The 72,089-nt window shown below is 43.2% G+C and overlaps 2 protein-coding genes and 1 non-coding gene across 4 annotated transcripts in view; all 3 read right to left on the bottom strand.

The window, feature by feature from the left end:
• The window catches only part of LOC106599390 (protein patched homolog 1), a 35,028-nt gene extending 22,245 nt beyond the window's left edge, over positions 1-12,783 (bottom strand). The window contains exons 1-2 of one of the 2 annotated variants that reach the window (XM_045714664.1): positions 12,253-12,783; positions 10,151-10,343 (exon numbers count right to left, since the gene is read on the bottom strand). In XM_045714664.1, coding sequence (XP_045570620.1) covers positions 10,151-10,343; positions 12,253-12,399 — 340 coding nt within the window. In that variant the 5' untranslated portion in view covers positions 12,400-12,783. The remainder of the gene's footprint in view (positions 1-10,150; positions 10,344-12,252) is intronic. The other variant, XM_014190600.2, reaches the window with a different exon arrangement.
• Positions 12,784-19,315: 6,532 nt separating this feature from the next.
• ei2bg (Translation initiation factor eIF-2B subunit gamma) lies at positions 19,316-66,852 on the bottom strand. Its single transcript, NM_001173820.1, is given in 12 exon segments — positions 19,316-19,534; positions 24,199-24,302; positions 32,744-32,892; positions 33,994-34,056; positions 34,375-34,565; positions 34,693-34,826; positions 37,567-37,656; positions 53,399-53,510; positions 53,906-54,065; positions 64,624-64,781; positions 66,144-66,306; positions 66,577-66,852. Coding segments are annotated over 11 exon segments (1,362 nt in total). The 5' UTR covers positions 66,292-66,306; positions 66,577-66,852; the 3' UTR covers positions 19,316-19,481.
• On the bottom strand, positions 45,861-45,936 carry trnac-gca (transfer RNA cysteine (anticodon GCA)). Its single transcript has one exon. It is a non-coding gene; the product is annotated as a tRNA-Cys (tRNA).
• Positions 66,853-72,089: the final 5,237 nt, after the last annotated feature.

The raw sequence follows: 72,089 nt of genomic DNA, 5'->3' as shown, positions 1-72,089 counted from the left end.
CAAAGCCCTGAGAGGAAACTCTGGAGTCCAGCCCCCTAATTACCAGAGGCTGCCCTGAAAAGAGTGAGCAGGGTATCTGTGGCCATGCCAAGGGCACATGAAACACACCGCTCTGGATCAGAGTGGGCTCGTCTGCCCCTCCGTGTTCCACTACATGACAATTCCGCAGAGGCTGGCTCTCGCTGTGGCCACCTCGCCTCTCCGCTTCTCTCCCTCTCTCCGCTTCTCTCCCTCTCTCTCTCTCGTCCTCTGTCTGTCTTCCTCGCACCACCTCCCCCAATCCTGAGCCAGCTCCTCTAATTGAGGGAGGAGAAAAACGGGTCTCGAAGTGTAAGATCAAGTTATAACTGGCTTGGAAACACATCACAATCTTTCACGGCTTTCTTCTAGCCTTCATAGCCTACTTGTGAATTCATAAAATAAGGTAAGCTAATGTAATTTGTGATAATGCAGAATGTGCCTTTCCACCAAATAATCAAAAGCAAAGTGCTTTATGTTTGTGAAGCCATCACTTTTGAAGTCAGCCTTGGTGCCACTCATGAACAAACTGTCCTATCCAATGAACAACAACCTGAAACACCCAGGGTACATACACACTAGTACGTGTTAACTTGTTTTCGAACTCTGATTAAAATCAAACCAGACTTAAGAAGACACACTTGTTTGACTTGAGACATTGCGCTCATATTTAATACATTGGGGCATCTACAGGAACTGACTTTCAAGCTTTGGGACTGTAATTACAGGGATCCTGAAGTAAATTATAGCTATTTGTGTCTCGTTCCGCCCATCTGGACCACCCAGCTAGAACCCCGGTTGGGGCCCCGGCCCGACACTCAGTCACTGCTCTGCTCTGTGAGAGAGAGCTCAACCACTCACCAGATGGAGGCTTCACTAGCTCTGCTCCACTCTCTGCTCTGCTCCACTCTCTGCTCTGCTCCACTCTCTGCTCTGCTCCACCCTCTGCTCTGCTCCACTCTCTGCTCTGCTCCACTCTCTGCTCTGCTCCACTCTCTGCTCTACCCTCTGCTCTGCTCCACCCTCTGCTCCACCCTCTGCTTCACTAGCTCTGCTCCACTCTCTGCTCCACTCTCTGCTCCACTCTCTGCTCTGCTCCACTGTCTGCTCTGCTCCACCCTCTGCTCTGCTCCACCCTCTGCTTCACTAGCTCTGCTCCACTCTCTGCTCCACTCTCTGCTCTGATCCACTCTCTGCTCTGCTCCACTCTCTGCTCTGCTCCACTCTCTGCTCCACTCTCTGCTCCACTCTCTGCTCCACTCTCTGCTCTGTTCCACTCGCTGCTCTGCTCCACCCTCTGCTCTGCTCCACTCTCCTGCTCTGCTCCACTCTCTGCTCAACTCTCCTGCGCTGCTTCACTGTCTGCTCTGCTTCACTCTCTGCTCTGCTTCACTCTCTGCTCTGATCCACTCTCTGCTCTGATCCACTCTCTGCTCTGCTTCACTCTCTGCTCTGATCCACTCTCTGCTCTGATCCACTCTCTGCTCTGCTTCACTCTCTGCTCTGCTTCACTCTCTGCTCTGATCCACTCTCTGCTCTGATCCACTCTCTGCTCTGATCCACTCTCTGCTCTGCTTCACTCTCTGCTCTGATCCACTCTCTGCTCAACTCTCCTGCGCTGCTTCACTCTCTGCTCTGCTTCACTCTCTGCTCTGCTTCACTCTCTGCTCTGATCCACTCTCTGCTCTGATCCACTCTCTGCTCTGCTTCACTCTCTGCTCTGATCCACTCTCTGCTCTGATCCACTCTCTGCTCTGATCCACTCTCTGCTCTGCTTCACTCTCTGCTCTGCTTCACTCTCTGCTCTGATCCACTCTCTGCTCTGATCCACTCTCTGCTCTGCTTCACTCTCTGCTCTGATCCACTCTCTGCTCTGATCCACTCTCTGCTCTGATCCACTCTCTGCTCTGCTCCACTCTCTGCTCTGATCCACTCTCTGCTCGGATCCACTCTCTGCTCTGCTTCACTCTCTGCTCTGCTTCACTCTCTGCTCTGCTTCACTCTCTGCTTTGATCCCCTCTCTGCTCTGATCCACTCTCTGCTCTGCTTCACTCTCTGCTCTGATCCACTCTCTGCTCTGATCCACTCTCTGCTCTGCTTCACTCTCTGCTCTGATACACTCTCTGCTCTGATCCACTCTCTGCTCTGCTTCACTCTCTGCTCTGATCCACTCTCTGCTCTGCTTCACTCTGCTCTGATCCACTCTCTGCTCTGATCCACTCTCTGCTCTGATCCCCTCTCTGCTCTGATCCACTCTCTGCTCTGCTCCACTCTCTGCTCTGCTCCACTCTCTGCTCTGCTTCACTCTCTGCTCTGCTTCACTCTCTGCTCTGATCCACTCTCTGCTCTGATCCACTCTCTGCTCTGCTTCACTCTCTGCTCTGATCCACTCTCTGCTCTGATCCACTCTCTGCTCTGCTTCACTCTCTGCTCTGATCCACTCTCTGCTCTGATCCACTCTCTGCTCTGATCCACTCTCTGCTCTGCTCCATTCTCTGCTCTGATCCACTCTCTGCTTGGATCCACTCTCTGCTTTGATCCCCTCTCTGCTCTGATCCACTCTCTGCTCTGATCCACTCTCTGCTCTGCTTCACTCTCTGCTCTGATCCACTCTCTGCTCTGATCCACTCTCTGCTCTGCTTCACTCTCTGCTCTGATCCACTCTCTGCTCTGATCCACTCTCTGCTCTGCTTCACTCTCTGCTCTGATCCACTCTCTGCTCTGCTTCACTCTGCTCTGATCCACTCTCTGCTCTGCTTCACTCTCTGCTCTGATCCACTCTCTGCTCTGCTTCACTCTCTGCTCTGATCCACTCTCTGCTTTGATCCCCTCTCTGCTCTGATCCACTCTCTGCTCTGATCCACTCTCTGCTCTGCTTCACTCTCCGCTCTGCTTCACTCTCTTCTCTGCTTCACTCTCTGCTCTGATCCACTCTCTGCTCTGCTTCACTCTCTGCTCTGATCCACTCTCTGCTCTGATCCACTCTCTGCTCTGATCCACTCTCTGCTCTGATCCACTCTCTGCTCTGATCCACTCAGCCTGCAACCAGGAGCCATTAAAGAGACAGGCGCCCAAATACTTTTCACAAAGCAGTCAGGAAGGTTATAGAGAAGTGTCTGGATTTGGGGTCCTTTGAAAACCTGCAGAAACCCATGTGAAGGGTTAGCATTAAGCCAAAATAACTTTTAATTAAGAGACAGTTGTCAAAACCTAAGACATGTAGCTATCAGCGTCCTTCAACAATCCCATATTGGATGGGGAAATAAGATAGCAGTAAATCATATCAACATAACATGGTTGAAGAGATCAGGGAGCCCATACTTCTTCACAAAGCCACTCCAGTCAAGATGCTGCGCTCCAAGAAAAGCACCTCCATTTGTTCTCCCTCTGTTCCATTTTTCACTTCAACCACCGGAGGTGACACCCCCTTTACAGACCAATTCATCCCCAGTTATGGTCCATCTCATCTTGCAAGCATATGCAGGGATTCTATCCATCAGTCAAACGTGTTTATATCACAGACATAGTGGAGCGAGGACTGCCTACCATAGCCATTCCTATGCTAAAGCTGAAGCTAATCTCCATCCAGATGGGGTCCTCACTTCTTCTCAGAAGAAGGCTGGGGGTTGGGGCTGGCCAGAGACAGACAGACAATGGTAGCAGGTTTCAGGGAGAAGGCCTCCCACCCAGAGTCCGGACCCAGGGCCAGGCAGACCTATCAGGCTGGTGTGTGTGTGTGTGTGTGTGTGTGTGTGTGTGTGTGTGTGTGTGTGTGTGTGTGTGTGTGTGTGTGTGTGTGTTAGCTCCCCTATCAGTGGGCAGTATGGAAAGTGGCATGTAATTAACCAAGGAGATGAAGCCCCCTGCTCCTTGGTGTCAGACCACTGATGGACCCTGTCAGCTCCAATCTCCCTCATGTCCAGCCCACCACCACCCAGGAAAAGACCAGCCCCACAGACCTCACAGGAGATGCCCATACCATACCATACTGTATCAATGTATATCCTCTCGATGACTGTCTGTTATGTTGTCTGCCTATACATCTGCACAGGTTTAGTGATTGTAAACAGTTGAGATCAAACTCAAAAAGTGTTGGTCAAAGGCAACACAATGTATCCAATCAAATGAGGAAGAAGTCCCACACAAGAAGCCGAGCTACTTCTCCAGCTTCGCTCAGAGACTTTTAGGCGCCATCACAAAACCCCCCCAATTATTAACCCAGTTAACAATTAGGACTGAGCCAGCAGCAGCACCATTCGCATGCAAGCTCTAGGTCCAATTCCAGTCTCCATTAGCGGAGACCACCTTCAAAGTGTTGTGGGCCAGATTAGCTGGATTAGGAGGCCACTGAAAGGACCCATGCTGCTTTGGAGGAAGTCCCACAAGGAAGAGACATGCTGGAAGAGACATGCTTTACCTGCTTCAGCCGCCAAAGGAATAAAACAGAGAATATACGGTGTTGTACTGTAGCACAGATTAGACCTTCTAGGATGCAAAATCACAGAGGTACAAACTTAAATGCGCACACAGCCTCGCCACTCACTCAAATACATTCACATAGAAAATAGACTTTGCTGGAATGGTTCTGTTTAGGAACTGTCAGTCCGTCATCTTGCCCTTTCTCCGCTCTTTGTTATCCATAAAAAAAAAGCATGCAGTATAAAAGCAGAGGGATAGATTTGGCCCTGGCTGGCAGAGAGCGAAACAAGTCTTTACTGAAATCAAGCTTTAGTTCTACTGCCATTTTCTATAGGCCATCCTTTTACAAGTTCAGCAGCACCTCCCCATCCCAGTTCAATGTGTTACTTAGCAGATAGAGAGGCTCCTAATTCAGAGAGAAACCAGGCAGGTCAGCAGAGATTGAATGCAGGCTTTTGTCACACCCCTCCTGAATTTCTTTCAGATGTTTCCCAACAAACAGGAAAAAATAAAGAGGGAACTTTCACAACAAAAGCAAATGGACCAAGACTTTTTCCCAGCAAATAAAACAATGCAGGCATGGGGGGGCTTGGCTTTCTACCTTAACTATAGAAATACAGTGTGTGTCGGTCTGTGTGTGTGTGTGTGTGTATGTTTGAGGGGGTGGGGGGGAGTGTCTGAATTGGACAAGGTGGTAAAAGGAGAGGACAGTGAGGTATTCCTTCCCCCCAAAAAGTGAGAGGATGAGAAATGAAGTTCAATTTGAGAGGAAGAACTGTAAAAATACCATTGAAAGTGAAAGGCAAAAAGAATCCGTTTCAGTTACAATCTATTCAGATCTTGATACTTCTGTCAGCATTGACATAAATTTCCACTGGTGTTGGCATTTAGGCACTTTACATTTCCATATGTATAGGCTTGCCTGTACTAATTATGCTAATCATCCCTAGTGTTGGCTGCTGCGAAAAATAGTCACATTAGGCACTCCACTGGCTGCTAATGCAGCTTAATGTGTGGTTGAAACATACATTCATCCCATGGTGAAAGGCAAAAATGTCCCAAATTGCTGGTCTCATTCAGCCTAGAAATACATTTATTGAGCCCAAGGACCATTTCTCCCCCCCCTCCACACCAAGTACAAAGAAAATGTTTTTCTCCATTCTTCTTTTTCCAGAGGGGGCAAGCGGAGAGGAAAACGGGCAAACTCTACCCAAAAAGGTGACTGGTGTCACTCTATTTAAAGTTGACCAAGGAGAACAATCTCTTTTGGCAGGATTTAAGAAACTGTCCAAGTGAATGAAATAGAGATTATACAGGAGATGTGTGAGACTGTGCTTGCAGGAGGTCTGTAACAGAGATAGGCCTTCAGCACTCCCAAAAATGCACACCAGTGTCTGCAATGACTTTCAAGCAACATAAAATACAGGATGCTAAACAGGTCTACAGTTACATATAGTGCTGAAATGTAATTATACATGTAAAAAAGACAAGTCCCATAAACACTACATAACTTGAAAAGATACACAGCTATGAGTCACTGCTTTAATACTGTAAATATCCAAAAAAGGATATAACTTAGCACTGTATATTATAATTCTGTCCACAGTGGACGGTTAATGGCGACTTCAATAATTGAGGGAGCTGGTGAGCTTTTGCATTCAGCCCGTGTCTGTTCCTTGAGGAAAGAACTGAGGCTGGATGATTGCAGAGTGGTGGGAGGTGTGGGGGGAACGAAGGAAGGGAGGGAGAGGGTTGGGGGGGGTTGAAATAAACATTTTCAACTGACCCAGGTTGACTCTGGCCTTGTTTGTTCTTTCTACTGGTGAGGTCTGAGGCTCAGCAGTTGGAGTTTATTTATCTAGCTGGGGCTCTGTGGCTTGCCATTCACCTCCAATAATGCCTCATAGACCTTTCATTCTCTTGTAGCAGACCCTGAACTGGAAGACTGTGTATTTTCTGATTAATTATAGCATTTACCTTGCATTTTTGTTTAGATAACTGTTCCAAACACTGAAGCGTCCACATGTTCCCCTCGTGCTGCTAGGGCTCTAGAAGGTACCTACTGTTCCCCTCGTGCTGCTAGGGCTCTAGAAGGTACCAACTGTTCCCCTCGTGCTGCTAGGACTCTAGAAGGTACCAACTGTTCCCCTCGTGCTGCTAGGACTCTAGAAGGTACATACTGTTCTCCTCGTGCTGCTAGGACTCTAGAAGGTACCTACTGTTCCCCTCGTGCTGCTAGGACTCTAGAAGGTACCAACTGTTCCCCTCGTGCTGCTAGGGCTCTAGAAGGTACCTACTGTTCCCCTCGTGCTGCTAGAGTCTAGAAGGTACATACTGTTCTCCTCGTGCTGCTAGGACTCTAGAAGGTACATACTGTTCTCCTCGTGCTGCTAGGGCTCTAGAAGGTACCAACTGTTCCCCTCGTGCTGCTAGGGCTCTAGAAGGTACCAACTGTTCCCCTCGTGCTGCTAGGGCTCTAGAAGGTACCTACTGTTCCCCTCGTGCTGCTAGGACTCTAGAAGGTACCTACTGTTCCCCTCGTGCTGCTAGGGCTCTAGAAGGTACCTACTGTTCCCCTCGTGCTGCTAGGACTCTAGAAGGTACCTACTGTTCCCCTCGTGCTGCTAGGGCTCTAGAAGGTACCTACTGTTTGCCATGTGGAGTAGGTCATTCATGCTCTCTGTATATGTTATTTTCCCCACTTCTACAGTCTCTTTTTAAAACACAAATCCCAAGTCACTTTGTAATATTTGCACAGCTTGTCTGTGTGTACATGTCTGTCAAGATCATCAAAACTGTGTCAAGAAGGATGGGCTTAGTTCATGTGGGCTACAAGTACATACTTGTACATTACATGTAAACATTTATTTTCCACTCTGAATGCTCTTTTCAAAACTTTTTGCTGCTCTTTGGTGGTATATTTTACCCACTACAAAATATCAAACCTTTGGGTAATCTACTGTTGCCATAGTAATAACGCTATAGCTAAACATATATTACATCCAGAAAAAACAACTCCCTACCCAGGCAATATACCTTTTCTTCTAAGTCCTGCTTGAACTGGTGAGAGAAATGTGTCCTGAGAGAGAAGCCATACTGTTGTTTTTAGGGAATGGGAAAATGTTGAAGTGTATACCCCTAAAACCTTCAACCCCAATGCTCCCCCACCCCCAACCCCAACCTCATCTCCCTACACTTCACTTTATTATTCCCCTTTTCTTCCTACAGACAATACACACTAGGTCACATTCTCCCCAGGTCCCACCCATGACTGCTAGCCCCCTTTCCTGTGTTGTTGCTTGCTCTTCATTGCTTCTGCAGGAGCAAAAAATGTCCAAAGGAAAACAACATATGACTAACAAAAAAAGGTTCCTTAGCTGAATTTAGTCAGCACTCTGTCTATATTAGCCAACCAGTGGAAGTAGTCTGTCCACCTAGAGAAAGAACCGTTTAGGCTTGTATCTGTCACAACCCCATATATACACCTTAACAGGTACCATATGTTTAACTACCACACCTTTCCTCAGTTTGAAGAAACCTACTCCCATATGTTTCTGACTAGCACCAACTACTGGTTTATATACCATCAATAGCATATCAACATTCAGAACAGACACACTAGTCCCAGCTACGGCTGTAGTGACAGTGTACAGCAGGGATTTGCATTATCAGGGTCGGAAAACAAATTCTCTCCAAAACACTATTTTCTATTGTCCTATGGCACAAGTGTTAGCACATTATCCTGGGCTAGGTTAGGGTTGGGTAGAATTGGGTAGGCCAGGTAGGGTATAGGGTAGGCTAAGGTAAGAAGCCTGGTGGTCTGACTTCACAAGCAGCCAGACATCTACACTAGCATGGTGGCAAACATGACATTTGGGTGGGGGTTGAGTTGGGGACAGATATGGCCTGAGGATATATGATGGAGGGCATATGCTCTCAGGAACTCCCAGCTGGCCAAGTGTGAGCCCAGGAGTCCTCATATCAGCACCCTCATCCCTCATATGTGGTTAGAATACACCTCTGCATGTGTTGACAAGAAGACCCTATAGACGTACGTTCTGTAATGAGAAAAGATTAAGCCTTCTACACTTGCTATTTTTAAAGTTTGAGTCCAGACTGTAAGTTGTTGATGAATAAAATAATGTTCTTTGGACACTCATCTTTTCTAAGAGAGCAATGAACTTCTCTGTTCTATTAGGAAATATTTCCTCCCTTTTGTGAAAGTGTGTGTGTGTGTGTGTGTGTGTGTGTGTGTGTGTGTGTGTGTGTGTGTGTGTGTGTGTGTGTGTGTGTGTGTGTGTGTGTGTGTGTGTGCGTGCGTGCGTGCGTGCGTGCGTGCGTGCGTGCGTGCGTGCGTGTGTGTGTGTGTGAGAAGATCTAACCTCTCCTTGTTACCAAACCACTTACTTTTCATTCAACTCTGAGCAGCTTTGTCAATGGGCTATTGGGGGAAACAACACAGGCAGAAACTTTAGAAACATGGGCACTGCCTCTTAAAGGAACAGCATTCCTTTTCAGCATTTGGGCATTTCACTCTCAGAATGACTCCATGATTAGGCATAACAAACCCTATGGCTACATCTAACAACCTCCTTTCAGAAGACAAACGGTTAGTTTATTTAATGTGTATGAAATACACACTAGCACATTACCAAAATACTATGATCATGACAAATTACACGGCGATAATTTCACATCTTGTTTGTGAGTCAGACTCAGACAACAACTACAATCTGACAAGTAAATCTGAAAATCTTTGGCTTCACCAATCTGACAAAAACTCAAACACAGTGTGTCAGACCACAGGCATTTCATTGACAACAAGTGAGTAGTCCCCTTCCCAGCCAAAGTGTTGGTAAGGAATAAAATACACAGATACTGAAAGATACAACCTTTAGGGAGTGTTTATACTACAACTGCTGTGACTCTTTTTAGAATGTCCAAAACAGGTGGGAAATCTTCAGTCATATTAACATATTTTTGTAGGAAAGGGGGTGCCTTTATTGTTGAATGGAATCCAAGAATAGTTAAGGACCACACAGGGAGCTAGGGGGGAGGGTCAGCTCCTCAAAGATGGCTAACGATTCACACAGCCCATCTGCTCTTGGGATCAGGAGTGCGGCAAAAGCCTAGGGGGCTTAAAAGGAATTTGGCAGTGTGAAAACCAAATAAAGCTGCCCGAATATGCACAGATAACCCAGCCTGCACACAGAAAGGACGGCAAATAATACATGGATCATGGAACCACCATGGCAAACAAAACAAGGCTGATGAGAAGAACAAGAGAAGGCCTGCATATGCAGGGAACAACAATGCTAGCTCCTTGTGTGCAATAAAGTAGGAATATCTTGACCCATTCTCAATGCAAAGCAACTTTGGCATCAGCAAACAACACACTCAAAAGTGCAGAGCTTACAAAGTATCACAACTTTCAATTTTACTAAAAATTACAAAGAAAAAAAACAACACATTTTTATATATCACCCAATCATGAATAACAACTGTAGAGCATCGTCTCTAAAAAAAAAACAGCCATCTCAACTACTGATCGACAAATCAGTCAGACAGCACCCATACAGTTTCCTGTCCCCCCTTCAGTAGTTTAGATGGCAAAATGTCTCCAACAAGTTCATTTGGGCAAAGAAACGACCCCTTTCTCCCCTTCCCAGACAACCCCCCAAACCATACCCCGAAACTGAAACGCCAGACTCACCTTCAACCCATAGTTGCTCAATGTCCGTCTCAATGGCAGCGACCCGCAAACCCACAGACAAGGCACTGAACACAAGCAGTCCAATGAAAAGGACTTTTCCACAATGTCGCTGGATGTGACAGCCCAAAGAAAAGAGAAGAGCCTGGAACCTCGCCCGAACCCACAACGGGGCTTTCTGACCCACAGCCTTCCCCTAAAGAGACAGGAGGAACATGGAGGGAGAGAAAAGTGTTATTACATTGTTATTACACGTTAATAACAACCGATTGCATTACATGGAATGTATGGCTATGGCATAGACAAGTACAAGTATTCACTAATGGAAGACTACATTGCATCTAACTGTAAGATAATAAAAAAAACTCAATATAGTAGTCTTTCTAGTATTACTAAGAATCAACTACAAGGGCAGAGAATGCTATGCTAATAAGATAGCTAACTCGAGTATGACTTTCATTGTGATAATGCGACATACTTAAGGGCATGTTCAACATTACAGTATCTACTGTATTAGTCAGCTACGTGAGAGTCTTCATGTCAGTTGTCCTGTAAGCAAATCATATCTATGTGAAATACATCACTGAGATAATGTCAGATCTAGAGACCATGTGAATATCAGAATATAACCAGCCAGAAACCTAAGTGTTAGTAGGTCATTGAGGGCCCAACATAAAAAAGGGTCAAGCAATGGCCAGTCTTTGGATTGGAATTGGCCCTCACAGTTGGCACAAGCGAGGTCAGGGTGCCACTCATCACCAGAGGCATGGGGGTTTGCTATGGAATCAAAACCCATGACATCACAATTATGGTTACATGGTTTGGACTTAACAAAAATAAACAGCATAGTTGTCAAATGGGATATAAAGTACTCTATGCTGTTCTTGTGTAGCCTACTATACATGAATAATACACTAATAACAACTAGGATTAAATAAGCATCTACTAGAGGCTATCGTGTTTACATACTGCCTTACTCATTTCATATGTATATACTGTATTCTATTCTACTGTATTTTAGTCAATGCCACTCCAACATTGCTCAATCTAATATTTATATATTTCTTAATTCCATTCTTTTACTTTTAGATGTGTGTGTTTTGTTGTGAATCGTTTTAGATAGTACTGCACTGTTAAATATTACTGCTCTGTTGGAGCTAGGAACAGCATTTCGCTCCACCAGCAATAACATCTGCTAAATATGTGTAAGTGACCAATACAATTTGATTTGAACACTTTTGTGTACTTGGACTAGGACTTCCATTTTTGTCCAATCTTACTATATTTCCTTTTTTAAACACTCAGCCAGCTGCCCCTAACAACCTCCTGGTAAAAAATATGAAACCTAATGCTGTTGTGCACTAACGCAACTCCTAGTTTTAAATGGAAGTTGAAAGATTACAAGATTGCACATATTTGAGTCAGGAGTGATGTAGCCTACACCGTACTTTCCTTTATAGGCTACATACCTTCTTACAGGCTATGCAAGGATTTGACAATAAGCAGTTCCTATACCAAAAATCTCTACTCCTATAATTTAAAATGAAAACACTGTCTGAAGACCTTCTACTATACCCTTTCAAACTTTACAAACAATGTCACCGGTCTAGTACAGACACTGGACAGATGTTTTGGTTTCACTTAGGAGTTTTGACACATTTCCAAGTGTTCATGCGGTCCAGTGATGCTTTGTCAGATAAAACGTAATCAGTGAATTCCGCTGTAAGACCCACTGCATTTTCAAACAAACTAGCCCACAACGGGGACCCTGAGTCTAACTTCTTACAAATAGAGTTGAACAGATCCCACACACGCAGAAATAACTATTTGGAGTTGTATTGCTTCTAAAAATGAATGGATAAAGTTATTCTCATTCATAGGGGGATCCGGGCTGTAAGTGTGAAATCAGTGCGTGCCAGTAAATGTTACAATGTAACAGCGAAATATCACATTGTATGACATGTTGACATAAAACTCCCTCAATTGATATTCCTCCATTCGAGTAGTAGTAACATCAGTTTCCGCAAAAGTACCAGAACATAACACTCATTCACAGAGACGATGAATGAAACAGTAAGCATATTCCATCGAAAGCATTTCATCACCTTAGAAATCTGTTTTAATGCGAAAGCAGCGTGGCAGTAGCTGGGTCTCCGGAGAAGATCTGAGTTTACTGGCGGCGGAGAACGCATATAATTTGGGGGTAAATCTCCAAAAACACCGGCCCCTGGGACTCTGGGATCCGAGGCCATAGTCCAAACAAGAAAACAAAGCACAGAGCAAAGCAAGAGAGAAACAGTGCGAGTTCAGCAAAAGCGACAATAATCCAAGATAGAATACTAACGCATCCACCGGGTAAAAGTTTGGATAATATATTCTAGTCTTTCCTTGAGCCAAAGTCTTGCAACTCCATCCCAACATTATGTGCCCAAATCCGTATAGATCCTTCAGTCTTCATCCGTCCTAATAGCTTATAAAACAACATTTCGAAGTAGGAACGTCTCGATCAGATCTCTTAAGTCTGCCTCTGATCCCGTAGCAGTAACATTTGGAGAAGTTAGCCCCTCTGCAAATCCTGAAAAGGGTGGTTTGATGGAAAAGCGCTCTGGTTCTCATTGGCCAAGGAAGAGGCAAATTACTTTGCAAACATCTCCTATTATTAGCTGCTAAGCAACAGCTCACCAAAGTGGAGAGAGGGGGAGACCACCCAGGCAGCCCTTCAAATCGAGGGGAGGGGGGAGAGCGAGGGGGCGTCAGAGAGAGGAACTCTTTCAATAAACTCAGCACACTGCTGCCTGCCCTGTTCTGCACACTCCCAATTGCCTTATCTCGGTTATAAGAAGCAATCACACATGCCATCTATTGATAAAACAGACCACTTATTTTTGAATCCAGAGTCGGATATAAATAAAAGTAGAAATTAATCGAGTAGTTTCTCACACATAAATACAAGGGACTGAATAGTCTAAATTGTGTACTAAACTAGCCTTATCTATTGGCATGAGAGTTTTTAACTTTATAAAGTAAACCAAGTATTATTAACTGTAAAACATTCAAGGTTACTTTTAACGTAGGTTTAAACAAATTCTAACTCTCAGACTATGGTTCACACCTTCAAAGTGAATTCATTTGCTTGACTTTGGCCTATATAAATCTCACTACTTCATTAAACAAGATATACTCTGTTTGGTACTGTATTATGTGTGCAGTGGTTGTGTCTATTTACACTTAATTGCTAAGGATTTACTAACATGTTTAATTCCACTGTGCTGTGCAGTTTACCAAACAGCTGTGGTGAGTGTGTGTGGTGTTGGTCTTCAACATTGACAGCTGTAGGCCTACTAGCCCTGGTGTAGGACATTTCACTTCTAATGGGGTTTGAGCGGACCCTCCTACTATTGCCAGGTAGTTATTTGCTTCCTCTCTGTCACAGCCTACTGTCAAGTACTTCATTCTAACTTTGTTTACCTGAGTCTGAAGGCAATAGAGTTTATTATAGAGTGAATGTAAGACATGTATATACACCAGGATGGTGTAGGCCTGCACAAAAGCAATATAAAGTATAGATTATTTGTGCTCTATTGAATAAATAAATGCAGTCAGGAGTGAAAAAAATCCATGCACTTGTCTTGATAACCACTTTATTACAGGAAGTTAAATGACGACAAATGATTATGGTTGTCACACGTGACAATCAAGATGGGACAACAAACTGCTGATACATGAAATAAACTTGCTACTTGCACTTTGGATGTGTAACAGCAGCAATAGTTGCCACTGTATGGAACCATTAAGGGTATTTCCCCCAGCTCTATAATCCTTTCATCTTGTACATTGTTCAAAATCTGTGAAGAGAATGACTTCACATTTAAATAGATTAGCACACACCTACATGACTGAGACATACTCTCTTTTAGTCTACGCATCATTTGGCCAATTTATAAAAACATTTCAGTTGGTGGATAACATGTAGCTTTCAACCCAGGCCTTCAAGATGACCATTGGACTGCCAATTTGATTTCCTTTTTATTTTTTTTATTATTATTTTTTTAAATGTGTGATACTTGAGAAGCATACATGTATAATTGCAACTATATCAGTATACATACACAATGTTAAATACTGTAGGGGATTTTTGATTTCATTCAATGCAAACCTCAGACTCCAGGTCTAGCCTACATACTGTGTGAGCATGGACAGAGATGAGTGGGAAAGGATATTCATATCATGGTGGCATGCAGGGGTGATACTAGAGATCAGCTACTTACTCAATTTGTTCAATTGGATGAGGGGAAAAGGCAACTGGAAATTGGAGCTAATGTGGAATGTGAGGAATTGCCCTGTGTGGTAGGGGGCCCCTTGAAGCCTAACAAACTGAGGGAGGTCTCGTCCGAGGTCTAGAGGCCTTGGATAAATAAACCCCAGAGATGACCATGCGCTGTCCAGATATCTGCCATCACACGGCCTCCCCACATAAACCGCTCCCTCTCGGGCCCTGGCCTGCCTGCCTAGCCCCGGTTCTGTATGTGCAATTGCAAAGTACGGAACCACTCTCGCACTCACGCATCACACGATCTGTGCTGCAGTTGACCGCGTGATTAGTTATCGTAAACCTAGGCGTGCTTGCATTTCTTTCTCATATGGACCAGTGGAGACGGGCACACATTCTACTAGGTTAGAGTTCACATGAACTGACAGGGCCAAATCATTTGCAGTTTACGTTAGCACCTAGAAAGTGGGATACAATTGAGTTTCTTGGGGGTTTAGTTGTTATTTGTGAAATAGTACATGCAGAGAAGTTCAAGTTTTAAACGCTAAAAAGGCTGGTCTTCTGGACACAGATTAAGCATATTCCTGGACTAAAAAGCAAGCTCAATGGATATTCTCCCTTGAAATAGGTTTTTAGTCCAGGACTAGTCTTAGGGACCGCACACTCCGCACCGAATGTTGATCTGCCGTTCATCTGCAATTCTTTAGCTTTTTGTTCGGCCCGGTGTGTTTAAGGGACCACCCGCCGGTAGGCATCTGACTGCTGACATTTTCGGCCAGTTTTCACTCGGTTTGCAAATTATGCCAGCAAATTACGTCTGGAGCGGCACTCTGTTCAGAGGTGCTAAGTACTCTCAGCTGGCAAACTCTACTGGTGTGTCCATGCCTTTAATATGTGTCCAGGAAACCAACCCATAAGGGTAGAACTTGGCATATTGGCAATTTTTGTACATCATGTGAAAGTCAACAAAATAAGTAACTTTAAAGTTTTGTAGATACATTCATTTCCATTTTCTTTACAACCGTACAACTACCTGTAACTTCATATGGCTGATAGGCTACATATAACTTCATTGCTATTATGTGTGAATACAGCATTCTGGTAACCAGAACAATTACGATGTTCAACATGGTATAAGGTATTCAAACTTTTTCAGCAGGGACCATATTTTTCTGCCAAAATTTCTGGGGACCCGATTTTTTCCCCAAAGAATTTCTCACTCCACCCACCCCAAATCTAATGACACCTTAAAATCAGTACATTTAGACTTTTACATTAACAAATATCCTTCAATTAATTGCATTTTCATCTCTTATCAAAATCAAAAGAAACCAATAAATACATTTACTCCAAATTGAATTTTCGAATTAACTTTCCCCAAAACATGGAATATAGTCCCATACAATAATCAGTACTCTTGATTTGTTCCAAAAATAATTGGCGACCCCACTGCAGTTCCCCCCAAACTCACTAGGGGTCGTGACCCCGACTTTGAATACCACTGGTATAAGGGAAATGTATTTTCCGTTATTGCAACAGATTCATTCCATAAAGAGTGCACTAATTCCACTTTCAACCCACATTTGTCCACTTTTAAACAATATTTGTCCAAACAGAACCCATTACAATCTATTACAATCACTATTAACTAAATGGATTTCAGATTTGAATAAATCAATAACCAAAACATATCACAATCATGTATTTGAATCAACAAGTGCCAAACCGTAATGATAACAGTGCAACAGTATTACAAGTAATAACAGTAGTATATTTACACAGTAATAAGCACGCAGCACAAATATGTGTACAATCCATGGAGGGACCTATTTACTCTTAAGTCATCCTCTATTCTTACGTACTGTTTACTTCTACCGTTTACTCTTAAGTCATCTTTTTACTGCTGGTGTTTGAAGCAACAGAAAGACACAGCGAACTAAACCAATATTCATTGAGCGCATGTTTAATGAATGTTTACGAAGGGCTTTCTTAAGTATTCGTAAGCCTAAAGGTGCATTGTAGCAGAATGACGTGTACATGTAAGCATTGAAGGGATGTGTCTTTAAAAGAAGAGACTTGCCACACAGCCAGAGATAAGATTCATTATGATAATGTATTTCTTTCCCCCTTTGTCATCGTAATGAATGGTTTGGTTCCCTTAAAGAGGTATTGTCAGACTTTGACAGGTGGCAACGATGGCAGAATCCAAGTTTGTTTATGGGGCTCATCATTTATCTACCTATTATGTACCTATATTGTGAGGTGGGTTGGGGTTGAATTGAGAGAAAGCGAGGAGAACAGACTATAAATAAAATGCATTGACATGTGTAGTCAGTGCACTGTGACATCATTGCATCACGATCCATTGAAACGTAATATGAAATGATGCACTGCTTTCGTCTTTGCAAGTTTAAAACTACAAACTGGTACACGTAAGCAAAGAGTATGTATCATATATCATCTGACAGGGACAGTTCAATCACCCTGAAGAGCTTTGCGTCCATAAAAGAAAACACATCACACAGGGGAATGCATTTAATCTGGCAACACTAAATAAAAATAGCCGGTTGCCAGACTGTCTGACAGACTCAATTAAATACATTAACTGGTGACAAAAGCTGTGCACATGGCCCAACATGGCTTTGTCTGGTCTGCTGACTATGGTGCAGATCATTTATCATACCTCTAACCTGCTGCACAGCTTGTTTAGCTAGCTGAAAGCCATGGTGGTTTACTACTGAGATATATCGGAGTTGGTGTGCCTCACTTTCCTATAGGTTATTATACTATACATGGATCTCTTCCTCCCCCCCACGCACCCTTTGTTAAAGTAGCACAAGCAAGTGTCATTTCTGTTGAGCTGCTTAAAAAGACACTGTGTGTGTGTGCTTCTGTGCATTGGAGGTGGGCGTGAGGGTTGAACGGAGGCATGGGGGACACAGCAGTGTCTCAAAAGGTAGGGCTGCAAAAAAGGGAGGAAATTAGTTTGTGCCTCAAGAACAGAGAAGACAAATTGAGGAAGTGTTCTGTTAATGTGTAGAGGTCAGCACCAGACATGAAGGTTTTTGCCACTTGGGTGGCCTAGCCAGTCTCTCACCCTCCAACACGCTCAGCCCGCCAGCCCCAAAACCACCCACCCCAAAAGTCCCAAACTCCACCACACACACACACTCCTCCCTTGGAGCAGAGCGGGTGACTGCCTATTTTGCTCCAAGCCCTGAAACTTATTTTCCCTCTCCCCCTAGATGTCATTTGGTCAGGGTGACCAGCACCTGGTTTGGCCTGGAAGTCAGGGCAGGGTACTCCTCCACAAGAACTGGTGTCAACCAGCTCTCTCACCTGGTGTGCATCCCAAAAGGCACCCTAATCCCTATACTGATTTGATTTATTTACTGCACTACTAAATAGGGAATATGGTGCCATTTGGGACACAGTCTCTTGGACCAGCTCCTGGACAGTATTTATATTACTGTCTACATGTCATCTCCATTGGCTTCACAAGGACCACTGCACTTACACTACTTCCTGTAACTGCCAAAGGCACATTAAACCACTGCCTGCCTGTTAACATTAGCATCTTTATTTGGATTAGAGCCTGCCAACGTTCACGGCTAGCCATGCAGCTGAGCTGACACAGAGGTACGGAGAGGTGTGGACAGAGGAAATCAACAATCATAAATAATAGCAGTGGTACATCTAGAAGACATTAAACATGAAGATTCAATTTCTTTTCATCGCTTTGAAAAAGTTCCCAAACTCTGTTGAGTGACCACTCTAATTAATTTAATCCTTTATAGTCTGTCCATGGTGGTGGGACTTGTTTTATCATAGTAACAAATATCCCTATGGAGACTAACCCAGAGACAAGAGCTGATATATGATCTGTTGGATGACATCTGATCCCGAGACCTGGAAAACACAAGCATCTGCCACATTCGGACCAGAGAGGTGGGGACTGACACTGAACAGGTTAACACCTAACTAACACAGTCACAAGAACTCAGGAGTTGGCTGCTGTATAAATATACAAACCTGGCTTTAAAAAACAACCCATGCCAGATCTCATAAATTGGACTTGATGCTCTCAGGTCAGAGGCAGCTGAAAGGGTTAAAGTTTAAAGCAGGAAGAAGAATGCAAAATAACATTGTTTAATTTATATTACCATTTATCTATGTATGCAAGTCTTTAAATACCCACAAAAAAGGAGTCCTTTGAAGATTGTGGTTGGCAATTTCGATTACAACAATTTGTTTTACAATAACTTTTGTATCGGGACTTGAATCTATTTTCTGTATAAAAAAAAAATGTAACGCAAAAGTGAGTTGAAAGTGAAGTTATTATTCTAGCGTCACTAACGACAAAAACAAAAGAAGAGAAAAGACAGACAACATAATTACTCTGCCAATGACGCTAAATGACTTTATTGGTCACGGACACAATATGAAGCAGGCCGCTGTAAATCACACGATTGACGGAGCATCTTCCTGGAGATCTGTCGTCGTTTGTGACTAAGGTACTTCAGACCTGTAATTTAAGAAATGCGCTGGTGAAAGAATGCAATAAATCATTGACAGCAAAGAAGAAAAAAAGTCAAGAGACCAACTCCTAAATTTCTATCAGTTTGTGAACGTGGGAGGGATGTGTTACTTGATGAGATCTCACTGGGTGGTCCAGCCCACCATTTTTGTGTACAAATAAATGTAACCCCCAATGTGCTGCTCTGGTCCTCTGCTGCACCACACGGCACAGACACAGACTACCAGGCTGTATAGTCGTGTGAAGAAATGTATGTATAGACGACAACACACGGACCAAACAAACACTTAACAAAACTTTATAGAAATCACCCAGAAATAACAGACAAGACTCACACAAAGAACACCACTGAAACAGATCCTTGGGATAAATAAAATTGCTTTTATTTGGACACAATGTAAAAAAAAAAAAGACAATGAGATGGTGAGGTGTGGGACTGCCTGGTGGTCGGTTAGTTTGCCTCACTGCTGCGGTCTGTTGGATCGGTCAATAAGGTGTTGTTCCCGTCGGTCAGTCTTCCCCCTGGACTAGATCTCCATCAGCTGGTCAGTTCCAACGATCACCTCGTTAGTCCTTTCAGCTACAGATGAGAAGAAACCTCTCACAATTAGACATTCGAGTTAGAAGATTATGACCCTTTGTTCTTCTGTAGAACCTAGTATTTGAGATGGACTGTATAATTAAGCAGGCCTAAGACCCCTAGACCTAGAGCGAGTGGTTAATTGGTTTTGTAAAACAACAGTGTTCGATAAACTGAAGTCAAGTTCTGGTCTTTGAAGTACTTTTCAAGCAGAAAGTAATTTCAAGCAGAAATTAAGTGTCACAAGGCAGTTAACATGCTCAACTCAGACAAAACGTATGCAGTGCATTGCAAAAGTACAGTGTTACAAAGTGGGATTAAAATGGTAATTGTAATTTTTGGCAATATAATTGTAATCTACACAAAATACTCTGTCAAAGTGGGAGATTTTTTATATACACTACCGTTCAAAAGTTAGGGGTCACTTAGAAATGTCCTTGTTTTTGAAAGAAAAGCACATTTTTGTCCATTAAAAAAAACATCAAATGAATCAGAAATACAGTGTAGACATTGTTAATGTTGCAAATGACTATTGTAGCTGGAAACGGCAGAGTTTTTATGGAATATCTACATAGGCGTACAGAGGCCCATTATCAGCAACCATCACTCCTGTGTTCCAATGGCACTGTTAGCTAATCCAAGTTTATCATTTTAAAAGGCTAATTGATCATTAGAAATCCATTTAGCAATTATGTTAGCACACATGAAAATGTGTTGATTAAATAAGTAATAAAACTGTCCTTCTTTAGACTAGTTGACTATCTGGAGCATCAGCATTTGTGGGTTTGATTACAGGGTCAAAATGGCCAGAAACAAAGACTTCCTTTGGAAACTTGTCAGTCTATTCTTGTTCTGAGAAATTAAAGCTATTCCATGCAAGAAATTTCCAATCTCGTAAAACGCTGTGTACTGCTTCCTTCACAGAAAAGCACAAACTGGCTCTAACCAGAATAGAAAGAGGAGTGAGAGGCCACAGTGCACAACTGAGCAAGAGGAAAAGTACATTAAAGTGTCTAGTTTGAGAAACAGACGCCTCACAAGTCCTCAACTGGCAGCTTCATTAAATAGTACCCGCAAAACATCAGTCTCAACGTCAACAGTGAAGAAGCGGCTCCGGAATGCTGGCCTTCTAGGCAGAGTTCCTCTGTCCAATGTATGTGTTCTTTTGCCCATCTTAATCTTCTCTTTTTATTGGCCAGTCTGTGATATGGCTTTTTCTTTGCAACTCTGCCTAGAAGGCCAGCATCCCAGAGTCGCCACTTCACTGTTGACGTTGAGATTGTCCATATACCACAAACCCCTGAGGAAGCTTATTGCTATTATAAACTGGTTATCAACGTAATTAGAGCAGTAAAAATACATGTTTTGTCATAGCCATAATATACGGTCTGATATACAATGGCTATCAGCCAATCAACATTCAGGGCTCAAACCACCCAGTTTATAATGGTGCTTTTAGAACAGCTACCTTTTTCAATGGCTGTGATGGGAGAAAATTGAGAATGGATCAACAACATTGTAGTGATAATGACCTAAATGATAATAATGACCTAAATGACAGAGTGAAAACAAGAATACAAATATACAAAAATATGTATCTTGTATGCAACCAGCAAAGGAAGACACTGGTTGCATAACACTTTTTGTTTGGGGAAAATCCAACACAGCACTGAGTAAATGCCTCCTTTTCAAGCATGGTGGTGGCTGCATCATGGTATGGGTATGCTTGACATCGGCACATACCCTGGAGTTTTTCAGGATAAATAGAAACGGGATGGAGCTAAGCACATGCAACATCCTAGAGGAAAACCTGCTTCAGTCTGCTTTACTCCAGAGACTAGGAGAGGAATTCACCATTCAGCAGACCAATAACCTAAAACACAAGGCCAAATCTACACAAGTTGCTTACCAAGAAGAAAATGAATGTTCCTGAGTGGCCAAGTTACAGTTGTGACTTAAACCTGCTTGAAAATCTGTCAAGACTTGCTGTCTAGCCATGATCCCCAACATCTTGACAGAGCTTGAGGAATTTTAAAAGAATAATGGGCAAATATTGCACAATCCAGGTGTCCAAAGCATTTATAGACTTACCCAAGAAGATTCACAGCTTTAAAAATCGATGCCAAAGGTGTTTCTAACATGCATTGATTCAGGGAACTGAATACTTATGCAACGACATTTTACTCATTTCATTTATCTTGAAAATGATATGATTTTTCTCCCACTTTGACATTCGAGTATTTTGTGTAGATTGTAAAAAAAGAAAAAGCAAATTCAATCCATTTTAATCCCACTTTGTAACACAATAAAGGGAATACATCCAAGGGATCTGAATACTTTTACAAGGCACTGTATATTTTCATAATGTGCCAAATCATACACATTTCTAGGATTTCGACACTTTCCCTCTCAATATGACAGATGGACCAGGATTTCAGGAGAAAAACAAGGTGAACGCAGATTATTCTTTCCCTCACATAAGGGCGATGCCTAACAGCCTATTGAAACAAACTTGAGGAGAGCCTGCTATCCATCCAGAGCAACACAGCTAATCCAAACTAAACCGGGGAACGTGATTCACGATCCATATAAATACATTTTAGAGTGAAGGAATCCGAACAAAGGCTCTGCTTTTGCATTCGGAGTTTGGAGGAAAGAGAAACAGAGCATGAAACACCAGGAGAGCAGTGTATTTCTAAGACACAGTGAGGGAGAGGAGGAAGAGGAGAGAAGAGCATATCTGTCTCCCTGAAGCACGGAGAACAGTCTTCTTTCTTTATGAAGCAGCAGCAACACCTGCAGAGTCCCACCGCCACCTGACTGACTGCTTGTGCAGTCAGAAGACGTTTGTCTGTCTGTCTGTGGCTGCCTGACAGGGTGGTCTCTCTCTACAGACACTTCCATCTAACTGCTTTATGAGTGGAGGCATAATGCTTTTACCAGTCATGCTCCTCATTTATCCTCTGACGAGAGAGGCGACCCACCTGATACGGATGGTGTTCAGAAGCAAACTGAGCCCGTGAGGAGCAACCGCTTCAGGGGATTTATATATAAAGCAACTGCTCTTTGTTTCATATGGATATCATTTCTGTAAAAGAGAACCCACTGTTCACAGTATGCATGTAATATGTATGTATACACAGTGGGCCAATAGCTTGGGGTGATAGTAGTCAAAGCTGTATGTCTGATGGATAGCCATGAATAGGACCACCCTGTGAAGCCAGATTGAAAGGGAAAATAAATGCCTTTTACTTCAAAACGAAGTGTTAGTATATCAATCCGAGACAGTCACTATAGTAGAGAAGGCTGTATTCTAAGCACTATCCAACCTTACGGCGAAGGCAAAGTTCAGGTTTAACATCTAATTTGGCCTTAATTATCCATATCACGTAAGAAGAAAAAAAGAAGAGTACTTTTTATATCATTAAGATTAAACTATTCAAATTGAAGGGGAACTTGGCACTTTGATATGATGAGTCAAAGTGCTTTTGACTTCAGAACTTAAAAGAGAACGGTTGTTGGCATCCTCCGGGCTATTTCGAGACTTTATGGCAGTTATTATAAGTGATGCTTTTATAATGATAGGTTATATTAACCTCTGCTCTGTGGCACTCTGTTAGCCTTTTTTCAGGGGCTATCTTTGAATTGTGCTCTCTTGCTGTGCTGTGCTTTAAGCTTATAGGAGTTAGGTGATGTTGGTGGCGAGGGAGGGGGATGGGGGGGATGCTGGGCTGGGGGGGCTGAGTGTATGGGAAGTACAAGGATCTAGCTTGTAATTTGGGATTTCTGGGAGCCGTTCCATAAGCCAGGGCTTTCCAGGTTATGGCAGGCTAATCAGGTCCAGTCGCACTCCGATAACCATGCCGGGCTGGGAAGTTGGATGGGCAGGGTGGAAGGGGGTCGGTTGGGAGGGAAGTAAATGTTGCAGTATTTGGTGCAGGGGGCCGTGGTGTAGCAACACCCTGTTGTTCAGTCAATTAGGCTGAGCAGGACTTGGACATCTTAGGGGCGCCCCTGACAGTGTCATTGATGGAGAGGTTAGAGACCAGGCCAGGACCACCCGGAATTCAACAGCCACCAGACACCCTCCCCCCCACCCCACAATCCCCAAAACACACACACACACACAAACATACAAACACACAGGAACACACACACAACCCCCCAGCTTGATCAAGGACTATGGACAAGGGGATTAAGAATATTCCAAAAATAGGGTTAGGTTTAAATGCGCTTTAAGAAGGAGAATAAATCGCATGGCACACGCAGGCGCGCGCCACACACACATTCACCCAGTCACATAAACATTGACCCACACAAGTTCACACCCAATAATCCCAATTTCAACTTTTGGAACATTCCTCCTGGCTACAATACTACATGACTTGTAGCATGTGTCATTTCCTCCTGTTGAGGGATGCAAAATTCAGGTACCTTTCTCAAACTTCCATTTTTTTCCCAGAAATCCCAGTGGGAAGTTTCCTGGATTTCCTACTTATTCTCTCCTGATTCGAGGAATCTACCAAACAGGATTTCTGGAAAACCTGGGAAATTTTGGGGCACTGGAATCTTGCAACCTGCGGTATACTAGTGCTGCTAGATAGAGTAGAGGGGAGTGGGACTGTGTGTGATAGCAAGGTGAGATGAAGCGGTAGTATGCTCACCATCTGGCTCTATGCGCTGGGCACTCCCCACCAGGCAGTATTTGATGTCTGCACCTCGGCCAATCACAGCATTACTGCAGATCACACTGCCCTGGATGTTACACCTGTAAAACAAACACAGAGCAGCATCAGCTGTCAGTCCCCCTTGAGGACTAGTACACTATCACACTGTGCAGCTTGTGGGTATCTGTGAAGACATCGCAGCAGAGTTGATTTCTGGCCAGTGGACACTGACATAACACAGTCAAAATCCTGGTTTTATGTACCGTTTAAACATCTACTCCAATTTCAAAAAGGCCGTTTTCTGGATGAACAGTAACATTGTCCCGTTGTCTGTGGCTGCTTTAAACTGCACAGGCTCACACACAGACACACACTAATATTTTCCTGGGATCACTTTGGCACTATAAAAACTGTATAACTTTATTTGCCCAGTTTGATGTTTACTTGACATGCCTGGGCCAGGCCAGGTTTTTTTTCAGAGTGGAAGAAGAACAGATTTACAATGAACATTTCTCTTTCATGTCTTCAGCTAATTGCACAGCTGAGGGAGGTCCTTGTCCTTTCCTGCCTCTGACCCCCCTTAAAAGGAAACATGATCCCTCAGAGTTTTCAGCTGTCTTGTTTTATTTTCCTGAAGAGACTAGATTAGCGTCAGTGTTTCCCCTGTATTCATTCATTGTTGCCTCCACACCAATTATTTTATTTATGGAAAAATGCTTTCAGTCTAAACTTAAAATGGCTAAAACTAGACAAAGTACGCAGAAAAGATAATTGACATATATTTTTTATTATAATCTTTGAGAAGTAGAAATCACAACAACAAAAAAGCTAGACAGTGTGAAAATAGAAAATTCCAAAAAATGATGAATTAAGGAATATTTGGTCATGGCTGGATTACTAATGGGGCAGACAGGGCACATGCCCAGGGGGCCTGATTGGGGTTCCCATTGGTTTAGTTAAAATGGTTAAGCATAAGAACATAGAATTAGCCATGGAAAAATGCATAGAATTGCAGGAAATTAGTTCACACTGCACAATTTCCTCTCAGCTCCATGGAAAAATGTATCGAATTGCAGGAAATTAGTTGAAAAACAGATTTTTTTTCTCTCCAACACCAATTCCAGAACAATTTAAGCCACACCAACGAGCTGACCACAGCCATTACCTCACCGCCCACCACCAAAGACCCTATCGATCCAGAAACACCTGAACAATCCGGCCCCAAATCCCCCGCAAAAGTTACCAGCGCTGCTAAAATAAAACCTAGAGGTTAAGGCTGAGCATGCATATTGAATAACAACACCAGCCTCTACCTCGTGTGGGCAAAGTATACACCATCAACATTTAAAATACAACAATGCCATTGTCAGGGCTCCCGAGTGGCGCAGCGGTCTAAGGCACTGCATCTCAGTGCAAGAGGCGTCACTACTTTATCTTGGCCAGGTCGCAGTTGTAAATACCTGGTGAAATAAAACATGACATTATATATATAATTTTTTTTTGTACATTTTTTTTTAGAGAACTTGTTCTCAACTGGCCTACCTGGTGAAATAAAACCCCCCAAAAATACATACACACTAACATTTTTTTCACCAGGTAGGCCAGTTGAGAACAAGTTCTCATTTACAACTGCGACCTGGCCAAGATAAAGCAAAGCAGTGCGACAAAAAACAACAAAGTTACACACGGGATAAACAAAAGTACAGTCAATAACAACAGAAAAATCTATATGCAGTGTGTGCAAATGGAGTAAGGAGGTAAGGCAATAAATAGGCCATAGTAGCGAAGTAATTAAAATTTAGCAAATTAACACTGGAGTGATAGATGTGCAGATGATGATGTGCCAAAGAGCAAAAAAAGTAAATAAAAACAATATGGGGATGAGGTAGGTAGTTGGATGAGCTATTTACAGATGGGCTGTGTACAGCTGTAGCGATCGGTGAGCTGCTCAGATAGCTGATGCTTAAAGTTAGCGAGGGAGATATAAGTCTCCAACTTCAGCGATTTTTGCAATTCGTTCCAGTCATTGGCAGCAGAGAACTGGAAGGAAAGGTGGCCAAAGGAAGTGTTGGCTTTGGGGATGACCAGTGAGATATACCTGCTGGAGCGCGTGCTACGAGTGGGTATTATTATGGTGACTAGTGAGCTGAGATAAGGCAGAGCTTTACCTAGCAAAGACTTATAGATGACCTGGAGCCAGTGGGTCTGGCGACGAATATGTAGCGAGGGCCAGCCGACGAGAGCATACAGGTCGCAGTGGTGGGTGGTATATGGGGCTTTGGTGACAAAACGGATGGCACTGTGATAGACTGCATCCAGTTTGCTGAGTAGAGTGTTGGCGAAGTCGAGGATCGGTAGGATGGTCAGCTTTACGAGGGTATGTTTGGCAGTGTAAGTGAAGGAGGCTTTGTTGGAAAATCGGAAGCCGATTCCAGATTTAATTTTGGATTGGAGATGCTTAATATGAGTTTGGAAGGAGAGTTTACAGTCTAGCCAGACACCTAGGTATTTGTAGTTGTCCACATATTCTAAGTCAGAACCGTCCAGAGTAGTGATGCTAGTCGGGCGGGCAGGTGAGGGCAGCGATCGGTTGAAATGCATGCATTTAGTTTTACTAGCGTTTAAGAGCAGTTGGAGGCCACAGAAGGAGTGTTGTATGGCATTGAAGCTCGTTTGGAGGTTTGTTAACACAGTGTCCAAAGAAGGGCCAGATGTATACAGAATGGTGTCGTCTAGGTAGAGGTGGATCAAGGAATCACCCGCAGCAAGAGCGACATCATTGATATATACAGAGAAAAGAGTCGGCCCGAGAATTGAACCCTGTGGTACCCCCATAGAGACTGCCAGAGGTCTGGACAACAGGCCCTCCGAATTGACACACTGAACTCTATCTGAGAAGTAGTTGGTGAACCAGGCGAGGCAGTCATTTGAGAAACCAAGGCTGTTGAGTCTGCCGATAAGAATACAGGGATTGACAGAGTCGAAAGCCTTGGCCAGGTCAATGAATATGGCTGCACAGTACTGTCTTTTATTGATGGCGGTTATGATATCGTTTAGCACCTTGAGTGTGGCTGAGGTGCACCAGCTCGGAACCCGGATTGCACAGCGGAGAAGGTACGGTGTGATTCGAAATGGTCAGTGATCTGTTTGTTAACTTGGCTTTTGAAGACTTTAGAAAGGCAGGGCAGGATGGATATAGGTCTGTAACAGTTTGGGTCTAGAGTGTCACCCCCTTTGAAGAGGGGGGATGACTGCGGCAGCTTTCCAATCTTTAGGAATCTCAGACGATACGAAAGAGGTTGAACAGACTAGTAATAGGGGTTGCAACAATGGCGGTGGATAATTTTAGAAAGAGAGGGTCCAGATTGGCTAGCCCAGCTGATATGTATGGGTCCCGGTCTTGCAGTTCTTTCAGAACATCTGCTATCTGGATTTGAGTGAAGGAGAAGCTGGGGAGGCTTGGGCAAGTAGCTGCGGGGGGTGTGGAGCTGTTGGCCAGGGTTGGGGTAGCCAGGTGGAAAGCATGGCCAGCCGTGGAGAAATGCTTATTGAAATTCTCGATTATCGTGGATTTAGGAGGTGCTCTTATTCTACATGGACTTTACAGTGTCCCAGAACGTTTTGGAGCTAGAGCTGCAGGATGCAAATCTCTGCTTGAAAAAGCTAGCCTTTGCTTCCCTAACTGACTGTGTGTGTATTGGTTCCTGACTTCCCTGAACAGTTGCATATCGCGGGGACAATTCGATGCTAGTGCAGTACGCCACAGGATGTTTTTGTGCTGGTCAAAGGGCAGTCAGGTCTGGAGTGAACCAAGGGCTATATCTGTTCTTAGTTCTACATTTTTTAAAAGGGGCATGCTTATTTAAGATGGTGAGAAAATTACTTTTAAAGAACAACCAGGCATCTTCTACTGACGGGATGAGGTCAATATCCTTCCAGGATCCCCGGGCCAGGTCGATTAGAAAGTCCATTTCGCAGAAGTGTTTTAGGGAGCGTTTGACAGTGATGAGGGGTGGTCGTTTGACCGCGGACCCATGACGGATGCAGGCAATGAGGCAGTGATCGCTGAGATCCTGATTGAAAACAGCAGAGGTGTATTTGGACATTAGGATGGCCGGGGTGTTAAGCATATCCCAGTTTAGGTCACCTAGCAGAACAAACTCTGAAGATAGATAGGTAGCAATCAATTCACATATGGTGTCCAGGGCACAGCTGGGAGCTGAGGGGGGTCTATAACAGGCGGCAACAGTGAGAGACTTAATTCTGGAGAGATTCATTTTTAAAATTAGAAGCTCAAACTGTTTGGGCATAGACCTGGAAAGTATGACAGAACTTTGCATGTTCTATCTGCAGTAGATTGCAACTCCTCCCTCTTTGGCAGTTCTATCTTGATGGAAAATGTTGTAGTTGGGGATGGAAATCTCAGAATTTTGGGTGGCATTCCTAAGCCAGGATTTAGACACGGCAAGGACATCAGGGTTGGCGGAGTGTGCTAAAGCAGTGAGTAAAACAAACTTAGGGAGGAGGCTTCTGATGTTAACATGCATGAAAGGAAGGCTTTTACAGTTACAGAAGTCAACAAATGAGAGCGCCTGGGGACACGCAGTGCCTGGGTTAACCTCTACATCACCAGAGGAACAGAGGAGGAGTAGGATGAGGGTACGGCTAAAGGCTATCAAAACTGGTCGTCTAGTGCGTTGGGAACAGAGAATAAAAGGAGCAGATTTCTGGGCATAATGTACAGACAGGGGTATGGAAGGGTGCGGGTACAGTGGAGGTAAACCTAGGCATTGAGTGACGATGAAAGAGGTTGCATCTCTGGAGGCACTAGTTATGCTAGGTGAGGTCACCGCATGTGAGGGAGGTGGGACAAAAGAAGTATCTGAGGCATGTTGAGTGCGGCTAGGGGCTCCGCAGTAAAATAAAACAATGATAACTGTCCTAAACAACAGTATACAAGGCATATTGACATTAGAGAGAGACATAAAGCGAGGCATAAAGCAATCACAGGTGTTGATTGGGAGTGCTAGCTAAGACAACAACGGGGAAGACAACAACAGCTAATGAGCTAAGACAACAACAGGTAAAATGGCGATGAATGGGCAGAGAGGGTCAGTTAACTACACACAGGGCCCGAGTTCGAGGCTGGGGCTGACAGACAGATAAAATAAACCAAATGGAGTACCATGATTAATGAACAGTCCAGCAGGCATCAGCTATGTAGCCAGGTGATCATAGGGTCCAGTGAACAGCAATAGATGAAACAGGGAAGCCGTTAGGTAGTCGTTACTACGCTAGCAAGCGGGAGACACAGCGTTCATAAAGATAGCAGGCCGGGGCTAGCAGAAGCATCTTCACCGACGTCCGGCAAAGGCCGGTTGAGGGCACAATGGAGGAATTACATCGGCAGACCAGTCGTGATGGATCAGCGGTGCTCCAGCGGTGCTCCAAAGGGTCCAGGCCAATTGGCAAAAGAGGTATTGTAGCTGGAGTAATTTCGTTTGCTAGCCGGGAGATGCACCTGGCTCGAGGCTAACTGGTGCTAGCTTCGGGACAAGGGTGTTAGCCACTATAGCCACTCAGTAGCAGCTAGCTAGCTGCGATGATCCAATGCAAAGGTCCAGAGCTTATGGCAGGAATCCGGTGATTTAGTGGCTTCTAGTCGTGTTAGTGAAGAGTCCGGGAGGCATCATCTGTGTAGCCGAGTGATCATAGGGTCCACTGAACAGGCCGGGAGATGGGCCTGGCTCAAGGCTAGCTTCGGGGCTGGGCCACTCGGTAGCAGCTAGCTAGTTGCAATGATCTGGAGTATAGGTTCTAAAAATAGCAGATCCGTATGACATTGGGTGAGGCGGGTTGCCGGAAGGTATATTTAATTTAAAAATGAAAAAAAGAGATTGAAATATATACTAAAAAGATGAAGAAAAAAAAAACATCCAGGCTGAATCACATCCGGCCGTGATTGGCAGTCCCATATAGCGGCGCACAATTGGCTCAGCGTCGTCCGGGTTTGGCCGGGGTAGGCCGTCATTGTAAATAAGAATTTGTTCTTAACTGGCTTACATAGTGAAATAAAAGGTAAAAACATTTTTAATAAAATAAAAATGTAATTCCATATCGTCAGGTTTGTTTTGTTGTGGACATGCAGTAAAGACACGTTATAGACAGTTCATCAAAGCTGAGACCAAGCACACCCCCATGTTGAAATAAACCCCCATGTTGTAATCATTATTAGCACTGAGCTCAGTCTAAACAACGGATTTCAGACAGTAGGTTGGTTTGGGGTCTAGGTAGGCAGTATACTCATTCCTTTGAGTGGAGTAGAAATTCTCTATGGTAAGAAGTCAATGATCTTTCAAATTCTTAGCCTAATCTTCATTTACATTTTAGTCATTTAGCAGACACTCTTATCCAGAGCGACTTACAGTAGTGAATGCATACATTTCATGCATTTTGTTTTTGTACTGGCCCCCCATGGGAATCGAACCCACAACCCTGGCGTTGCAAACACCATGCTCTACCAACTGAGCCACATCCAAATTGTTTCTTCATACCTTTGGTTGTGCAGTTTAAGTTTGGTTTGATCAATAAAAAAAAGAGGAAATCAATGAACCTCATTTTCAGGATTTAATCTCATCTTCCCATATGTAACTGTCATAGTGAAACTCCAGACCCTGGGTGGCAGGCAGAGGCATGCTAAATCTCAGTACCAGCAGTTGGAAAGACTCTGAGGTAGTGGTGGTAGTGTGTTGGGTTAGGGTTAGGGTAGCAGAGCTTGGGGAACCAACAGATTGAGCTCTGTGGGGCGGGCTGAGGAGCAACATGCATGAGCCTCTGACACGCTAGCCCTGCATCCACTCACACAGGCAGGTTTGTATTGGCTGCTGTTGCACAGAGGGCATTCTATTCAGGTGGTGGTGGTAGGGTTGGAGGGAGAGTGGGGTGAGGAGGGAGGGAACCCGGCTGGGGGGGTGGATGGCAATTGGAGATTACAAGGATTGGAGTTTTAAACAGAGAGACCACCAAAGAAGCCCAACTGAAACACCACTAATTACTAACACTATGCTCCTCCTTGCTGTGAGCCCCCCCCCCCCCCACTTTAACCACCCACCTCTTCCGCCGGCCTCCCTCGACCCCCCAAATATCCTTAGCTTTGTAAACAAGCCCTCCTACATGAAAACAAAGGGCCCAAAAATGCAAGTGCCTTCTTTAACATGCCAGGGATTTACTAATCCCCTCTTACATTTTTTTTATGTTGTGAAGGAATTGCCATTTCTTTCTTTTTCTGCACTAACTGGGACATGAGGGTACACACACTGGCTCTGGCCTCCCTGTCTTTAAGAGGGACTGTGCTAAAGCCTAACTCTGCCAGTTAAAGCTCTTCCCCAGGATTTGAGGATGTCTGAATTTAAAATAACAGACTCCTTTTCTACTTCTCAGTGGTCGCTCTCCTGCGATTCATGTCATGCATGCAGTTTTAAATCACCAGCCAGGACATCCTTTCAACCAACCAGCACGAGTGAAAATACTTTAATTAAAAATATCTCCCAATGCTAGACTGAAAAAAACCCCAATTCATAGTAGATTTACTTTCTAGAGTCAGCAATCCACCCACAATAAATGGTTGAATATGAAACTTTCAAGGAAGAGTTTTTTTTTTTATCCCAAACGTTTTGGTGCAAATATGTTCACAAGTCTATCAACTCACTGTGCAACAACTTGTGAGTTATATGGATGAAGTGAAATACGTTGTTGCTGAGAATCCAGAAGTTTAACCATGTATATTCATCACCTATGTGTTTTGTATTGCATTGTAAGCATGCTCTGGTTCACTGCACACCAATGGACATTGTCAACATAGAGTTCTCCATTTTACCCACATATCACATAAAACAAGCCTCAGTCAGTCCCCTCGCGCTGCAGCTCCCTCCCTGTTCCCCTTTGTCTTCTCTCTCCCTCTACACTGGCCTCTGAAACCTACTTGTTCCCCTTGGTCCTCTCTCTCCCTCTACACTGGCCTCTGAAACCTACTTGTTCCCCTTGGTCCTCTCTCTCCCTCTACACTGGCCTCTGAAACCTACTTGTTCCCCTTGGTCCTCTCTCTCCCTCTACACTGGCCTCTGAAACCTACTTGTTCCCCTTGGTCCTCTCTCTCCCTCTACACTGGCCTCTGAAACCTACTTGTTCCCCTTGGTCCTCTCTCTCCCTCTACACTGGCCTCTGAAACCTACTTGTTCCCCTTGGTCCTCTCTCTCCCTCTACACTGGCCTCTGAAACCTACTTGTTCCCCTTGGTCCTCTCTCTCCCTCTACACTGGCCTCTGAAACCTACTTGATCCCCAATGTGGTTCAACACTATACTAGGCTTAATTGTGGAAGGGAGTTGACTGCCCAGCCTTTTCCAAATGTAAATAAATAACATTGTTTCTTCCAATGCTTTCTCTCCACCATAAAGTATCATCTGTGACAATCAGGTAAAATGACTGTCCTAAGGGCTCAGTGGTAGAAATGGTCCAAATCTGTATACAGTAGAGTCTACTCACCCCTCCTCGATGGTGACGCCATGCATGATGATGGAGTTGGTTACTTTGACCTTCTCCCTGACGGTGGTGGACACTCCGATCGTCGATCTCTTGATGGATGTCTTGTCTGAGATCTGACAGGAAGCTCCTATTATGCTGTCTGCACCAATCTAACAGACAATAGGCAGACGTGGCAGAACGTTGTCAGTGAAAAGATAATAAGCAGAAAAGACCACAGCAGAATTTACATTTCGCTCTGATCCCTTCCTACACTTTACTATATTAGTGAGTCAAATTCCAGTGTAAAAATGTTTACTCTTTATATGTCTGTTAATGAGAGAAAAGAGAGAACAACTATAAGATGATATTTTAGAACTCAAATGTGTACGACAGTTGAGAAAGCAGTTTGAACATAAAGATAATGGAGAGGCAACCTACAAATGTAGGACCTTAATTTGAGCCAGTTTGCTACAGCAGGAGAATAATCCCGCTGGGGACAATAAACAAAGTGTTCAGGCAAGTTATTTGTTTATTGGGGAAAAATGTGCACGTTAAATTCATCTATGATTATCAAGAAGCATAACTTGTGTCCCAAACGTCATACTACTTTCCCTTTGGTCTTTCAACAACATGCGGGAGGAGGAAACAACGCAATGGCCGCTCTAACTGTGACGTGAGTAGGCTATATTCAGAAGCGTATAGCCCCGTCTCCCCTAATCTGCATCGGATGCACTCATACGTGCTCCGCTATTCAGACTGTTTCAGATATATCAAGTTATGGTTGACTACAGTTAAAAATGTACATGGCCGTACAGCAGTGTTCTAGAATATACTTTCATAGATTTCGAATTCTCAGCGCGGCTCAAGCAATTAATCCAACCATTGCCACATTCAAATGATTAAGAGCCGCGGACGCGGATACACGTTGGTTGGACATTTTGGGGAGGTGCGAAGGTCGGGCTGTGCGTCCCCAGCGGGATATGTCACAATGGGAAGCCGGACTATCGCGGATCCCAATCTGAATTGAGCTTTACTCATAAATCCTCTATGACACCTACAGCATCTTACCGCATAGACAACTAACAAGAATACCATGTGACTCACCAAAGCACACTCACTCTAATGTCACCCTCACTCATCAGAAACTCTCAATCCTGCGAATGACTCACTCTCAAACTCAGTCAGAAAATCCACATTGTACCAGACGTCTAAGAAAACCACCCATCTAGCTACTCTTAGTGCATTCCCTGTTGGTCATAGTAGCTACTCACCAGACAGCGCTCAGAGACCACTGCTGATGGATGGACTGCAGGCTCATCAAACAGCTTAGGGGCCTGGAACACAGGAGAGAAAATGGATGAGGATAAAGCAATACTGTCAGTCATGTTCAGGGATCATCCTTATCATTGAAATATATGAACATTTCTTTAATTTTTTTGTGCCATCTAGCAGACGTTCTTATCCAGAGCGACTTATAGCAGTGAGTGTGTACATTTTCATATATATCTTTTTTTTTCTCCCAAAAATGATTGTGGGAATCAAACCCACAACTCTGGCGTTATGTTGGTCACAGAGCCTGCTATTAAACTAGGTTTTCTGTAAAATAACCAAGACCGTCACATTTTAAACACAGTGTCCCTTCACTCACTCACCAGGCGATTGGCTTCGATGTAGGCTGCTAGCGTGTTGACGCGGTAACATATTCCTTCGTCCATGATGTGCACGTAGCAGCGCAGGCGTCCTCCGTGGTAGGCCTCGCTCATGTCCCCACGGTGGTCATTCCAACAGGACCTCTCCTGGGTTAGATGTAGCAGCTCCTCATCCCTGGACGAGATCTGGATCTCTACACACAGGTGAATGTGTGTGTGTGTGTGTGTGTGTGTGTGCGCGCGCATGAACATGAAGTGAGTTACAACCTAGCTATGGAAAGTCTAAATGTTCAAGCATACTCCATTTGGAATGTTCATTACCTAAGTTTACATTGGTATCGTTTTTCTTTAGGTTCTGATGAGTTTCATCGTTGACCTTCGGAGAGTTGGTGGATTTAGAGAACTGTTTGCGGACCAGATACGGGACTAACTCTCCCCGAATCGAAGAGATTGATCTTTGAGAGAAAAACAAAACAAAATACATAGTTACTGAATTGCTGAAATAGTACATTCACTGAAAGTAAAAAAGGTACATTTTACCTTCATGAAGTGTGTAACCTTTGACCCTCAAATCTTTTGAAGAGTAATAACAGAATTAGTAGAGCGGGCATAGAAATCTGACCATGGCAATTGACCTGAATGGGGAAGCACATTCTACTTCTATGAGTAATAAATGTCAGCGTAGGTTGAGTGAGATATTTCCTCATGGTCAATCCAAATGATAGAAGTAGGGAGAGGGGCGTGAGAAGGAGGACAACTCCTTTGAGTGTACATGGTTAATGTCCATATACTGAACACTGTCACAAGCTGAAGGCCCAACTCTGCTCATGAGGGTTTTATGCTAACCAGAAAAGAAAGAAACAACCACGATCATTTCCCGGTGTACACGTTCAAGGGTTTCCTAACAGGTAAAAAAAAAAAATAAGGCTGAATCAAGGTTTCAAACATCCAAGTAAGCCCTGTAGGCAATTTTAATTTCTCCTCCTCCTCCTCCTCCTCACTTCTGCACTGCACTCCTTGTCCCTCTCCATCTCTCCTCCTCACTCTCTTTTTAGTTTCTTTGAAGGGAGATTAGAATTTCCATCTGAATGCTGAGAAAGAAACAACAGTTACTCTTGTCTGTTTTTCTCCATGAGCGCTCCACAGCAGAGCAGCTTCAAAAGAGAGAAGAAGAGCGAGACAGAGGGCGAGAAAGAGAGGGGGAGAGAGAAAGATGGAGAGAGACAGCAGGAGAGAGAAAGAGAGGAAAAGAGGAGAATGTGAAAGAAAAGGGAGCTGAATTTAAAGTCAACCTACTTTGATGAGGGAGAGAAATAAAAAAGGGGGTAGTGGTTTTGGGGTCTCCTGAGTCTGGACGGCAGATTAGATTAAATTATATTTATATCAGGAGGACTGATGAATAAATAGGGCTCCCGAGTGGCGCATCTCAGTGCTAGAGGTGCTAGAGGCGTCACTACAGACCCTGGTTTGATTCCAGGCTGTATCACAACCGGCTGTGATTGAGAGTCCCATAGGGCGGCGCACAATTGGCCCAGCGTCGTCCGGGTTAGGATTTGGCTGGGGTAGGCCGTCAACTGATTTACCTAGTTAAATAAAGGTTAAATTAAAATATGTCAAAGCAATGGGAAGCAGCAGGAACAAGCGGCTGCGTTGCTGCATATTTATGTAAATCCCCGGTCGAAAATGTATATTTGAAGGGAAAGGGATCGAGCTAGTGAGTCAATGTACTCTCCAATTAAAGCCACCTGTGCGTATTTTCAACACCACTTAAAGGAGCTGCTGGGTCTCCTCACAATACCAGTTTAACAAGCATAAAGGGACTGGGGGCCTAGACTGGGGGTGGGTGGAGGAGTAGAAGGGTGGAGCTTCTGCTTTTGGTCTTGCTGGTGGAGGTGGGGGTGGGGGGAGGAATCACCTGCCTAGGATGTATGGGCTGGAGAATGTGAGTAGATTAATGTAACACCATTAGAAATATAGGTTACATCAATAGGACGTACATTTATCAAAGTGAGATGCATTTCAACTAAGTGAGGCATCTAACAACGCATTTAATTGCTTGGCCTGGATTTGAATGATCAGGTGTATATCTTTAAAATTGTGGATCATTTGATCTGGTGGTGGTGGCTACAGAGCTCCTATAAATTACATCTACATGTTATAAGCTTTAAGTAAATCTGTGGTGGTGGCCCTATTATATATGGTAACCCAAACATTTCAAATGGGCAATAAACAGACTTTCTGATTGGTCCAAAGTGATTGCACTTGAAAAGAAGTAGTACAAGAAGTATGAGGAAGTGAGATGATCACCACAGTTGTGATTGAGGTGTACCTCTGACACTAACGCCCAAGGGGGGTAAAAGCCTAATAAACTGCTCAAGTGGCACATTGTAAAACAAATTAACACCTAACAAGAATACATACCCGTCTCTAAGCCTTTCCACAGTCACAGTCTGTTCATATATTAACTCCAATTCAACACGCATGCAACTTGGCAAGAAAGGTGCCATTCGCTATTTCACCTGTATCTAGCAACACACTGTATTCACATTTATGTTGATGGTTATTGGTACCTTTAAAAAAGAATTTGATATACACTGAGTGTAGAAAACATTAGGAACACCTTCCTAATACTGAGTTACACCCACTTTTGCCCTCAGAACAGCCTCACTTTGTTGGGGCATGTCCTCTACAAGGTGTTAAAAGCGTTCCACAGGGATGCTGACTCATGTTGCCTCCAATGCTTCCCACAGTTGTGTCAAATTGGCTGGATGTCCTTTGGGTGGTGGACCATTCTTGATACACACGGGAAGCAGTTCTTGACACAAAACGGTGCGCCAGGAACCTACTACCATACCCCTTTCAAAGGCACTTAAATCTCGTCTTGCTCATTCACCCTCTGAATGGCACACACACAATCCAAGTCTCAATTGTCTTAGGTTAAAGAAGGATTTTTAAGCCTTTTCTCCTCCCCTACACTAATTGAAGTGGATTTAACAAGTGACATCAATAAGGGATCATAGCTTTCACCTGGATTCACCTGGTCAGTCTATGTCTACTGTTTTGTACACTCAGTGTACATTTAACATAAAACACATTTATGATGACACGCAAAAAGGTGGACATGCAAAAGTTCATACACAAAGGCTACGTCCAATTTAGGACAGTACCAAAGTAAAACATGCGAAAAGGCCTCACTTGTTATCAACGAGGAAGTCGACCACAGACTTCTTCAGGCAGTACAGGTGGGCATCCACAAGGCCAGTTTTGATGTGCATCTTTGGATGTCTGAATGAAAGAGACACAGACGTGGGGGGTAAATCAAATCACATTCAAACTAAAAAGCTGGGGAGTTGTACATGGCATTGCTCTATACCCGTGTAAAAACACAGTAGTTGTAATACAACAATTGTAAAGGCAGGTTCTATGACCTACATTAGCAATTAGTTTGGTGTTAAAGGGATTTTTGTTTTTACCCAGGTGGATTAAGGATTAGTCCCAATTTCACTTTTGTAATTCTACTAGAGTTGTGTGTTACTTACTACACAGGTATAACTTCATGCAACGTAATGTAACTGTATGCAACATAATGTAACTGAATGTCAATGTTCATGGCACAACACACTATAAAGTACCCTGCAGCAGACACCATGCCTCCTCACGAACAAAACCACTTGTCTTCTCAAAATTCTATTTTAATTAGATGACAGAGTTAAAATAACTACGCCCTTTAGTTTGATTTTTATTCGGAAACGTATTTACTCCGCTGAAAGCAGTACGTGACTGAACAAACAGAACATCTGCTACAAGGGGAAAAAAAATAAGATAGGTGACAAGTCCCTGGGGTGTCATGGCACCTGTGTATTGTCCCCTGCCAGCCTCCATCCGCAGGCCCTGCCCCAGAAGCCTGGCTGCCATGGTAACCGTGTCCAATCTGGTGAGATGCCAACACAAGCGGACCCCCCCAATTGTTTTACAGCCTGCGATTGACATGACAACGCTCTGGGTATAGAGCCTCTGTCTGTAGTAAATGGCACCCTATTCCATTTATATTGCTGTATAAAAAGGGTAGTGCACCATAGCGCTCTGATCAAAAGTAGAGCACTATATTGAGAATACAGTGCCATTTGGGACACAGCCTGCCCTGGAGGCCAGTGTAATTCATCTGAGAGCAGAGCAACCTGTGTGAGTGATGTGGGAAGCATCTCAAATGAAAATCAATTTGTATGTCACATGCGCCGAATAAAACAAGAGTCGACTTTACCATGAAATGCTTACTTACGAGCCCCTTTCCCAACAATACAGTTAAAAAGCAGAACATTAACAAATAAATAAAAAGGAAATACACCACATGACCAAAAGTATGTGGACACCTGTTCAAACGTCTCATTTCAAAATCATGGGCATTCATATGGAGTTGGTCCTCCTTTGCTGCTATAACAGCCTCCACTCTTCAGGGAAGGCTTTCCGCTAGATGTCGGAACATTGCTGCGGGGACTTGCTTCCATTCCGCCACAAGCGCATTACTGAGGTCGGGCACTGATGTTGGGCGATTAGGCCTGGCTTGCAGTCGGTGTTCCAATTTATCCCAAAGGTGTTCGATGTGATTGAAGTCATGGCTCTGTGCAGGCCAGTCAAGTTCTTCCACACCGATCTTCACAAATTATTTCTGTATGGACCTCACTTTGTGAACAGGGGCATTGTCAAGCTGAAACAGGAAAGGACCTTCCCCAAACTGTTGCCACAAAGTTGGAAGCACAGAATCGTCTAGAATATTTTTGGATGCTGTAGCGTGAAGAATTATCTTCACAGGAACTAAGGGGCCTAGCCCGAACCATGAAAAACAGCCTCCAAACTTTACAGTTGGCACTATGCATTGCGGCAGGTATCGTTCTCCTGGCATTCACCAAACCCAGATTTGTCCGTTGTACTGCCAGATGTTGAAGCGTGATTCATCAGTCCAGAGAATGAGTTTCCACTGCTCCAGACTCCAATAGTGGCGATTTTTACGCGATACGCACTTCAGCACTCGGTGGCCCCGTTCTGTGAGCTTGTGTGGCCTACCACTTCACGGCTGAGCCGTTGTTGCTCCTAAATGTTTCCACTTCACAATAACAGCACTAGAAGTCCTGGATGGCAGGGAGCTCGGCCCCAGTGATGTATTGGGCGGTACACACTACCCTCTGTCGCGCTCTGCGGTTGGATGCCGAGCAGTTGCCATACCAAGCGGTGATGCAGGCAGTCAAGATGCTCTCGATGGTGCAGCTGTATAACTTTTTAAGGATCTGATGGCTCATGCCAAATCTTTTCAGCCTCCTGAGGGTGAATACGTGTTGTTGTGCCCTCTTCGCGACTGTGTTGGTGTGTTTGGACCATGATAAGTCCTTAGTGATGTGGACACTGAGGAACTTGAAGCTCTCAACAATCTCCACTACAGCTCCGTCGATGTGAATAGGGGCGTGCTCGAGCCTCCGTTTCTTGTTGTCCACGATCAGCCCCTTTGTCTTGCTGACTGAGGTAGATTGTTGTCCTGGAAGCACACTGTCAGGTCTGACCTCCTCCCTGTAGGCGGTCTCATCATCGTCGGTGATCTGGCCTACCACCATCGTGTCGTCAGCAAACTTAAATGGGTGTGGGTGAACAGGGAGTACAGGAGTGGGCTAAGCACGCACTCCCTGAGGGGCTCCCGTGTTGAGGGTCAGCGAGGCGGATATGGTGCCTACCCTCACCACCTGGGCAGCCCGTCAGAAAGTCCAGTATCCAATTGCATATGGAGGTTTTTAGTCTCAGGGTCCTTAGCTTAGTGATGAGCTTGGAAGGAACTATGGTGTTGAACGCTGAGCTGTAGTCAATGAACAGCATTCTCACATAGGTATTCCTTTTGTCAAGGTGAGAAAGGGCAGTGTGCAGTGCAATAGAGATTGCACCATCTGTGAATCTGTTGAGTCGGTATGAGAATTGGAGTGGGAGGTGCAGCTGAAGGAAGAAAGAGGGAAAACTCAGAGGATCAGAAGGTGAAGGGGGCAATGTGTTAAAAAGCCTTGATTGAGTGGAGAATAATTGCTGTTGGGGTTTATTTTGAAGTGCTCTGGTGAAATTACCATGATAATAAAATGTTGGTTACAGAATTAAATCTAAACCTGCAGTCAAAATGGCCTACAATAGCCTACATCAGGGGTAGGCAACTAGTCAGCCTCGGGCCAAAAATAACAATAATTTCATACCTTGACTAGAGACACGATCACGTAAAATAAAAAACAATTGCAGGCCGTTTTGGTTAGAGGTCGACCGATTAATCGGAATGGCCGATTAATTAGGGCCGATTTCAAGTTTTCATAATCGGTATTTTTGGCCACCAATTTGCAGATTTAAAAAAACATTTTTTTTTGACACCTTTATTTAACTTTTATTAAGAACACATTCTTATTTTCAATGACGGCCTAGGAACAGGGGGTTAACTGCCTTGTTCAGGGGAGTTTCGGGGATTCGTTTTTGCAACCTTCCAGTTACTAGTCCAACGCTCTAACCACCTGCCTTACATTGCACTCCACGAGGAGCCTGCATGGCAGGCTAACTACCTGTTACGCGAGGGCAGCAAGAAGCCAAGGTAAGTTGTTAGCTAGCATTAAACTTATCTTATAAAAAAAACGATCAATCTTAACAATCACTAGTTAACTACACATGGTTGATGATATTACTAGTTTATCTAAACGTGTCCTGCGTTGCATATAATCGATGCGGTGCCTGTTAATTTCTCATCGAATCACAGCCTACTTCGACAAATGGGTGATGATTTAACAAGCGTATTAGTGAAAAAAGCACTGTCGTTGCACCAATGTACCTAACCATAAACATCAATACACAAGTATATATTTTTAAACCTGCATATTTAGTTAATATTGCCTGCTAACTCGTTGCGAACTAATTTGCCAGAATTTTACGTAATTATGACATACCATTGAAGGTTGTGCAATGTAACAGGAATATTTAGGACTTAGGGATGCCACCCGTTAGTGAAATACGGAACCGGTCCGTATTTCACTGAAAGAAAAAAACGTTTTGTTTTCGAGATGATAGTTTCCGGATTCTACCATATTAATGACCTAAGGCTCGTATTTCTGTGTGTTTATTATATTATAATTAAGTCTATGATTTGATAGAGCAGTCTGACTGAGCGGTGGTAGGCACCAGCAGGCTCGTAAGCATTCATTCAAACAGCACTTTCGTGCGTTTTGCCAGCAGCTCTTCGCAATGCATTGCGCTGTTTATGACTTCAAGCCTGTCAACTCCCAAGATTAGGCTGGTGTAACCGATGTGAAATGGCTAGCTAGTTAGCGGGTGCGCGCTAATAGTGTTTCAAACATCACTCGCTCTGAGACTTGGAGTAGTTGTTCCCCTTGCTCTACATGGGTAACACTGCTTCGAGGGTGGCTGTTGTCGATGTGTTCCTGGTTCGAGCCCAGGTAGGAGCGAGGAGAGGGACGGAAGCTATACTGTTACACTGGCAATACTAAAGTGCCTATAAGAACATCCAATAGCCAAAGGTATATGAAATACAAATCGTATAGAGAGAAATAGTCCTATAATTCCTATAATAACTACAACCTAAAACTTCTTACCTGGGAATATTGAAGACTCATGTTAAAAGGAACCACCAGCTTTCATATGTTTCCATGTTCTGAGCAATGCACATAAACGTTAGCTTTCTTACATGGCACATATTGCACTTTTACTTTCTTCTCCAACACTTTGTTTTTGCATTATTTAAACCAAATTGAACATGTTTCATTATTTATTTGAGGCTAAATTGATTGTATTGATGTATTATATTAAGTTAAAATAAGTGTTCATTCAGTATTGTTGTAATTGTCATTTTTACAAATAAATAAAACATAACAAAAACAATAAAAATAAAAAATCCCCACCATAATAATAATAATAATAATAATAATAATAATAATTATTCGGCCGATTAATCGGTATCGGATTTTTTTGGCCCTCCAATAATCGGTATCGGCGTTGAAAAATCATAATCGGCCGACCCCTTGTTTTGGTCCCTCGGGCCGCCTGTTGCCGACCCCTGGCCAACATCAGCTCTCAAAGACTGTGGTGTCAGTTAGAAAAGCTGGTGTTCTGTTCACTGCAGTTCTGGCCATGGTGAACGCAGGTCTCATCCTCTGAGAAGGCCTCTATGAGCACTGCTCACATAAAACATCTATCAAATCAAATCTTATTTGTCACATGCACCGAATAGTGTAGACCTTACAGTGAAATGCTTCAGAGTCCAAAACGTGTACGGGTACACACAGCAGTGTGATAGAATGTTGGACCACTAACTTTCATACTTTTGGAATTCCCAGCACAGCTCAAGCAATTTCTCCAACCGTCACCACGTTCAAATGGGCTGTGCATCCCCCGCGGACGGTGGTCTTAGAGCCGCATAGCTATGTCACAATGGGTCGTTGGACTATCGCCTCTCTGGATTCTGAATTACGCTTAAAGTATGACCTAGTGACCCGACTCCATAAACAGTTCCTTGGACAGAACCTACGCAATGGGTCAGATAAGACCATAGCCGTACATTCACTAGCCTATATTCTACATGACCTCTGGGCCAGAGCATCAGGTGAAATTGATGACAAACCTCCACCATGATCAGAGTGGTGAAACACTATCATAGCGACCTGGCTATCCAGCCTGCCTGGTGGTGTTGCAGTCAACGGGCCCCCCATTCTCTCCTCCTCCCCTAAATGTGACATTTATGAAGCGAGACCATAAGAAAACCATCTCATCTCCGGGACTTTATGTGAGTGCCTCCCCCGCTCCGCCTTTTCTTGGGTGAAGAATGTGATTTGAAACATTGAGAATGAGTCAGCTCTGTTTGGCCATGCAGATTTCAGAACCAGATGCCGGGCCGTATAAATCACGTTTTGAGGGGGAAGAGGGAAGCGGGTAAACAAGCAAGAGGTAAATTACTACAACTTTGAGCCATTCCATTAACCAGCTCACAGAGGGGACATGTGTTGAACCCACCAACGAGGGGCTGAAAACAGAGACAGGAATATCCTAGCACACAACCAGCATCTGACATCATTGTTTGGCACCTGTGGGGCTGGGCAGGCAGGGAGGCAGGCCAGCAGGAGAGATACCCAGGGATCAGTGTGCTGTGGCTGGAGGTGTGGAGGAGAGTGGTGGGGGTCAACGTGTGCCCTTTATGGAGAATTGCACCATGGTTAAACACAAGCAGGAGCAGCAACAGGCCTAGTCTGTCTACTGGGAAGGCCTACATGCTGGAGGAAGGACCTCCATTTTCATTATCATTTTAGTAGAACTACAATACACATTGTTTGGCCATAAAGCCACTGCATTTTCCAAGTCTAATATGTAATTCCTGGTAGTCTACGGGCACATGCACTGTTAGTGACACAAACTGTTCACACCTCTCGTTGGTGGAGAGGATTTTTCAGGTTTAAAGCTTATTTTCTGCAATTCTACATATTTTGTCATGGGGTGCAAAGAACATTTTGCCGTTTTAAAGTACATTTTCGTGCAATTCTATACATTTTGCCCTGTATAATGTGTATTTATGTGATATTTGAGTGACAAAAAAATTACAACAATATATCGATGGGCTACAAAACAAATGTTAGCCGACATGGGCTAGTTGAGCTGGACATTTTTGACAAGTTATATATAGCTCTAAGGTATGCAATGACCAAGAGGAACTGATGATGCACTATCCAATTTCAAAATTGCACCTTGTGCATTCTACTATTACAACTTGCAAGAGTAAGTTTAAAGCCAACCCCTCTCCAGGGGCCACGCCCCACAGTTTGGGAACACCAGGTCTAGAGGGCCTGGCTGGTGAGTGAAACAGAACATTGTTGGAAGACTCCTCGGGCTTGGGTGACTCACTTCCAAATAGCTTAATGACTTACTACTAAAAACCTCCATGCGTAGTAGACCTACCCCCTAACCGAGCACATTCCACATGGCAGCAGCGCTGAGGTAAATGGTCCTTGTGCTTCTCTCTGAAGGGACAGTTCTAACTGCCCTTCTGGACCTAGTCTGTGTCAACACCACCGCAAGGCCCAGGCAAATTTGCTCAAGCGGTCAGCTACACAGGGCTTTACTATAAAGACCTAGGCTCTTTGTATCCTCTCTTGTCTGAGCACAGAAAGTAAATATGAAGGGACCAAAAAAATTCCAGACTTGGGTAGTTATTTAGGAAAACGTGCAATTAAATGTATAGCTTCCCAAACTTCGCCACTTGCCATTGGACAATAGATTGACGCCATTTAAAGAGAGGAATGTTTGAGGAGTGTGCTTCATGAGACACATGCTACTTGTTTTGCAATGGTCCTAAATTCTTCAAATATATTTACCAAGTACTGTAGACCTCAAGTGATTGACCAAATCCATGATTTCATCCTAAAAGAGAATGAAACTACGGTAGTACAGCAAGGACTCTGACTTCACCTCTGCTGGATTTACAGTGGAAAGTGGAGCAACATCGTATGTGAGGAATCTGCAGGAGCCTTCACACTGTCAAATAAATTCAGGGGCCAACTCATATCATATGTGTAGCATGTTTTCAGCTTGCATTTCATTCACATGTGGAAATGGGTAGTGAAGGGTGTTACCACACAGACTACTCGCATGGGACAATGTGGTGGTAACCTAGGACAGGGGTCAAAAACATGCAGTTTGTTGGACCTGATGCTTGGTAACCAACAAACACTGGTTATCTAACAATACCTTTAAAAGTCATCAAAATAAGAGTCTCTGAAGGATATTAACCATACCCTGCTGTAACATGTAGGCCAAATATTCAGTGTATCAAAGAAAGCAAGGGATGAGGGCATTAGTTCTTTAAGGGCTGAATAGCAACTTAAGAGCACATTTTCTTAGTCACACGCACCGAATACAACCTTTACCTTACATTGAAATGCTTACTTACGAGTGCCTAACCAACAACGCGGTTTCCAAAAAAATACAGATAAGAATGAGATAAAAGTAACAAGTAATTAAAGAGCAGCAGTAAAATAACAATAGAGAGACTTGATACAGGGGGTACCGATACAGAGTCAATGTGCGGGGGTACCGGTTAGTTAATACATCTAGATGTGCCGCTAGCGGAACGCCTCGCCAATATCCAATGATAGAGCGTGGCGCGAATTACAAACACCTCAGAAATCCAAAAACTTAAATTTTTCAAACATATGACTATTTTACACCATTTTAAAGACAAGACTCTCCTTTATCTAACCACATTGTCCGATTTCAAAAAGGCTTTACAACGAAAGCAAAACATTAGATTATGTCAGGAGAGTACGCAGCCAGAAATAATCCCACACCCATTTTTCAAGCTAGCATATTTTTTTTACATTTTTTTTTTATTTTTTTTTGTCATTTAGCAGACGCTCTTATCCAGAGCGACTTACAGTAGTGAATGCATACATTTAATTTCATACATTTTTTCCCCCTGTGCTGGCCCCCCGTGGGAATCGAACCCACAACCCTGGTGTTGCAAACATCATGCTCTACCAACTGAGCTACAGGGAAGGCATATAATGTCACAAAAACCAAAACCACAGCTAAATGCAGCACTAACCTTTGATGATCTTCATCAAATGACACTCCTAGGACATTATGTTATACAATACATGCATGTTTTGTTCAATCAAGTTCATATTTATATCAAAAACCAACTTTTTACATTAGCATGTGACGTTTAGAACTAGCATACCCACCGAAAACTTCCGGTGAATTTACTAAATTACTCACGATAAACGTTCACAAAAAACATAACAATTATTTTAAGAATTATAGATACAGAACTCCTTTATGCAATCGCGGTGTCTGATTTTAAAATAGCTTTTCGGGGAAAGCACATTTTGCAATATTTTGAGTAGATAGCCCGGCCATCATGGCTAGCTATTTTGACACCCACCAAGTTTGGCACTCACCAAACTCAGATTTACTATAAGAAAAATTGGATTACCTTTGCTGTTCTTCGTCAGAATGCACTCCCAGGACTTCTACATCAACACCCAATGTTGTTTTGGTTCCAAATAATCCATAGTTATATCCAAATAGCTGTGTTTGTTCTTGCGTTCAAGACACTATCCGAAGGGTGACGCGCCAGAGCGTATCGTGACAAAAAAATTGCAAAATATTCCATTACCGTACTTCGAAGCATGTCAAACGCTGTTTAAAATCAATTTTTATGCGATTTTTCTCGTAAAATAGTGATAATATTCCGACCGGGAGACCTTGTTTTCGTTCAAACACTGAAAATAGAAAATGGAGTCTTCACATGCACGCGCGCGCCCGTGTCATTGTTCTCAGAACGACCACTTTCCAAAACCCCTACTGTTTTTCGCCCAGGGACTGCAGAGTCATCATTCCCCGTTCTGGCGCCTTCTGAGAGCCTATGGGAGCCTTAGAAAATGTCACGTTACAGCAGAGATCCTCTATTTTCCATAAAGAGGCTATAGAAGGCCAAGAAATGGTCAGAGAGGGCACTTCCTGTATGAAATCTTCAGGTTTTGGCCTGCCATATGAGTTCTGTTATACTCACAGACACCATTCAAACAGTTTTAGAAACTTTTGGGTGTTTTCTATCCAAATAAAATAATTATGCATATTCTAGTTTCTGGGCAGGAGTAATAACCAGATTAAATCGGGTACGTGTTTTATCCGGCCGTGAAAATACTGCCCCCTATCCTAAACAGGTTAAGGTAGTATGTACATGTAGGTAGAGTTATTAAAGTGACTATGCATAGATGACAACAGAGAGTAGAAGTGGTGTAAAGAGGGGGGGGCAATACAAATAGTCTGGGCTAGATGTTCAGGAGTCGTACGGCTTGGGGGTAGAACCTGTTTAGAAGCCTCTTGGACCTAGACTTGGCTCTCCGGTACCGCTTGCCGTGCGGTAGCAGAGAGAACAGTCTTTGACTAGGGTGGCTGGAGTCTGACAATTTTTAGGGCCTTCCATTGACACCGCCTGGTATAGGGGGTCCTGGATGGCAGGAAGCTTGGCCCCAGTGATGTACTGGGCCATTCGCACTACCCTCTGTAGTGCCTTGCGGTTGGAGGCCGAGCAGTTGCCAATCCAGGCATTGATGCAACCTGTCAGGATGCTCTCGATGGTGCAGCTGTAGAACCTTTTGAGGATCTGAGGACCCATGCCAAATCTTTTCAGTCAACTGAGGGGGAATAGGTTTTGTCGTGCCCTCTTCATGACTGTCTTGGTGTGCTTGGACCATGTTAGTTTGTTGGTGATGTGGACACCAGGAACTTTAAGCTCTCAACCTGCTCGACTGCAGTCCTGGTAATCCATCTGGCCCTGCGGCGTTGTGAATGTTGACCTGTTTAAATGTCTTACATCAGCTGCGGAGAGCGTGATCACAGTCTTCCGGAACAGCTGGTGCTCTCATGCATGTTTCAGTGTTATTTGCCTCGAAGCGAGGATAGAAGTAGTTTAGCTCGTCTGGTAGGCTCACGTCACTGGGAAGCTCGCAGCTGTGGATCCCTTTGTAATCTGTAATGGTTTGCAAGCCATGCCACATCCGACGAGCGTCAGAGCCGGCGTAGTACGATTCGATCCTAGTCCTGTTTGATGGTTCGTTGGAGGGCATAGCGGGATTTCTTATAAGTTCCGGGTTAGAGTCCTGCTCCTTGAAAGCGGCAGTTCTCGACTTTAGCTCAGTGCGGATGTTGCCTGTAACTCATGACTTCTGGTTGGGGTATGTACGTATGGTCACTGTGGGGACGACATCATTGATGCACATATTGATGAAGCCAATTACTGAGGTGGTATACTCCTCAATGCCATTGGATGAATTCAGGAAGCAAAACAGTCCTGTAGCTTAGCATCTGCTTCATCTGACCACTTTTTTTATTGATCTAGTCAATGGTGCTTCCTGCTTGAATTTTTGCTTGTAAGCAGGAATCAGGAGGATAGAATTATGGTCAGATTTGCCAAATGGAGGGTGAGGGAGAGCATTTAACGTGCTGATAGAAATTTGGTAAAATGGATTTAAGTTTCCCTGCATTAAAGTCCCCGGCTACTAGGAGCGCCGCCTCTGGGTGAGCGTTTTCTTATAGCGGAATACAGCTCATTCAATGCGGTCTTAGCGTCAGCCTCTGACTATGGTGGTTTGTAAACAGCTACAAAGAATACAGATTAAAACTATTTCGGCAGGTAGTGTGGACTACAGCTTATCATGACCTTATCCTAGCCCAAGATCTGCGTTTGTAACTTCGTATAACTCATGCAATGATATCAATGGGAAATTTGTACAAAGGAATTGAGTGGCCCAAAGTGAGTGGTGGTTAAGCCATTGGTCCCAGGTTAGCCGTACCACAGTATAGGACAGCAGCATGTGACAGCAGCCCAACGTTCCCATTCCATACGTCACCCAGCCTATGTCTGTTTAAATACAACGGCAGACAAGTAAAGAAAGACTCTGGAGACAGCTTAGACAAACAGCCAGGGAACGACTTGAGCTGGTAGGGGAGGCTTTCAGACATCTCAAACTCCTACGCTCAGGAAAAAGGGGCTTAATGGGGAGAAACAGTCGAAACAGAGACCTTTGACATCTGGGGCTGAAATAAACGACAAAGCATCGATACTTATGCTCGCTGAAGAGTTAGCCGACAGCTTTAAGATATCACAAGACTGACAAACTCAATACACCTCAGTCTCTCAACAAGTGGCCTAGGGCTCATTGACGACTTCTATTTTAAAGCTTAACATGCTTAATAAACTTCAGGCCTGTGAGGTTGTGCATGTTGTGGCTGTTTGTGGAGATACAATTTGCCAGTCTTTCAATGTGCATGTGCAGGCCAAAATGTTCAGATGTTTCCTATATACAAGTATTTCAGTGTAAGTAAGCTCAGTATGAATGCAGTGCCACAAGCCCACAACTGCGTGTGATATCCTGGTGTGTGTGTGTTTGCTACATGCATGTGTGTGCGTATCTCACATTAGCGCGCGTGGTCAATTTCCTTTTGCAGGGAAGCATGCTTGCAGCTGCTGCTGAGGCCCCTCTCTTATTGGGCAGGATTTACAGTAGCTCGGGCTCCCTGAAGTATTTATGAGCTCCCAACAGACCAGCTCCCACAGCCCAGAGTCCACAACCTAGAACATAGGTCATAGAACCGCAGCCCACAGCCCAGACCAGTGAACAGGACCGAAGCCCAGGACCAAGGCATAAGACCTGGGCACATCTTCACAAAAGGTCTCGTAGGAGTGCTGATTTGGGATCAGTTTTGCCTTTAAGATCATAATGGATAAGATTATGTGGGGACAGGGAGGACCTGATCCTAGATAACTACTTTATGAATATGGGCCCAGGGCTGCAGTCCAGGTCCTGCCAGGATGTCGACAGCTTCATCTCTTTCAGCCCAGACATCATAGACACCACACAGGGTACTCAAGATAATGCTACTAATGGGTTCATATGTTTTGTGCACACTAGACATACAGATATTTGATGAGCAAGTTTGCCATTTCTTTCAAAAATGAATATGACTATCTAGTTCATTATTCTAGTTCCTTATTATCCAAATTCGTTAATACCAAGATGTATTTAGTAGTGGGCAGTACATTTGCAAGTATTTTATATCAATAGATCATTTTATTGATCTGGTCAAGTAGGATTTACACCTTTGGCAATTGAACAAACATGAATTCTGCTTTAAAGCTTTTTTTAAAAAAATCGGCAATCAGCAGTTACTACATCCATTGTGGACCATAATAATAAATACCATTTAGCAGACACTTTTATCCAAAGCAACTTATAGTCAAGCGTGCAAACATTATGTATGAGTGGCCCCAGCGGGAATCGAACCCATAACCCTTGGCGATTAACATAACTTAGAAATACCTCATGAGCGTAGTTCAACTGTTGTACCCCATCAGAACCCAAAATATAAGTTTGTTTTGCTCCAACGTTTATAAAACACAATTTAGCCTCAAAACATGTTTTGATATTATGGACGGTCAGTCCTTGTAGCCATAGCTATGAATTTGAGAGTGGTTACATTTCTCCAACCGCATCCCTCAGCTTTTTACCCGAAAATGGGGCAGGGAGAATGCATGATTGTTTCTACTGCTGATTGCCGCTTTAAGGCGTAGGGTGGCGATGAGATAAGAGCATAAATAGACGGCTTAAGAGCAGCCAAATGCAAGCACACACACAACCACCCAGCACAACGCTAAAGCCTACATGGATGTCTGAAAAAGAGAGCGAGAACAAGTGACAGAAAAAGGACCACAGCATGCGCTAAGCTGGAACAGAAGGTCTGCCGTGGAAAAACTGCCGAACACAGCCAAAGCAGGAGCAAATCCCTGTGTAGCTGAAGTAATTGGTTAGTCTCATGACAGCCAAGGCTGGGGAGTGCTGTGTTTTTATTAGCAATCCCACACAAATGCAGGGTCAGATCTGAACAAGTTTGCATTGTTCCCTTCAACACTCCACTCCCCGCCTTGCGCTAACACACACACACACACACACACACACACACACACACACACACACACACACACACACACACACACACACACACCTACCTGGTGGCTTGATAAGACAGACCTGGGTTCAAATACTATTTGAGATCTTCCAAATGCATTAAGCATTTGCTTTTTGCTGCCTGGAGAGCCAGTTGAGTAATGGTTGCTCAAGCTCAAACAAGCACAGATAAAGTATTTGAAATAGGAATTGAACCCAGTTGAGTTGATAAGACAGCCCAGTGGAAAGACTCAAGAGTCAGACTCAAAAGAGAAGCTATAAAATATGTATCCCTGTATTGATAGACCGGGGGAGACGTTGTTGTACCTGACTCCCAGTTCCTACCCAGACCAGTCACATTATTTGTAAGGCTATGAAAACTAGAGGTCGACCGATTAATCGGAATGGCCGATTAATTAGGGCCGATTTCAAGTTTTCATACCAATCGGTAATCGGTATTTTTGGCCACCAATTTGCCGATTTTAAACATTTTTTTTTTACACCTTTATTTAACTAGGCAAGTCAGATTAAAAACACATTCTTATTTTCAATGACGGCCTAGAAACGGGGGTTAACTGCCTTGTTCAGGGGGGGATTCGTTTTTGCAACCTTCCAGTTACTAGTCCAACGCTCTAACCACCTGCCTTACATTGCACTCCACGAGGAGCCTGCATGGCAGGCTAACTACCTGTTACGCGAGGGCAGCAAGAAGCCAAGGTAAGTTGCTAGCTAGCATTAAACTTATCTTATAAAAAAACGATCAATCTTAACATAATCACTAGTTAACTACACATGGTTGATGATATTACTAGTTTATCTAACGTGTCCTGCGTTGCATATAATCGATGCGGTGCCTATTAATTTCTCATCGAATCACAGCCTACTTCGACAAACGGGTGATGATTTAACAAGCGCATTTGCGAAAAAAGCACTGTCGTTGCACCAATGTACCTAACCATAAACATCAATGCCTTTCTTTAAAATCAAAACACAAGTATATATTTTTAAACCTGCATATTTAGTTAATATTGCTTGCTAACATGAAATTGTGTCACTTCTCTTGCGTTCATTGCACGCAGAGCCAGGGTATATGCAACAGTTTGGGCCGCTTGACTCGTTGCGAACTAATTTGCCAGAATTTTATGGAATTATGACATAACATTGAAGGTTGTGCAATGTAACAGGAATATTTAGACTTAGGGAAGCCACCCATTAGATAAAATACGGAACGGTTCGGTATTTCACTGAAAGAAAGAACGTTTTGTTTTCGAGATGATAGTTTCCGGATTCGACCATATTAATGACCTATGTGTTTATTATATTATAATTAAGTCTATGATTTGATAGAGCAGTCTGACTGAGCGGTGGTAGGCACCAGCAGGCTCGTAAGCATTCATTCAAACAGCTCTTTTGTGCGTTTTGCCAGCAGCTCTTCGCAATGCATTGAGCTGTTTATGATGTGAAATGGCTAGCTAGTTAGCAGGTGCGCGCTAATAGCGTTTCAAACGTCACTCGCTCTGAGACTTGGAGTAGTTGTTCCCCTTGCTCTACATGGGTAAGGCTGCTTCGAGGGTGGCTGTTGTCGATGTGTTCCTGGTTCGAGCCCAGGTAGGAGCGAGGAGAGGGACGGAAGCTATACTGTTACACTGGCAATACTAAAGTGCCTATAAGAACATCCAATAGTCAAAGCTAGATGAAATACAAATCGTATAGAGAGAAATAGTCCTATAATTCCTATAATAACTACAACCTAAAACTTCTTACCTGGGAATATTGAAGATTCATGTTAAAAGGAACCACCAGCTTTCATATGTTCCCATGTTCTGAGCAAGGCACTTAAACGTTAGCTTTCTTACATGGCACATATTGCACTTTTACTTTCTTACACTTTGTTTTTGCATTATTGAAACCAAATTGAACATGTTTATTTATTTGAGGATAAATTGATTTTATTGATGTATTATATTAAGTTAAAATAAGTGTCATTCAGTATTGTTGTAATTGTCATTATATAAAAAAAATATATATACAAATAAAAAATAAAAAAATCGGGCGATTAATCGGTATTGCCTTTTTTTTGGTCCTCCAATAATCGGTATCGGCGGTGAAAATATTTGAAATGAAAACTAATACAGCCAACATTTCATAAGTTTCAATTTGTCATCACTAGCCAGACAATAGGCATTATTGGGTTTGAGGGGAGACCATTTTTAAAGGTAGACTCAGTGATATGACGTAGGTGCACAAAGTAAACAGCACAGTGGGTCAATTTCCGCAACAACTAAGAGCATTGAAGCGCGAGGCTTAACTGCCCCACTGTTTTGGTCCCGCACCTACCATGCTCGAACAGTATAAAGTGAACCTATGCACATGCACAGATACTGTATGTGACTGTGTGGGAAATACGTCTTGCATCTTGTTTATCGCAATATCTGCAGTGCTGTTCGTGGCAACGTGCTTTAGTAGAGCCTACACTTAACCACTAAATGTGATGATAAAGTAATACTCACTTTCTCATGATGGACTTCCTGATGACCAGACCTTCGTCCAGGTCGGCCTCGTTGGCCATAAAGAGGAGCCTCTTTCCTGTGCCATCCACCCCAACAAAGTCCCTTTGCTCCCCTGAAAGAAGAAAGACACCAGAGGAACAAATCACACATCAAATCACACATCAATGGCTAAGATCTCACCACACGACTAACAAGCTAGCCATCTGCCTGGCTTGTAAACTAACATCTAGGCCTACAGACCTTCACTCGGTTTAATAAGGTAGATTTAGAAATAAAAATGTCAACGAGTTTGATCGTAGATTGTTACAAGCGCAATAAACATTTGCTAACTGGGGAATATCCTTTTTAGGGAATGAATCTTTGAAACGTACCATTTTATCATCCATAAAAATACTGACAGGTGACATGAAGTAGTGTTCTGCATTCACAGTTTTTTTGGTTGACTCAAACTCAAACTCAGGATCTGGTGTAATAATGCTTGTTGTGCTATAATCATCTGAATCACACCGGTTTTTTTCTTGCCCTTCTGTCCAGGAACAGTCTCGGTGAACTCGTGGGCTTTGCTCATCAGCATGGAGAGGGTAGCGTTGTGGGCCCGGAACAGGTCGACCACCTCGTGGAGGGCAGCGTCCGTTATCAGGTCACAGCTCACCACCAAGATGTCCGTCTGGAGGGAGACATGGAGGAGAAACACACATTCATCAGAATTTGAGAGAGGGAGGAGGACCACAGAGATTTATAAGCATCGTCTCTTTACCTCAAGACCCGGAGCATAGTTCTGTTGGTATGAAATAATACTAATGTTAAGGTAGTTAGTGGGCTTTGAGAAGAAGAGGATGGGTTTTCACTCAAGGATCAGGCCCCACTAACCAGTTGTATTGTAGCACTGATACAGAGAATTCAGAACAATTAGCAGTTCATTGACTTGAATAGGAGAATATGATAGCTGGTACTAGTCAAAAGGGCTTACTCATTACTATTTGTTTATCGCCAAACTTTAAAATGAAACAAAAAGTCAGCGATGATCTATGACAATATCCCCTTCAACTTTTTCTAAAGCATGCCCAGGACCCTTTCACATCAGAGTCCATTACATTATTCTGCCTAATAGGAGGAACACCCTTCTAATGAAAGTGAATAGACATTAAGCTGTTTCCCTGGCAACGCTCAGTAAGTTATCACACTCCAGCCTATTCCATCCAGCTTCACATTATGATCAAAACACCCGAGCTTCTTCGCAGCTGTGATTCATCTCGAATGATGTGCATGAACATATGAGGCAACAGTGCTCTATAACAAGTCCATAGCGCATGAAAAGTTTGGCTACGTTTTTCTTAACTACAGTCACAACAAAAATGGGTTCATAAGGGAGAAGTGGAGATAGAGAGAGAGGTGAAGAGAGATAGAAGGAGTGGATAGGGAGGGTGAACCTCCTTGATAAACATGGTGCTGTCCTAACTCCTAGCGAGGCATCCTAGCGTAGTGTAGCAAGGGGCACAGGGGAATCCAGCGATAAATCCTGCGCTGCATTTGCCATTGTTTCTGTTTGAGATGTCTGGTTCCCATCTGCTCTGGCCATCTTGGGCCTGTGGATAAATAAACAGGGAAGGCGAGTGAGGAGCGGGGCCTGTTAAAGCGTGCCTGGCTCTATAAAGGCTGCATGCCTCATCGGGGAGGCCTGGGGAGAGGCCCTGCCGTGACGTTCTGCACCCGGGGCATGCAGCTCAGCAGTCTGGCTCTGCTCTACTCCACGGTAGCACACATGGCCAACAGATAACAACCAGGCCAGAGCCAGGGCCCCTCAACTCCACTGTCTCGGTCTCTCTCACTGCTACTGGAGAGAGACTACAGGAGCATCTTCTCCTGCTAATCCAACACTTTGGTTAGGCTATTTATTTCAGACCCCAAAAGACAGGTTTTAATTGTTGGAACAGACGTGTGGGAGTGGGGGTTTGGTTTCAACACTGAAAACATAGAAGCCGTCAACACAGAAGAAAGATTTTGTGAAGCTCTGAAAAAAAATAATTCATAGTAAATCACAAAAGTAACTTTAAAAAAAGAAAATATCTCCCTTTGAGTGTCCCTTAGAGGCATCAGTTACATTACCAAAAAACTAAAAAAGGCTACATTTAATCATATTCAGTTCATACAACTACATACATACAGTGCCTTCAGAAAGTATTCACACCCCTCGACTTTTTCTCCATTTTGATGTTCAAGAGCCTGAATTTAAAATTTATTAAATTGAGATTTTGTGTCACTGATCTACACACAATAGCCCATTTTGTCAAAGAGGAATGATGTTTTTAGAAATGTTTACAAATTAATAAAAAAATGAGTCAGTAAGTATTCAACCCTTTTGTTAAGTTCAGGAGTAAAAATCTGCTTAACAAGTCACATAAATAGCATCAACCACAAAGACCAGGGAGGTTTTCCAATGCCTCGCAAAGAAGGGCACCTACTGATGGGTAAAAATAAATTAAAAAAGCAGACATTGAATATCCCTTTGAGCATGGTGCAGTTATTACACTTTGAATGTTGTATCGACACACCCAGTCACTACAAAGATACATGTGCCCTTCCTAACTCTGTTGCCGGAGAGGAAGGAAACCACTCAGGGATTTCACCATGAGGTCAATGGTGACTTTAAAACAGTTCAAGTTTAATGGCTGTGATAGGAGAAAACTGACGGATCAAAAAAACATTGTAGTTACTCTACAATACTAACCTAATTGACAGAGTGAAAAGGAGGAAGACTGTACAGAATAAAATGTTTCCATAACATGCATCCTGTTTGCAATAAGGCACTAAAATAATACTACAAAAAAATGTGGAAAAGAAATTAAGTTTTTATCCTGAATAAACTTTTATGTTTGGGGCAAATCCAACACAACATGTCACTGAGTACCACTTTTATATTTTCAAGCATGGTGGTGGCTGCATCATGTTATGGGTATGCTTGTCATCTGCAAGGATTAGGGAGTTTTTTAGGATAAAAAGAAAGGGAATACAGCTAAGCACAGGCAACATCCTAGAGGAAAACTTGGTTCAGTCTGCTTTCCAACAGACACTTGGAGACATTCACCTCTCAGCAGGACAAAAGCCTAAAACAAGGCCAAATATGCACTGGAGTTGCTTACCAAGATGATATTGAATGTTCCGGTGTGGCCTAGTTTGAGTTGACTTAAATCTGCTTGAAAATCTATGGCAAGACTTGAAAATGGCTGCCTAGCAAATATGAACAAACAACTTGACAGAGCCTGAAGAATTTTAGAAAGAATAATGGGCAAATATTGTACAATCCAGCTGTGAAAAGCTCAGATTTACCAATAACGACCCACAGCTGTAATCACTGCAAAATGTGATTCTTACGTGTATTGACTAAGGGTTTTTGAATACTTATCTAACCAAGATAGTGTTTTATTTTCAAAACATATTTTAGAGTATTGTGTGTAGATTGTTGACAAAAAAATACAATTAAATCCACTTTAATCCCACTTTGTAAACGAACAAAATGTGAAAAAAGTCAAGGGGTGTGAATACTTTCTGAAGGCACTGTATCTAATACACGGGTAAGTACATCTGGCCGTACAATGATGTATGCTGTCAACAGCTGGGATAATCCCCCATTAGCTGAAGTCACGATGTCAAGGTAAACCGATCCGGAAGGCAGCTCCTAATGGCTAAACATATAGCACTAATTTCTATTTTTGAGTACCAAGTTAACCAACCACCAAAAGTAACAAACATCCCTTTGTTGCAGCCGGTCGTGAGGGAGCTATCGGTCTGTCGCTCCACACGCTGTCCGATCGGTGGGTCGGAGGCGGAGTGACGGTTGAAGGTAGTCTGAGCCCTGTTCAAAAGTAGTGAGCTAGATAGCGAGTAGGGTGCCATTTGGGATGCAGCTGTGTGACACTGGAATGGTGTCAGCTGGAGGATCATCTGACGGGGTTTGTGGCCATTTAGCAGGCTTGATCTCTGGTGGTTAGGTCAGGGCCACCCACACACTGCCTTCCTCCCCTGCCTGGTTCTGCCTGGCTGCCCCAAGGCCCTGCTCCCCTCCCAGCCAGGTGAGACCACCCTGAATGTTGCACACTGGAGAGAGGAGAGGGTGTGTCTGACAAGAGGGCCTGCCTGCTATTCCTGCTGTCTCCACACAGTCCATAGACAGAGACACACACACACACACAAAATCAGTCAGACACCTCTGGTTTCAGCAGTTAGGCTAAGTCTCTGCTGAGCGCTGTCAACTTGACATTTACATTGTAGCGAGACATTCCAGTGACAACTGATTTCGATTTAACAGTTTGGGTTATGTGTGTTTGACATGAAGAAAATGTTTATACTATTAAAATTAATAATGTGGAGGGACGCCCTCTTCAATATGCATTTTTTTTTACATACTATACAAATTATGTAGATGAGGCTACCGAGTCGTTCCATGTCATTACAGCAAGCCAATTTGTTCTGAAATTGTTTCTGTAGTAAGAAACAGGTAAGATGGGCCCAATTAGATTTTTTTTATCCTTTTCTTTTCCTCAGAGAAATTAAGCTAATTGATTGCACCAAAATTGGCCCTTTTAATTTATAGGATTCAGATAATATCCAATAAATATAGTACGCAACTTCTTCCTACTGAGTAAGAGCTGGGGAAACCCCACCCAAAAATCAAAAGCCACCCATTGATGACCCGCACCCACTGCCTATCCCACCCCAACATCCAATATGGGGCGGCAGATAGCCTAGTGGTTAGAGCTTTGGACTTGTAACCAAAAGGTTGCAAGATCGAATCCCTGAGCTGACAAGGTAAAAATCTGTCATTCTGCCCCTGAACAAGGCAGTTAACCCACTGTTAATTGTCATTGAAAATAAGAATGTATAAAACTGAGTTACAGTTCATATAAGGAAATCAGTCAATTGAAATAAATTCATTAGGCCCTAATCTATGGATGTTACATGACTGGGAATACAGATATGCATTGGTTGGTCACACAGATACCTTAAAAAAAAATGTTGGGGCATGGATCAGAAAACCAGTCAGTACTGGTGTGACCACCAGTCGCTTCATGCAGTGTGACATCTCCTCTGCATAGAGTTGATCAGGCTGTTGATTATGGCCTGTGGAATGTTGTCCTACTCATCTTCAATGGCTGTGTGAAGTTGCTGGATATTGGCGGGAACTGGAACACACATGTCGATACAGAGCATCCCAAACATGCTGGCCATGGAAGAACTGGGGTATTTTCAGCTTCCAGGCATTATGTACAGATCCTTGCGACCTGGGGCTGTGCATTATCAGGCTGAAACATAAGGTTATAGCGGTGGATGAATGGCACGACAATGGGCCTCAGGATCTAGCCATGGTTTCTCTGGGCACTCAAATTTCCATAGATAAAATGTAATTGTGTTTGTTGTCTGTAGCTTATGCCTGCCCATAGCATAACCCCACCGCCACCATAGGGCACTCTCTCAGCAAGTTGACATCAGCAAACCACTCGCCGACACAATGCCATACACATGGTCTGAGGTGTGGGGCCAGTTGGCTGTGCTGTCAAATTCTCTAAAACGACGTTGTAGGCGGCTTATGGTAGAGAAATTAACATTCAAGTCTTTGGCAACAGCTCTGGTGAACATTCCCGCAGTCAGAATGCCAATTGAACATTCCCTCATAACATGAGACATCTGTAGATTGTGCTGTGTGACAAAACTGCACATTTTAGAGTGGTCTTTCTTTGTGCCCAGCACAAGGTGCACCTGCGTAATAATAATGCTGTTTAATCAGCTTCTTGATATGCCACACCCCTGTCAGGTGGATGGATTATCTTGGCAAAGGAGAAATGCTCACTAACAGGGATGTAAAGAAATTTGTGCACAACATTTGAGAGAAATAAGATTTTTGTGCATATGGAACATTTCTGGGATCTTTTATTTCAGCTCATGAAACATGGGACCAACACTTTACATGTCGCGTTTATATTTTGTTCAGCGTAGTATGAAGCTACGGCTTAAAATATTGCTTCTCTTTACTATGTAATGTATTCCATGTGAATCTGGTGACGTTTTTTCCCCCAGTTCAGAGAAATTAGTAATTGAGTTTGCGTCCATTATTTACCATAGTGTGGAAGTACCAGGTTTTGACCACTAAATGACACTGTTCCTGCTATATTGCCACATCCATTTTGCTAGTCTCTCGTGTTTATTAAATAGATCACAGCATTTTCTTTGCAATTTAGGGTAAAAAACCAAAACCCAATATATATAAAAGCATAAAAGGGCAGATCTGCCCTTTTATGCTTTATCGGTGTCCAGGAAATGGCCCCTTTGTGTGTGGTTTATTCCCTTCAAAAAAGGTCTGGATTACTGTTAGACCGTTCCTGCTGAACAAGCAAACCATTAGGCCACTGCAGTTCTAATGGTTTCAATGTTATGGTCTCTAATGGTATTTAATGGTAAAGGGTTTAATGTCACTATTCACAATACATATAGAGCCGTTTCCTGATCATTTTATTGAAAAACATAAGACTGCAATACATTAATATTTTTTTAGGGTTGTCACAACATTTTACTCCCTAGCCTATTTCTCCATCAAAGTTCTGGGCTTGTAGGAAAAATCTTCATATGAGAATTGCATATGGAGAGCCCTCTCAGAGGGCTGACACTTGGACAATTCAAGAAGAGTTGGGTTGAAGCATTAGGTTGCTATTAGGACAAACTGAATTGTTTTCATGGAGGATGACCACTCAATTTATTTATTTTCATAATGAGACAACTATTGGTTTTCTACCCAAAGTTAATAAACACAAGAGACCAGCAAAATGGAAAAAAGAGCGTGGCGGTATAGCAGGAACTGTGGCATCAAGTTCTCAAAACTTGGTACTTTCACACAACTTTATGGTAAATACTTCAGTGACTAATTTCTCTGACCAGGGATTTAAAAAAAAATATAAAAAAAAAAACATCCCCAGATTCACAGAGGATACATTACATAGTACGGAGAAGCAATTCATATTATTTGTCAAACATAGTGTTTCCACGACATGCATTTAGCAGCGTCACATCTACATTATTTTATAAGATCATATTTGAGAACAAACAAATCACCAAAATAAAAACCAGACAGTCAGGGAGAATTAAAAATCCTAAAAATGGCATGGTGCCCCCATTTATTTTGTTACAATGTTTGAGTCATAAGAACAAGGCATAAGCCATAGCAAAATGTGTAGAATTGCAGGAAATTAGCTTTCAAACTGCAAATGTTCTCTAGCTTTAATTAGCTTTATAACAGCAACATTTTGGGGATGGTAAAATGTATGACAACTGATGCGTTGCCAGTCATTGATCTACAAGTCATTTTACATGCCTAACAACCCCAGGGAATAAAAGTAGTCCCAGTCAAAGTGCTCACTATGTCCAGTTTTGCACTCTGACCAACGGGAGGTAGGCGGTCTGTTCCTGATCTTGCACATCCGCACGGCACCTTCAGCATTCAAGTGCTAAAATGGCTTGTGCGATATTAGGCTTCATTAGTTGAGTGACAACCTGTCATTTGCTAGGTTATTGTTATCTATCTGGCTATAGTCTACCTGCTGAACGGGGCTTACAATCAGTGCTTGGGCTGAAATAGGTGCTGGTACTCCTTTTTGGGTGCCGGTACTGTTTACATTTAGGTGCTCCACAACACTTTTTAGCTAATATTCTAGGGTTAGGGTTAGAGAAACAGGAGCTCAAGCAGTAGAATACTTGAGGTGCCGGAACTCAGCTCCGGTGAGCTCCTGTCCGAGTCAAGCACTGCTTACAATATATATTTTTTCCAATTGATCAGGTTCACCATCAGCAAAAGTTTTGGTAGTTTTGCTTTAAACAATCAGTGTTTTTTAGATATACTGGGCAAAGTTGATAATTTCATAACAAGGAAATAAAATCCCTTTGCAAGGCACACTTATGGTCAAAGCAGGAGGAGAAAAGAAGCTCACAAAAATGTCCAACTGGTGAAAACCATTAGATTTTGAGATGGGGGTGAAATTCAAAGTTGTGATATATATTTCTTTGGTAGCTAATGGGACCAAATCGGATATTGGGTACTATACTTACTTAATATAATCTGTATCCTAGAAATTAAAATAACATATTTGTCAAATGCGCCAAATACAACAGTTGTAGACCTTACAGTGAAATGCTTACTTACAAGCCCTTAACCAACAATGCAGTTCAAGAAATAGTTCAGAAAATATTTACTAAATAAACTAAAGTGAAAAAAATACCTAAAAGTAACAAGAAAATTACATAACAATAACGAGGCTTTATACAGGGGGTACCGGTACAGAGTCAAAGTGCGGGGCTACAGGTTAGTCAAGGTAATTTGTAAAGTGACTATGCATAGATAATAAACAGCGAGTAGCAGCAGTATAAGCGGGGGGGAGAAGCTGTTAAGGAGCGTTTTGGTCCTAGACTTGGCGCTCCGGTACTGCTTGCCGTGCAGTAGCAGAGAGAACAGTCTATGACTTGAGTGACTGGAATCTTTGACAATTTTTTTGGGCCTCCACACTACCCTCTGTAGCGCCTTATGGTCAGATGCCGAGCAGTTGCCATACCAGGCTGTGATGCAACGGGTCAGGATGCTTTCGATGGTGCCGCTGTAGAACTTTGAGGATCTGGGGACCCATGCCAAATCTTTTCAATCTCCTGAGGGGGAAAGGTTTTGTAGTGCCCTCTTCACAATTGTCTTGGTGTGTTTGGACCATGATAGTTCATTGGTGATGTGGACACCAAAGAACTTGAAACTCTCAACCTGCTCCACTTCAGCCCAGTTGGTGTTAATGTGGGCCTGTTCGGGGCTCCTTTTCCTATAGTCCACAATGAGCTCCTTTGTCTTGCTCACAATCAATTAGCGTAATTTCTGAGATCAAATGATATTTCAACAAAATAAAGTTTCAGGAATGCTAATCTTATCGGTTTCTAACTGCAGAAACAATTTCAGGACAACCTGATATAGTGAGTGTCGAAATCCTCTTGTGCTTTTTGAGGTGGAACGACCCTACTAATAGCCTACAATAGTAAAAATTGCATTGAAATTACAATTCGTATATAATCATTCTAATTTATACCTCATCTCCAACACATGCCAAAAATGTAATAACAGAAAACAAAGATTGAGAGGTTTAAACTTATTTAAGCCTAATTCAAATTGTGATTATACAGAGTGTAGTCTCTTCTATTACATGCACTTATGACAGAGGGGGAGCTCTACCAAAAGCTCTGTGTCTGTGTGTCTGTCTGTGTCTGTGTGTCTGTGCGCGCGCGTCTCTGTGCGTGCGCGCGCGCGTCTCTGTGCGTGCGCGCGCGCGTCTCTGTGCGCGCGCGTCTCTGTGCGTGCGTCTGTGCGCGTCTCTGTGCGTGCGTCTGTGCGTGTCTGTGCGTGCGCCTGTGCGTGTCTGTGCGTGCGCCTGTGCGTGTCTGTGCGTGCGCCTGTGTGTGCGCCTGTGTGTGCGTGTCTGTGCGTGTCTGTGTGTGTGTCTGTGCGCGTGTCTGTGTGTGTGTCTGTGCGCGTGTCTGTGTGTGTGCGCGCGTCTGTGTCTGTCTGTCTGCGGGCGCGCGCGTCTGTGTGCGCGCGCGCGTGCGTGCGTGCACGGGAGGGAATAGCAAGAACTCCTGACCTCCCGCTCTCACTCAACTCAGTCTCCTGTGTCCCCACTCACATGAAAAGCCTGCTGCTCTGTGTCATACATACTAGACTCACTGCTGCTTCTTCCCCAGAATCTCCAACCAAGTAAAGAGGGGCAAACGTCAAAGTGGCTTAATGCTTAATCACTGCACTGAACAGAAAGTGCTTGTACACTAATCTTTTTTCAATAGGTGACTTTAGGCAAATGGAACAGTATTTAGTAAGATACACCCATCATTCTCCGGGCGCAGTGTGTTCGTGTGAGGAGATGGTCTGGGAGTGGAGAGACGACAGAGTGATTCCTATGCAGGGATTTGGAGCCCCATTGCCAGGTGTCCTCTCTCATCACCCCAGTGTCTGTTTGTGTGCTGTGCAACTCAATGCCTTTAATCTATGTAACTGTGGTGGATTAGGAATAAAGGCATGTGGAGGCACTGGGAGGGAAGAAAAGGAGCATGCTGGAGCCAGTTCTCTATTCACCCTGGAGGCCAGCTGAGCCCGGTTGGTTATGTTTGCCCCCAGACAGGCAATGAATATGTATTTGCTTTTGTAACGTGGCTTTACTGTAAGTTAACGCAAATAGGGAGTCTGAATAGGGACTCATGATGAGCCACACAATCACTCTTAAGTCTGAACTTAATACTTTGTACAGTTACAGTACCAACTAGTATAAAACCATAACAAAAATAATTGAATATGATCTAATTTTGACAACAAAAAAATACAAAATATAAACCCCTCTGGGTTACAGCGACCCAGATTCCCCACACGTCTCCCTGTATGGGTTCCAGAATGCAACAGACCAGGGTGGGTTTCAGTGAACCGCCCTGCACGTTGGACAGCAACGGACTGCTTCTGACATCATCTGTTTGGAGAGCAGCGAGGGCAGGGGGAGGGAGGGAGGGCAATGGCTGGAGGGAGGGGACGGGGAGGCAGGTTTTCAGCAGGTGAAAGGAGGCCCTTCGCTTAGCCGGAGCCAGGAACGCACGGATCAGTGGTCGCCCAGCGGCACACAGGATCTCCTGCTTCAATAACCTTGCTGACCTCAGTCTTTCCATACTGTGTCCAGGTGAAACATGGGGCGCCTGTCTTCTATAGGCTCATTCAGGGGCTAGTAGTACCCTCGCTCCCTCACTGGATGAACCCCCCCACCCACATGGTCCGGTAAAAACACTGACACACTGTGAGAACATTTGTGCAGGCATTTTTTCCCCCTTTTCTTTTTTGAAATGATCAGTCATCCGTAGAGCCTAAAGCTGACTCTGTGGCCCCCCCAAATTCCAAAGCAATTAATCATTGATTCCACTTTATCTACGAGGTGCTCTACTATGAGACAGTGTTGATTTGGACTGTTAGACATACACTAATAAGGTCTGTATTGATACGCCTGTACAGTATATTGATACAAATCGTGAGTAACACACCCATAACTCAATTAGGATTTATCCCCCAGGAGCACCCACAGTAGATCCAGCCAATGCGGTGGCAGAGAGAGCAGCCAATCTGGCTCTGAGATCAACGGTCTGTGCATGCGTCCCAAATGGCAGGGTGCCATTCCACCCACCTTGACTTTCTGCTGGATGTGTCTGAGGGCGTCGGCGGTGCCCATGTCAGCATCCTCCTGGATACACACCAAGTCTAACTTCATCTTCACATCCAGCTTCACCTTGGGGTCTGTGCTGATCATCTTCTGCACCTCTTTGGTTGTGATAACAATTACCTCTACAGAGGACAAATAAAAGACATTTAGAAAGACTAAACCCAGTCAAGCAAATGGGATAGATGACAATGACCGAACATATTAGACAATGTACTTACTGGCAGAATATACATCAGGAAAATAATTCAAAACACTTCCAATGGAAACAGAGCTTGTGATAGATTTATTTACACATCGAGAACATTGCAAGGAAGTCTTGTAATGGAGTCTTGACTGTATAAATGTTTCATCCAAACTAGTTTGTTTACTGTTGCCTTATTTAGCCTTGTAAAATCTAATTGCAGGGCCTTACTAGTTGGCTTCTCACAGTAAGTACTGCCACACATGAAGTTACTATAGGGACTGGGAGGGCTCTGACTAGAACATGTATTCCAGGTGGGATAGTATGTCAACTTTCGCTACATTATCGCTATTTGCAAACTCCCTATAGCATGTTTGTATGCACCAATTAGTGAAACTGGACTCCTATTAACAATAAAAGCAGTTAGCGTGAGTTTCTTTTGGTGGGATAAAACCTTGCTTTAGGTTACTTCAACACTAACGATAATGAGGAACTCAACAAGAAATCATAAAAAAATCCCCCAAAATCCACTCACCCCTTCCAAACACCACAGCTTCTAGAAGACTGACACTCCAGTGAAGGGCCCTGACGTGCACTTTAGTGAAGCACACAGGTGGACAAGAACAGCTTTCCCAGACCACAGTGGATGGCTATGAAAGTTACAACTAGGCCAAAAGGAGTCCTATATCAAGCCCTGAGGCATATGATTAGAGGGGAAAATAGTAGTCTTACAATCTTTGTCATTTATCCCCCAATAATTACCTTCAACTTATCATTACCCAAATGCAGCCTGACTGGTGAGGCCTGGCAGCAAACTGACCACAGCTGGGACCTATAAACACTGTAAATAGGTCTACCCATGCATTCACTTGGTCTTAACTGCAATGTTTAAGTATGCTAACTAAACTCACATACTCCAAAAAACATGTTAGCTAGGCTATTGGCCAACTCCTCATGTCTGAAACAAATACTACGTAAGGTGTCTTGGAGTAGGAGGCTGTCACATTGTAAAGGTGGTATATGTCCTTTAAAAAATAATGACTCTGCAACTGATAGCACTAGAGCAGTACTTTTGACTGACAGTCCCTACGTGGGCCATTGGTTACAAACTACTGATACTGCCCACACACATGCAACTCTTATTCTGAAAACGGGAAGTATCTACCAGTGAGTGCATCTAACTGGTTGTTGTAGTATACAAAACCAGGATTTGGGGATTTTATTTGATCATGAAAAAAATGTGTAACAGTAATACACCAAAGTGGGTTTGATTGGATCGAGCCCTAAATGTAGAGAATATTACCTTCAAACCCCACTCTCTCCAGCAGGTTGAGGGGGTACCAGATGAGGGGCTTGTTTCCTACAGGTAGCAGAGGTTTGGGGGTGTTGTAGGTTAGGTCCATCATACGAGACCCGCCACCAGCAGCCATCAATACCGCCTGCAGCTCCATTCTGCTGTTATACACCTGGGAACACACACACACACGTCAAATTTGTGACCACATCAACATGATTGTACTGATAACCAGACTTGCTCTCTTGTTGACACCAAATAGTTAGCAAGTTATTGCATTATCCCAAAATCGTAAAGCAAGCACACTCTAGCTAGCGACACACAAACATATGCAGTCAGCTACTGTAGCTAACACATTGATTCAATACGTGCAAAAAGTAATACCAAATTGTAAGTTTATGACCCCTAGTAGTAGATGAAGCAAATCACATGCGTGACCTACCTATTGGATAACGTCCGCTGGTTTATTCAGCAGCAACACGCTTGTCACCCAAATGACAGTGCTGTACAGTCACTGTTTACAAGCTAGCTAACCAAGAGTTCTTAATCCTGAAAAGTTCCACAGCCTCAACCGAGATACAAAATATCGTGATGTTATTATAATATGTAAAGACCTTCACCGATACGTGGTAATAACTTTTAGTGAAATAATAAAACAATATTAGAGAGAGTTCGCTAAACTGACTAGAGGCATGCTAGCTTGTATGACGACACTTTGCTACCATTGATGAAATCACTCCGGGAGAAAACTAGAGCCGGTGTATATACGGTTCCTACCTACAGTCATTGGTCAGAATACACCAATTCAGGACTTACACAGTAAAAAAAACAACGCTATCATCATTACCATCATCATCAATATGTTTGTGGTTTGTTTTTGTGAGAACGAGATCACTTTTGTCTTTTTCACATTTCTGCTGTTTAAAATTAGATCCTATCACAGCTTTTTATCTAGGCTATCACCATGTTAATTTGCTATTTTGTTGACGTGCTCATTTGAAAACATTCATGGTTTTAAATATTTCTATGAAGTTTATTACCATGATTTTATCATTTAAAAATACATTTTTAGGAAAGGAAAGCTGAAAATGTACTGTGTGTCTTCACATGAAGAGCGTTCCTACAGATGTAGGATATTAATTGGAGTCAGTTTGCTCGAGCAGAAAAAGATTCCTGCAGCAATTGGAAATGTGAATTATTATGTGGATTATAATGAATGGACGTTTTTCTAGGGGCTGATACATTTTTTCATTAGGGCAAATCCAGTCTGAATTTTCTAAGTAGAATTTACAAACTTTAGAATACTTTTTAAAACTCAAATACACTACACATTGGCATTTCCTGTAGTGCAGAACAGTTCTCAGCAACAACAAAAAAAGACTGTTCATATTAAGATCTTATATCTGTAAATATTCACACCAGTAATTTCCAGGGACCAGGCTGAGGCCCCCACCAGTGCAGATTACCAGCCACCCAGCTCTTCCAGACAGAGCCCAAACCCCAATTCACAGACCTCTGATGTAACAGCAAATTGAACGCTGGGAATGTGGCTTGGCTTTGTTTTCTCTGGACAGGAGATGAGCTTCATTGGTAGCTGCCTGTTGAGGAAACATTGGAATAACAGGACAGGCTGTTGCAGTTCACTCTGAAGAGAGGGAGAAAAAGGGAGAGAAGGAGAAAAAGAGGAAACACTAACAGACATTGCTGTTAAATGGACATTTCTTAGCTCTCGTCTAGCACCTTTGCTGTTGTTCTTCATTTATATCTTTATACAGTGTAACTTTGTAAATGTTCAGTGACTTAACTATGAGAAAACATTTTAAACTCCTTCTAGTCACCTTGACATAGCACTGCTGAGACACAAGAATGTTTACTGTGGTGAAAAACAGCTATTAGACCACCCGGATAATCATGTGTTGATGATGGGAGCAAAGTTTGCCAACTGGCAGGTAATGTAGTAGTCTACCTCCTCAATAGAAAGGTACACAACTGAACCACTGATATTTTGCCAATGAAATCCCATTTAACGATCACAAACAAATATTAGTGGTACAGTATTAACATTTTTATAACCAGCTAAACACACACATTTAATTTTAATGATATGGAAGGCAGAAATAATTATTTTATCCCTGAAAAATAGTTTCGAAATCACCTTATGGTAGCCTATCAAAAAGGAACATTTAGCCTTGTTTAATCTTAAACTTTCAGGTTTTTAACATGCAAAACATTTTACAAATATATACAACCATGCATAACATCCAAGTATAACTTTTTACTTTGTCTGAAATGTTATAACAATCTGGCCCTGATGATCCCATAAGAGGCTAACTTTGGTCTGGCTGTGTAACTCAAAACGGGTGTAGAATATAGGAGCATGTATTCATCTGAGAGGGAATACAAGCCAGGGTCAAAATATCTTCATTATTCAAATCTGGTTAACATGACATGCTTCTACTAAAAATGGTCCTTCCCATCAACTACCCTTTACTAGGTGTTTTCTACATGCAGGTGGCATTAGTCTTGTCATAAAAAAAGGGATCTGGCTGAAACTAAGGCTATCATAAAAGTCAACCCATAACACTGCCTTTTTACAACATGATCATGACATTCCAGATTTCTGCCCCAAAACATAAGGAGGTCCAATTGATATACTATATATACGAAAGTATGTTGACATCCCTTCAAATTAGTGTATTTCGCCATTTCAGCCACACCCATTGCTGACAGGTATATCAAATTGAGCACACAGCCATGCGATCTCCATACACGGACATTGGCAGTAGAATGGCCTTACTGAAGAGCTCAGTGACTTTCAATGTGGCACTGTCATAGGATGCCACCTTTCCAACGAGTCAGTTCGGAAAATTTCTCCCCTGCTAGAGCTGCCCGGTCTACTATAAGTGCTGTTATTGTGAAGTGGAAATGTCTCGGAGCAACAACGGCTCAGCCGCGAAGTTGTAGGCCACACAAGCTCACAGAACAGGACCACTGAGTGCCGAAGCGTGTAGCGCGTAAAAATCGCCTGTTCTCGGTTGCAACACTCACTACCGAGTTCCAAACTGCCTCTGGAAGCAACGTCAGCACAAGAACTGTTGGTTGGGAGCTTCATGAAATGGGTTTCCATGGCCGAGCAGCAGCACACAAGTGTTGGCTGAAGTGGTGTAAAGCTTGCCAAAATTGGATTCTGGAGCAGTGGAAACGTGTTCTCCGGAGTGATGAATCACCCTTCACCATCTGGCAGTCCTATGGACGAATCTGGGTTTGGCAGATGCCAGGAGAACGCTACCTGCCCGAATGCATAGTGCCACCTGTAAAGTTTGATGGAGGAGGAATAATGGTCTGGGGCTGTTTTTCATGGTCCAGGCTAGGCCTGTTAGCTCAGTGAAGATAAATCTTAATGTTACAGCATACTCTTCTGGGAAGGCTTTCCACTACATTCTAGATGATTCTGTGCTTCCAACTTTGTGGCAACAGTTTGGGGAAAGCTCTTTCCTGTTTCAGCATGACAATGCCCCCCGTGCACAAAACGAGGTCCATACAGAAATGGTTTGTCGAGATCAGTGTGGAAGAACTTGACTGGCCTGCACAGAGCACTGACCTCAACCCCATCAAACACCTTTGGGATGAATTGGAACACCGACTGTGAGCCAAGCCTAATCGCCCAACATCAGTGCCCAACCTCAATAATACTCTTGTGGCTGAATGGAAGCAAGTCCCTCAGCAATGTTCCAACATCTAGTGGAAAGCCTTTCCAGAAGAGTGGAGGCTGTTATAGCAGCAAAGGGGGACCAACTCCATATAAATGCCCAGGATTTTGGAATGAGATGTTCGACAAGCAGGTGCCCACATACATTTGTTCATGTAGTGTAATTCATAATAATGTGACTAGTAGAAAATGTGTTTTCAGTATTTTGGCACAAAGTACAGACCAAGAAAGTGTCTTAAAAGGGTAAATTAATGTTTATAAGAGGTATTATAAGGCCATGCTATTGTCTAGCTATGCTATACTTCCTAAACAAATGTGATTGCTTTGAAAATATCAATATTTTTTTTATATATTTTATATATTTTTTTATATGGTTATCCAATAGAAACCCTGGATGCAGGGCAATGATTCCAAGACTGATTGGAATGACCCCATGACTGACTGATTTAATAACTTAGATCTACTATGTTGGCATATTGTGCAACTTGAGAGTATTAGTATTTTCTTCCAGATCAATTTCAACCTCTACACACAGACTCTCCACATGGCATTCTATTTTCAGAAAGAACAAGAAAAAAACTTTTGTCTTTCATCTTTCTGTGGGAAATTAGTTAGATGCAAAATGATGGAAATGCAGGTGCAAGGCTTTACAACTTCATAACCCATTGAAAATCCGCTGAGCCCTGAATCATGACAATCAAAGCCTGACCATTTTGGCAATCAAAGGAATTGATGGAAATAACTATTTTGTGGCCATAATGATAATAAAGAGATCTAGAGAAAGCCCTGCCTGGACCATAAGGCTGCCACAGACTTGAAGCTCTGCCGTGATTTCCTCTGATTTCCTTTTCCTGGCTGTAGCAGATCTTGTAAATTATTCCAATTCCCTTAAACAAGCCAGTTGGATTGGGTTGGGTTATATCATAAACATTCACCGGCCAGACCACCCAGGGAGTGTGTCCTGGGCCCAACCGCCGCCTCCCTCTGAGTTGCAGTGCGGCCGAAGCACAACATGCTCAGTGTGGTTTGTGTTTGCGCCACTTCCAGGGCCAGCACTGGGGCCCCAGCTGCCATGGAAACAAAAACAGGCCCATTCACGGTCATCCACCGATGACATAGATAAACATACTATCTGAGCCTGTCTGTTTGTCCCACACATTTCAGATTTTATTCTCCTACAGGAAGCAGCAAAAGGACATGTCATTCACAGGATTTCCTGACATGATAGCATATTCCAAACATTATATTCTTGTTGGGACAAGCTGAATAGTATGAAAACACTTTTATCATCTGCCAGAAAGATTAAGGGTTAAGGTAAAAGTGATGACAAGTTATATGTAGGTTAACTAAATAACTATTTAATTCTTCAGAAGAAGGTGGTGTATTTAAAATAAACATTTAATGGTATTGATCAATTGTTTATGAATGTAGAAAGAATTGCCAAGAGATAAACTATTTTTCATTCACTTGCATACTCTAATTCTATAGCCTGAAACAAGACAATTTCCATTCCAAGACATGTTAAACATGGAGTTTATACTGTTATTAATATGTTGAAGGCATTTTTGTTCCAGCCCTATACCATACCAAGTGTTTTGACAGTTTGGAAAAATCTTTGACTGCCTTCTCAGAATGCCTCCCTTGACATCCAATAAACTTAAAGGATTGATTTCAGTAAACGTCAAACATGCTGTAAACTTCAAAAGTCAAACTTTAAGTAAACATTCAAACTTTGTAATTTCTCTGAATAGGTTCATTGTCATGCAATGTGGCAACATTGCTGTCTGTTCTACTCTGATTTGGGATTATGAGAAATGAGAGGAAGCTGTTTGAATCAGTGAAACTAGTCTCTGACACAATCCTTTAGCTGATGTGCATCATATTTTCTAGTGGTTGGGAATTATAATTACTGTAATGTCAATGATCTGCTTCATAAAACATTGTTCTCGTATGCATTCTTTTCGCATTTATGTAGGCAAAGCAACTTTGACCTCAACATGAAAAGGTCCAAGACACAGGTGGTAGACACAGGAAATATCTCAACTGCATGGTTTTGATGAGCCAAAGCAATAAACGGTGGGCAACTCCCTGCCGGAAGGTCCTGGCATGTCTGTGCGCTCTGCTGTGTGAGTGCTGAGTGCATGTGTCAAGTCTGTGACTGTTTTACACATTTCTGGCATTGTTCATATTTCTACTGCTTAATGATTCCCATAACTCTGGGCAGCTTGTAGTTTGGCTAGCTTGGT

This window comes from Salmo salar, chromosome ssa03, assembly GCF_905237065.1.
Source record: "Salmo salar chromosome ssa03, Ssal_v3.1, whole genome shotgun sequence".
Classification (NCBI taxonomy): domain Eukaryota; kingdom Metazoa; phylum Chordata; class Actinopteri; order Salmoniformes; family Salmonidae; genus Salmo; species Salmo salar.
The sequence above is the reverse complement of the archived record's forward strand: the minus strand, read 5'-3'. Positions and strand labels throughout refer to the sequence as shown.